The 66,697-nt window shown below is 36.0% G+C and overlaps 3 protein-coding genes and 1 pseudogene across 4 annotated transcripts; all 4 read left to right on the forward strand.

Moving 5' to 3' along the window:
• Positions 1-1,442: 1,442 nt before the first annotated feature.
• LOC143602076 (uncharacterized) lies at positions 1,443-2,315 on the forward strand. The gene is made up of 2 exons (XM_077079320.1): positions 1,443-1,839; positions 2,200-2,315. Exons 1-2 carry the CDS (start codon positions 1,443-1,445, stop codon positions 2,313-2,315), a joined length of 513 nt encoding a protein of 170 aa, XP_076935435.1.
• Positions 2,316-9,015: 6,700 nt separating this feature from the next.
• LOC143601365 (glycoprotein 3-alpha-L-fucosyltransferase A-like) lies at positions 9,016-14,022 on the forward strand. Of its 2 annotated transcripts, none has more exons than XM_077078796.1 (7): positions 9,016-9,522; positions 10,409-10,566; positions 12,123-12,376; positions 12,754-12,858; positions 13,034-13,190; positions 13,267-13,491; positions 13,566-14,022. In XM_077078796.1, exons 1-7 carry the CDS (start codon positions 9,082-9,084, stop codon positions 13,822-13,824), a joined length of 1,599 nt encoding a protein of 532 aa, XP_076934911.1. In that variant the 5' UTR covers positions 9,016-9,081; the 3' UTR covers positions 13,825-14,022. The 2 variants fall into 2 exon arrangements, with proteins under 2 accessions (XP_076934911.1, XP_076934916.1); XM_077078801.1 differs by having other exon boundaries at positions 12,123-12,364.
• Positions 14,023-26,446: 12,424 nt separating this feature from the next.
• LOC143600641 (ferredoxin--nitrite reductase, chloroplastic-like) lies at positions 26,447-28,805 on the forward strand. Its single transcript, XM_077078270.1, has 4 exons — positions 26,447-26,836; positions 27,234-27,588; positions 27,680-27,968; positions 28,060-28,805. The coding sequence occupies exons 1-4, from the start codon at positions 26,470-26,472 to the stop codon at positions 28,192-28,194; spliced, it is 1,146 nt and encodes a 381-aa protein (XP_076934385.1). The 5' UTR covers positions 26,447-26,469; the 3' UTR covers positions 28,195-28,805.
• LOC143602087 (ferredoxin--nitrite reductase, chloroplastic pseudogene) lies at positions 28,249-28,800 on the forward strand (annotated as a pseudogene).
• Positions 28,806-66,697: the final 37,892 nt, after the last annotated feature.

The raw sequence follows: 66,697 nt of genomic DNA on the forward strand, positions 1-66,697 counted from the left end.
TCCATTAAAATCACCTCCTATGCAAATCCTCTCCCCCCTAGGTATGCCCCCTACCACTGCGTCTAGGCAATCCCAAAATTCTCTATTTTCCTGATCCCCTAGGCCTACATGGGGCGCGTAGGCGGAGACTACTGCCACTACTTCCTCTCCTAGTACTAATTTCAACACCATAATCCTGTCATTATGTCTTATCACCTCCACCACACTAGTGTGTATTTCCTTAGCCACTAGAAACCCCACTCCATTCCTAGCTCCATCAGACCCCGAGTACCACAACTTATCCTTAAGCGTAGCTGACTTTTAGTATGCACGCAGGTGAGCCGATTACAGAGCTAGCTAGAAGATGACGCATGGCATGGATTGAACGGCTGACATCTGAAGAAAGAAGTAAAGATGTTTTAAATATAAAGTTTTGTGTTATGGTATCAAAGAAAAGATTTAATGTTTTGTAACAAATGATTGATGTTTTATATTCCGCGAAAAGTTTTAATAAACTCTGAATTGAAGGACTGTGTTTATGAGTAAATCCGACGCTAAAGTAGGGCTACCGGGTTCGGGGCCTTACAATGTGCATTTGCTTAAAGGATCACTTGGACTCAATCGATCGTATTCAACACGTAACCACTCTCGAAGATAAAACACCACTTGATGTTCGAGTGCACGACGAACAAGAAGGCATTTCTACAAGTAATTCCGAGGAAGAAGTCGCCGCTCAATAATTACGACGAACAAGAAGGCTTTTCTAGAAATAATATGCCACAACTTTATATTTATAAGTTTAATGTTTTGTTAGTTTGTTTTTGAAGATTTTAAAACATGTAACCTTTTTTTTTTTGAACTTCTTAAAGTAAATAAAATGAATTTTATGTTAATTGTTTTTTTTTATTTTTCATGTTATACAAATACGAATCGTAGTTTAGAATCCAAATCGCAAGCGAAAAACGAAAAAAAAAAAAATTTTTACACTGTAACCGGTTGGTTGGAACCGGTTACAGTACAGGAACCGGTTTAGGAACCGGTAAGAACCGGTTAGATAGGTTAGGGGTCCGAGGGTGGGAGAACCAGTTCGGTTTCCTAACCGGTTCGAGCTTGGAACCGGTTTAAAATGGGGTTTTGAATATAGGAACCGGTTCCGGTTCCTAGTCCCAAACCGTTTTGAACATCTCTACTTGTAAATGCTTATTTAATGTATATTTAATTTACTATTATTATTAATTATTATTATTATTATTAAACTTATACTGAGACGATCAACATTCTCAAGTGAATAAGCAAAGGCCCCATCACATATGGGCCCACAAAGTGCCAACTCAGATGTTTAACCGGACCCACCAAACTCAGCTCACATTTAAATATATCTCTCCCTCCCTTCCAAACCCTATCACTGTCTCCGTCATTCCCGATTACAAAATATCTCCCAAAACCATTCCTCCGGCTAACCAATGGAAAACTCAAAACCACCACCTCCAACTCTCTCCAAACAAAACTCCTGGTCACCGGACATCCACCGCGACATCGAGTGGCAGAAGCTTAAGCACAACCAACGTCGCCGTTACCGCCACGCCCGGAGCAAGAGCATGAGCATCGACGCTAATACTACTACTGATATTGACGTCACCGATGACGACGTCAAGGAGCTTAGAGCGTGCTTCGACCTAGGGTTCGGTTTCGATCCGTCGGTTAATTTGGATCCGAAACTCTCGCATGCTTTTCCCGCACTCGAGTTTTACGCCGCCGTCAACCGCCAGTATAATAGTAGACTCTTGTCACGATCGTCATCGTTGAGTTCGATATCGTCGTCAAGTTCGTCAAGTCAGACCTCCGTCATCATTGATCCAAGTAAATAATTATTCTCATAACAACTCAATTTTTTTTAGTGAAAATATTACAATATAGTATCAGTTAACCTGGCGACAAGCTGCGTAACCTCCTTAATCAGTCGAGTTAATGATTCAAATAATGATTCAAATCTTGATTAACTTAATTAACGCTAGCTGTTTTCATATAATTAACTTAGCTGTTATGATTCGATTTCGATTTGATGAGCAGTTTAACGGATTGAAATCTAGGTTAAATTAATTAACAGCTGTTATGATTTGATTTCATTTAATTCATTCAAATAATGAATTAATTAATTTATTAAAATCTTGGCTAAGTTAATTAATGTTGTTTTAATTTGATATGATATGATATTGTTAGGTGATGATCCGCAAAAGGTGAAAACGAGGCTGAAACAATGGGCGCAGCTGGTATCGTGTTCGGTTCTGGAAAGTTCTTCACAGTTGCTAGCGAATAACAAATCTGTTACAGAATAGAAAGACGATCGATAGAGGATTCAGGTTCAGGTACAATTTCGTCAATGTACATTTTAATAATTGGAATAAAAAGTTTCCTTTGCGAAAAGATGGAGATTCTATCAAATCTGGGAGAATATTTATTTCAAAATTTTTAATCATTGAATAATATTATTAATTTTTAAGCATCTAATTAGTTTATTCTCCTTACAAGATCTTGCCATTAAAGTGATTTAAGGAAAGGATGATAATGCTTATAATTTTAGAGAGAATATTAACTACAGTAAGGTGATGGTAATTGGTAAGTAACATGTGAGTACGTGCATGCTAACAATATATCTAGGTTGGTTATTTGTTGCACATAAAATAAATGATATGCAAATTTAATATATATATATATATTTATTTATTTTTTCTTTTTTTTTTTTTGAACATTCAATCTTTCCTCCTACTATTTACATTATACCGCCAATATTTATTTTTTCTTTGGAACGTATCTTTTTAATATTAATAAATTAATTTAAACTGTCAAAATAGGTTGAATCATCCGACATAACCAACTGGGCCGTTTTGGTTTGTCTTTTCACGGATCTATAGGTCCGGTCAAGAAAATTTTGAACATTTTGATCAAACCGAACCATGGACATCTTTATCAAAGGTTTTTTTTATTATTATTAAAAGTGATTATGTTCATAAAATCGAAATCAATTTTAAAAGTGTTCAAGATTGATTATCCAAAGGATTTATTGAATTATTCTTTTATTGATTATATAGGCTATGTATTTTAATTGATTATATAGTCTATGTATTTTAATTACATATTCCGTATTTATTAATAATTAAATTATTCAAATACCTCTTAAGATAACAATCATGACAAATAGTCTCGATGTCAAAAATATTAATTTAGTTAACCTGATCATTTATTTTGATAATTATTATACAGTTAATAATGTATGGTAATCATTTTTACAAATTTAGCTTTTTGCTAATAGTAAAAAACAACATATGTTTACATATACTGATTATTCAATAAAACTGCATATATAATAATTGCCAGTTTTTAGTTATAATAAAACCATTGTTAATTTACCGGGTCAACTGGCTTGGATTAACGGTTTAAAAATGATCGATTAATGTGACTCGTATATTTATTAATGTATAAAACATCGATCATGACTCGGATACATCTTCTAAAATCATGTAGCATGGATGCTCCAAAATAATCTGTTTTATCCAAATATATATACATGCTTGAGTTGAACTTACAAAATACATGTTTTTATCTGTAAATTATAACGTGCCGGTCCTTTTATCTATGATCAATCTGAATACTATTAAAACAAAATTTAGATCCCTAAATGGCTACGTTTTAATTTCCGTGCTCTACACACAAAGATATACTGCTCTTTGAATAAATGTTAATCTAAAAACTAAAAGGTGAACACTGAACACAGCTTTCATTTACACAAGAATTGCAAGGAGATTTCTACTTTCACGTGAAAATAGTTGCCAATATTTTGTCTTGTTTTTGTCTTAACCACTATCCAAGAAACAAGAGGGACCACTTTATTGCTTTCATTAAATAAACCCAAAACTAATTATCATTTCCTTTTTACCTTTTTGGTTGCTAAAACGTGACGGGCATTTTTTATTGTCAGTTATCTTTTTTCCATAACAAGTATCCTGAGTTGATGTTTTTAGTTATTTTCTATAAATTGAGATGTGTTTTATTATGTTCTTGAAAAGTGTATATGCATTGTTACAAATAAATTAATTTGCATTATGGTATTTTGTTTTCTAAACAAACAAGTTTCCGGTAATCGCAATTTGGAGAGATTAATACGTAAACAAAAGCGTTACATTAACCTAAATCTCGAGTTGTAAAGTATTCGGAGCTCAGCTAATATTAACTTAAAAGAACCCGAATTCAAGCTCGTTTAATAAGTAGCTTTTTATGTTCGAGCTTGACTCTTTTATTATTATTATTATTATTATTAAATTATTTTATTTATGTATAATTATAACTATTTGTATTTATAATTATTGTTATATTTTATTATATAGTTATTGTTATCATAATTTTACCTATTACTTATAGGGCAATAGAGGGCTCACACTCACTTATATCGGCTAATTTAAACAAACTATAATGAATACTCATCACCTAAACGAATGTCATAAGGATAATTTGCTAACCTCAATATAATATAGCAATCAACAGGTTATTTACGTACATAGGACACAAATGTTCACTTTGTGCTTGTGTCCCTAAATTCCTATTGCATGGATGTTAAATTTACTTGTTGAACTTTAATAGTCTTTTTTCTCACATATGTTCTCGAGCTGATGATGAAATCGATCATGATGTTCAATGGAGTGATTGTGGATGATTTTCTTAGGTTAAGGATTGTGGATGAAATCGACTAAGACAAAATCCTAAATTTTAAAATTGGGGAATGAAACAATTGACTCTTTTTTGATTTGTTTTGAATTTAGTAAAAACTCTTTATGCGTGTTATTCATAGTATGTGTTTTTTTCTCTTAGCGGTTATGTTTTTTTTAACTTGTATGTGTGTGGTGATTGATTCATTTCAATTTTCATGTTTGTATGTGTTTATTTTTAGGGTATGGTTCACAAGAGAAAGGAGTTAAGGAACACAAGGAGCACGAAGTTTAAACATATTAACCGTTACTTTTTAGGTTTAAAAGACATTTTGTTGGTCTATAATGAATTAAAAGATTTAATCATGTATATAAAATGCTAGGGATTTATAAAATGTCAAAACTCAGTTGGGTTTTCTTAATTATGCCATGAAAATTTCTCAATGCTTATGGGTTGAACTACTTGCAACATTTTTTAATAAAATGGATCATATAGTTCTATATAGCAAGAATATATTTATATTAGTAGATAACGAGTCTTAGGTAGTGTTTGTTGTGATATAACGGAGAGAGTTTTGGTGGGGCGATGAAACAAAATCAGTTATTACGTAGGGAATCTCATTCACTCTAAACATGTCGATCATATTCCTCTGTTACCCATGGTTTTTTTATTTCATTCCATTTTTTTTCTTTGTTTTTCAATTTTGCCTTCTCATCGTTTAGAGAGAGAGAGAGAGAAAGGGAGGGGGGTGAGATGAGAGGAAAGTGAGAGAGAGAGATATAAAGAGAGGAAAAGAAAAGGATAGAAAGAGGAATGGAAAGAGAGCGAGAGAGAGAGAGAGAGAGAGAGGAAAGTGCAATGAGGGGAAGATAGAGATATCGAGAGAAGGAGAGTGAGTCAGGGCATAGATAGAAAGGGGGGGGGGGATAGAAAGGGGAATAGAGAGGGCTAGAGAGAGTAAAAGGAGGAGAGAGTGAGAGAAGGACAAAGAGATAGGGCTGAGAAGGAGGGAGAGAGTATAACTAATAGAGAGATACACAAGGGGAGAGGAAGAGAGGTGGGATAGAGTTATATTGAGAGAGGGACAACGAGGCATGGTATTTTTGAGGCATGGTATTTTTGAGGCATGGTATTTTTGTTATTTATGGAACGCCGTGAAAACTAAATTAGTATCAATTTGATTTGTTAAGATGTTGATCGGGTAATATGCTATAGCAACCAAACTACGCTATCACAACCGAAAAATAAATTTGTAGGAAACTGTTACAATGATAATTATATAAAACCGTATAAAGTAATATTAATATAAAAGTTAAAGAAAAAGTAAGGAAGAAAAATCCAAAAAATGAAAGGAGAAAAAAAAAATGAAGTGAACAAATGCCGGAAAAAGAAAAACAATCATATAAAAATTTTAAAAAACAAAGGAAACAAAAACCTAAAAAATATAAAGAAAAAAAAAATAAAAAGTAAAAGTGATTACTCAATTCAAATAGTGAAAAAAGGGAGAGAGCACTGTCTTATATCGGTTTTGAATCCATGATTTGACCTCCTTTGTTGCGCATACACCATAGGAGAACAACCAACCCGTCAACCTATCAATTTGTTTAATTCTTAGATCAGGTTTTATATATAGTAAAACAAAGGAAGATGACATAGTTTTCAAAATGCATCTTTTAGTATGTATTATAATTCGTAACAAACCGGCCTCGAAAACTTATGGGCCGCTCATAAAAGTGATTACTCAATTCAGATAGCGTGTATCCTTTTGCTTGCAACCCCGCACCCCACCACACACGCACATCACGTTCTTTAGAGGTGGGAATTTACGATATGACCCAAAATATGATACAAAAACAAGTCACCAAAATAATTAGATTTTGGGTTGTCATATCTAACTCATTCAGAAAATTGTTTGTGTTTGGGTTGGCATGTTTAATTAAATGAGTTGTGTTTGTTGGTTGACATGTATAACCCATTTAATTAAACAGGTTGATTTGCCAACCTTAATCGGCAAACATATCAACTTGATAGCCCATCCAATCCATTTTTTTATAACCCAAGAACATGATTACTACACATTTGGCATATTTAAATAAAATAGGTTAATCGGGTCGTGCCTAAGCTACACGTTTATTAATGTGTGTAGGTTAGGATTGATGTTTTTGGTACGAATAGAAATATAAATCGTGTTTATGTAGAACATAAAATTATTCAACCCACCATGCAGAATTGCAGATACGATTACACTGGTAATGGGTATTATTCGATGTCTTATTATGTCACCTGGTTGCGACTTGCAACCCATTATTTGCTTTTTTAGTTTCATAAGGTTTTAGCCCAACGCATGCCTTCTGGGCTCTTGGTGATTTAGTATTTTAGTTTATTGGTATTGGGCCTTGGTATTTGATAATATCTCGTGCTTTTCTAGTTTTCTAGAGGAAGAAAAATGTCCATAATTCAAAGCTGATTAAAGTATAAATATTTTTATTCACCTTTAATTTAATGAATATTTGAAAATGAAGTGGAATGGAAGAGAACGTCGATTTGGATATGAAATGACCGTCAAACTGAAAAACTCGATTTTAATGCTTTCTCGAATCGAATCTACTGAATTAGAGTTATGAACCAACCTAACACAACTCGACCAGACCAAAACCTCTTTGGTGCAGCGTATCTAACGACTTTAGTACATTTTTCTCGCTTGTTTAAACATAAGAAATATCATTTTTTTTCTTTTAGAACGACAATTCACACACTTCAATTCAATTCCTAAATTACCCAACTTTTACAATCACAGGACTTGAACCCTCATTATTTGTAAAAACAATATCTTATCCAACGCATTGATACCGCAGGCCAAATTCCCTTTCGTACGTAAGAAACTTATGATATTTATGGTTTAAGATGAAAACCAACCATTAGATTTCACCTTATACAAGCAACCAATCATACAAACTCATCTCACTTTTACCCGATTTCACCCACAAGTACCCGATTCATAAAGGATGGCGTTTCCAAACTACACGAGTTGTTTTTCCACACAAAGCTTCAAGATTATTTGGCAGACATTCAGTTACTTTTACCCGTTTTCTTTTCCCAAATTCACTACCCGATTCATAAAGGGTGGTGTTCCCAAACTACTCGATTTACTTTCCAGAAGGTATCCCTTCGCATTTATAAAGGTTGGCATGAAGTTGAAGCTAATTCAAAACTAATTTTTCAATATAAAAGATATTACAAAAGTTAAAAGCATACAACTCTAAGAAGCTAAATTTTAAGCTTAGACTTAGTATCTAGGAAAACTGATTGTGTTGTTTAAATTTTAACTAACAATTCACCCTTGTACATAGAGGTGCACAAATCGGGTTCTTCAAATATCTGGGTTCGGGTATGAACCGGGTTCGGGTATGATCGGGTATTGGAAAATCGGGTATTGGTAATACCCGGGTCGGGTTCGGGTCCGGGTATTGTCTCTAAAAACCATACCCTATGCATCAGGTTCGGGTCGGGTATAGAATCGAGTATTCTAAAATCGGGTATTTAAATACCCTATTTTCGAGTATTGAAAAACCCTATTTTTGGGATTTGGAAAAACCCGGTTTCGGGTATTGGAAAAACCCGGTTCCGGGTATGGAACAGGTTCCGGGTTTTGGGTATTACCGGGTATAAATTGGGCCCGGTTTCAGGTACGGGTTTTGGTACTAAAATGCATACCCTATCTGTACCCTACGGGTAGGGTCGGGTACGGGTTCAGATATTAAAAACCCGGGTATAACAAAAACCGGTTCCGGGTATTTTTTTCGGGTCCGGTTCCGGGTTCGGGTTTTTTTTGCACCTCTACATGTACATGTAAGTAAAATTTAACATTAACACTAATTTTAGGATTAAATTATATTGTATGTGAGTATATTTGTAAATAGAAGTGGGGCATAACCTATAACCGTAAAAAAATAAGACTTATCTTAATATGTCAGGCGTGCAAGCCAATAAGCAAGCTTACATTAGTTTTAGCTCGGCTTATTTACAATTAAGCTAGCTCGATCTTTTAACATGTCAATTTCGATAAAGCTTCAATCCAAAACCCCATGTCAAAAAGTCATGAAAACTATAACTTCATAAACTTGACAAACCCAAATTTCAAACGCCTTAAACATAACTATAATAACTGTCAACTCTCAAATTAATGTAAATTAAAAAAACAAAAAAAAGAAAAACAATAAATAAATAAACAAAAATCCACCAAATTCTACATTGGGCTCATCTTCTAGGTCAACCAACAACTAAACTGAATGAATATTATTCTACCTGCAGGCCAAAAGCATGAGACCTAGACTACTTTGCAATCCATCATTTCTTCCCTAATACTTCACTTTAACCCTCAGATTCACTTCAATTCGAATTATGAGTTTGTTAAACCCTAACCACAGGCCATCAAGAGGCACTGCATTAGATCACCATCTACCTCCAACCACCAACGGATCAACATCATCATCTTCATCTTCATCAACCACTGCTCACAATTCGCGTAAAAAATGGTCCAGTCTGTTACCGCTATTTCTAGTACTAGTTTTCATAGCCGAGATCAGTTTCTTAGGCCGATTAGATTTGTCGAAGAATGCCGATCTACTGAATTCGTGGACTGAATCTTTCTATCAGTTTACGACGTCTTCGTTTTCGGCTTCTTCGCTTGAAATTGGAGATGAGGATCCGATTTTGGGCGTTACGGACGCCGTGGTGGATTCCGGTGGAGAGAGCTGTGAGGAGTGGCTGGAGAGAGAAGACTCTGTGGTGTATGTTAGGGATTTTAAGCAGGAGCCTGTGCTTGTTACTGGTGCTGAGCAGGTATTATTATTATTATTTGTGTTTTTAGGGTTTAAGTTTCTCATGTTAATTATTATTGATAGCTTAATTTGATCAAATGATATTTCGCACCTGTAATTTGTTCTAGTTGGAACTATACATACAGAAATTTGAAACAGTTATCCCCATAATTACAGCCTTATACAGAAAATAAGGAATAACTGTTTTATTAGACGTCTAAGCTACATGAATTTGAAACTTCTTGATTAAAAATTTGTTTACAAATTAGCGGTTTTTAAAGTTAGTTTCATATTGTTTAGTAATTTGTGTCATCATCATCGTACTCAGGAAACCTTACCAATAGCAAAGCTATGGTAGTGTCTGAGGAGGGTAAGATGTAGACGGCCTTACCTCTACCCTGTAGGAATAGAGAGGTTGCTTCTGGTGAGACCCTGGCTCAATAGTAGTTTTTCATTAAGCCTTGGACATAAGGCATATAACACTCAACCATCGGCCGATTGGTGCGTGTACCCATGTTTTTTGGCTATCAATGCCACCACATGATGCATGATTAACATTCTGTCACTTTTAACGTAATTTTCACGAAATTAGTATAATAACGTCAAAATTAGTGCAGTCTCACTTTTGCTCCCGGAGGGCCCACATGCGCACGCCACAAACAGGGCGTTGTTTAGTAATTTGTGTATTTATAGAAAATAAGGAATGCGTGATAAATTAATTTAGGTATCGATATGATCCAAAAATCTTAGTTTACGACTTTACGTAGGATAAAAGGTGTTTCTGTTTTGTTAGACATGTTAGCTATATCTGATATTGAAACTTTCTTGATTCAAAGTTTGTTTAGGAATTAGTGGTTTTTGCTTTTTAGAAGACGGTTTAAATATGTTTAGTAATTTGTTTCTTGAAGGAGTGGAGGTCGTGTGCTGTGGACTGCAAGTTCGGGTATGATAAGCAAAAGGCTGATGCTGCATTTGGATTGCCCAATGTAGCTGGTACACCTGGCATTCTTCGGTCGATGGAATCGGCTCAATATTATCCTGAGAATAATATTGCTTTCGCAAGACGGTGGGTAAGAACTATCTGAGATAACCTATTGAATAACCATATTAAAATGACATTGTGTCAACATTATAATTTCTGTATATTTCATTTTTGAATTATAATTTTTTGAGTGCTTATGAATATGTTGCTAACAGTAAACATGCGATTTTTAAAGAAAAATCCTATGGACTTTTTGCTGAATTCTGTCATAAGTCGTTCAACTTTAATTTTGCTTGATTACATGCCTTGACTTTTAAAATATAATGATAAAGTCCATGCTCTTTATTATTAATATAAAAGTGGTTTTGCGCATGATTAAGTCCCTATCCTGTACTTTTCAGAGTTTATAGTTAACGTCCTTTTTACATGATTAAGTTCCTAAACTTTTTAATCTGTGTAGTTTTTATGTATCACACCAACTCTTTTTCAATTTAATTGCATTATATGTTATTTCATATTCTCAATGTTTATGCTGGCTAACCTCTCAAAAATCAGCCAATTCAAGTTGTTCACCATTGATTTATTTAGTCAATTTGTTCGAGTTTTAACATTAGTTTTTTTATTAAAGTTAAGTTAAAAGACAGCACTGATGTTGAAGGTATTGATGTGTTTTGGTAACCATCTAATTGTCATCTACTAACAATCTTTATCAGTTGTTTGATTTTAGCTGTAAATTGCTGATGTGATGTGGAACTGCTTGGTTACATGACATGCATATACTACATATGCAAAAATGCTAATGTGAAAAGCTAAAAATTAAATTTTTTTACAACTTTGATAAGTTAATATATTTTCAAAATTTTTTTATTTAATTTTAAGGCAGAATTTGAATTTTTATACAACTTTGATAAGTTAATATATTTTCAAAAAAAATTTATTTAATTTTAAGGCAGAATTTGATCCATGTTCTTGCAAAAGTTGGAAATTGCAATGCATCTACAGCATGTTTTTGACTTCCAACTTTTGCAAAGACATGAAATTGCCACTACAAATTACTTATTAGACGCTACATCAGATGCCGCTCGGCTCGGCTCGATTTCAAATACCGAGCTGTAAAACTGAGCTCGAGCCCGACTCGAGCTAAACTCGAGCCAGCTCGTGGCTTGACAAGCTAACAAATTATTCAAACTTAAGCAAGGAAAAAAGAAGAATTAGGGTTGAAAGTTTGATAAACTATATATATTATATGAGTCTTAGCGTACGAGCCAACGAGCCGAGCCTACGAGCCAAGCCACGAGCGAGCCACGAGCCGAGCCACCCCAGGCTCGAACTCGACCCGAACAAAACTCGAGCCAGCTCGGCCCGGCTCGATTTTTGATCGAGCTTTTTTCGGGTGAGTTTTTTTCGGGTTATTTTTGAGCGAATTTCGAGTGAGCCGCGAGCTTTTTGAACACCCCTATATACAACTATACGTATACAGTAAAATGGCAAATAAGAGGTCTTGTCAGCAAACTTTGAATGATCAGCAAAAACGAACGTAGTTTCCATTTCAAGCAGTTTGCTTATAGTAAATGCGTGGGAGTAGTATGCAAAATGTTTCTTTTTGTTTTATGTGATTAATAAAATTTATCATGTTTCAGAAAAGGATACAGCATCGTTATGACAACCAGTCTCTCCTCAGATGTTCCTGTTGGTTATTTTTCATGGGCCGAGTATGATATAATGGGCCCAGTTCAGCCCAAATCTGAAAAAGCATTGGCAGCAGCATTTATTTCAAATTGTGCCGCTCGTAATTTCCGTTTACAAGCCCTTGAAGGACTTGAAAAGTCAAACATCAAAATTGACTCTTATGGTGGTTGTCACCGTAACCGTGATGGAAATGGTAAGCATTCAGGTGTGTTTCGTCTGTGTAATCAGTAATAAGAGATTTGGAGAAAAGATTTATTATTCACATCATTTAAAAAATAATATACAAGATATATATACGAAAATAATTAATATGAAATGTTTGTGTGTGTGTGCATATATATATATTTGTGTGAGAGAGAGAAATTTTAGTGTTTTTAAAGGGTAAATATGATTTTATGAAATTTAGTAGGATATTTTTTATATAAATCCTAAAAGAAAATCAGTTACATATATCACTGTTTCTTTTTTTTTTCTTTTAACTATAAAATTGGTTTTCTGTCTTCTGTTTAGTCAACTAAACTCATATTGAATTTTTGATACAAATTTTGGATAATATTTTTTTTGTTTTTCGCTTCTTGGCAGTGAACAAAGTTGATGCATTGAAGCGTTACAAATTTAGTTTGGCTTTTGAAAATTCCAATGAAGAAGACTATGTCACTGAAAAATTCTTTCAGTCTCTTGTTGCAGGTACATAGATCTCAAGGCTAAAAATACCTACCTAGCAAATTACGTTTAAAATGAATTAAAATGATGTTGGTTGCTAGTTTTGGCAATATTAGAGATTTGTAACAATTTTAGACTATAAAGTTTATTTTTTCTAATAATGCATGATAATCGATTAGAGATAAATTTTAATTTGCAGGATCTATTCCCGTTGTTGTTGGTGCTCCAAATATTCAAGATTTTGCTCCTGCACCTGGTTCTATATTACATATTAAGGAATTAAAAGATATCGAATCAGTTGCAAAAACCATGAAACATCTTGCAGATGATCCCATTGCCTACAATCAATCACTAAGGCAAGTTGTTCATTTCATCATAATACATTAAGAATTTATAGTTTTTTTTCCAAGTTATAACTTAGGTCTTTTACAGATGGAAATATGAAGGGCCCTCTGATTCTTTCAAGGCCCTTGTAGATATGGCTGCAGTTCATTCTTCTTGTCGATTATGCATTTTTCTAGCAACAAAAATCCGTGAGAAAGAAGAAAGTCCGTTATCCCTCAAACGCCCTTGCAAGTGTGAACGTGGTGCTCAAACTGTATATCACATCTATGTAAGAGAAAGAGGGAGATTCGAGATGGAGTCTGTTTTTCTAAGGTAAATTAAAAGTTCTTTTTATAAGGTACTTTAATTATAAAAAATGAGATATCTTTTTGGCCATTAATGGGCAGGTCTGGAAACTTGACCATGGAAGCTTTAGAAACTGCTGTGTTACTGAAATTCAAATCTCTAAATCACGAACCCATTTGGAGAAACGAAAGGCCCGAAAGTATAAGAGGTGACAAAAACGCCCTCAGGGTTTACAAAATATACCCGGTTGGCATGACACAAAGGCAAGCTTTATACACATTTAGTTTCAAAACTAGTACTGCGTTTACGAGCCACATAAAAAGTAACCCGTGTGCAAAATTCGAGGTTATTTTCGTGTAATCGAGTGCGACTTAATCTGTAAAAGACATTTAGCGACTTTTGAGCGTATTTTTAGTACGGATTTGATAGTGTTTTTCTGGTAGCAAATAGTATGAGGGTTGAGGGAGGATAGATGAATATGAAAATGAATATGAAACTCTTCATGTGTTTTGTTTTCTTGTCATTTTCTGCTATTTGTTATCTAAAATTGTGGTATTCGAGCTTTTAACAGATTAAAAAACCTCAAGTCCGATAACGACCGAAATCGGTTTTCTGTCGGTTAGGTCTAGAAACCGGTTAAGTATCAAGCTCGAGCCTGGCTAAGATCGAGATTGGGTCAGATTGGCCATTGATATTATCATATTATTCTGTATTGCTGAAGTCATTTATTTTTACTATTGGTGAGAATATTTTGTTAAAAGATGTTTATAAGTTTAATGAAGTGATATGAAGGTCACTTTTTAACTTCTTTTTGTAAGGAATACTTTTAAACAATTTGATGTGATTAAAATTAGTTGAAGGTAATTTAATCTCTAGTGATAATAGTTCTTAGAGCCGGGTGTAATGTTTTATTTAGTCTACCTTCTTGCTAGTCTAACTATTACTCGATAAAATTGGTGGTTAAAGAAAAAAAGAATAGTTTTTAGAGTGAGAGTTTGATTCTATTAGCCCACGTGATACGTTGCCTGATTGTAAGATGAAGCGTGGACACTTAGACCGTTCGCATCAGTTCAGAGTAATTTTCTCTACAAACAGTCTAGTCAGCGTGCCACGTCAGCTTTCTATTTATTTTTTTCACAAACACTTTTACCTACAACAATAACATATTCATTCTTCCCACAAACAACCTCATAATTTTCATATCACCAACATGGAGGACCTACAAATCACCATCCTCGATGAAGAATCTTTAAGGATGGATGGCCTCCACATCAACCTCCACAACACTTGTCTTTTTCATTCTTCTCACAAATTTCCTTCACGTAAGCTATGGATGGCCTTGATGCAGAAGGTCTTAGACATCACGACCAGGATACAGCTAGTCGACTATCATTGGTGATTAGCTTGGCCATGAGCTACTCACGAGGGTGAGTGAGGCTTAATTTGATTTTAGTTTGATTTTGATTTTGATTTTGATTTTTTTGTTGTTCAATCAAATACTTCTACCTATTTTATGTATTTATTAATATTATATTATTTAACTTAGAACCTATTATGATTTTTTTTCCAAATAACTTTTGCTAGTTAGCTTTTTCTTTTTTTTAGAACTCTGGTATAAATTTTAACGAAAACAAGGTTGTTTCAAAAAGGCTTATTTTGGTCACATAAGCAGCTTTAACACGTGCTTGGATTGACTTTCAAATGTCAAGTAATCGTTTAAACAATAACTAATATTAATAATAAAATACGTTAAAAGTTAGGAAAAAAAGCTGACCATCACTTATCATTACATGTGTTTAGTGTTAGTGTTACTGATAGTGAAACTCCTCTTGTCTACGTAAACTATACATTACATCACTTTCACTATCACTTATCATAACGCGCGGTCTTCAATGAAGGAGAGAGTGAACCTGAGGCCAAGATTTTATCTTTGGATTGCATAAATAACTTGGAAACTCCTCTTGCCTACGTAAGGTATACATGACATCACTTTCACTATCACTAATCATAACACGCGGTCTTCAATGAAGGAGATAGTGAACCTGAGGCCAAGATTTTATCTTTGGATTGCATAAATAACTTGGGAGCTCTTCTAACTTGTAAGGCCTTCGATCCCGGGTGCCCTACTTTCACACTGGTTGGATTTACTCATTCACATAATTCAGAAAATCAGAGTTAATTAAAACATTTTGTGGAAATAAAAGTCAACCATTCATACATAACATAGGTACTTGTTTAAAATAAAATAACATAAGTCTTGAACAGTAAACATAAATAGCACGTGAATCTTCTTCATGATGATGCCAGTCTTCATCTTATTGCCATGTGTCCCCATCAAGCAATTTGCCTCATCCTATTCGCCTACGTGCATACTAAAAGTCAGCTACGCTGAGTGAGTTTTAGTTAACTAACATATATTACATTCACTTACTTGCTAATACGCGTCCGAAGATACGTATTAGATGTTTAGTTGTTCATCTATCATTCATTCATACATACATACATACATTCGTTCATAATTCATACTGTCTACATACCTCGGATATTATAAGGGTCCGGCTCCCTACATACATCGGATATTGTAAGGGTCCGGCTCCCTACATACCTCGGAAATTATAAGGATCCAGCATCCTACATACCTCGAAAATTATAAGGATATGGCATCCTACGTACCTCGGTTATTATTAAGGCCCTCTAACATACCATAAAATCATACCTTCGTTACATTTCCTTGTTACTTCCTTCCATCATGACTAATATAACAAACTATGTGCATACTAGTTAATCAATCTATATCATTCACATTCATACGCAACCATATATCTAATATACACTTACCATTTAAGGTGAGTGTATTAATATAACACATCGTAGTATGTACACAGCCCCGAAAACATAACACATAGAAAGGGGGCTAGAACTCACCTGTAGTCGATTCCTTTCCGAATTAATAGTAATGTCTTTCTTCAACTGAGCCCGACTAACTGTTAATAACATATACATATTAATCCTCTATATTTATTTGTTATTTTGTTTTTCTAAAGTTAACGGGGTTAACTTTTAAGTTAACTGAACCGAACATATAACCTTCTTAAACCGATTGTATTAGTTTAATGTACTTAACCTCATTTTATAGTAAACTGACTTCATTAGTTTACATCCTTGACGATATTTGTTATATATGTGTGTGTGTATGTATTTATTATTATATTTACTTTATTATTATTAATTTACTTTCTTAGCTTTATCTTAAGTTCCGACCTTCACACTTATTATTATATTATATATTTTACAAGTTGTCCTTCGTTCGTACGTTCCTTCCAATTCCTCCATTTACAACGAGCTCTTACGTTTAAGTGGTTCTGAATGGGTCCCATAAGTCATTGGTTTGGCATAAGACGGACTACGGGTTCTAAACGCGTCGGGTCATATTTGTTTCACACTTATTATTATTATTATTATTATTATTATTATTATTATTATTATGTATTTGCCAAACACACCCTAACCCTAGCCTTTTAAAAACCGTACCCCCATACCCCCAGCCCACTCACCCACTTTCTCTTCCTTCTTTCCTTTCTTCCCTGCCGTCCCCGTCTCCCTTGTCTTCTCTGACGAACACGACGGTGAACGCGGACTGGGTGGACCAAGGGTAGCACCTAATCGATTCGCATAGGAACGGTTCGCACGAAAACGATTCTTATAAAAGAATTCGCATGAATCGGTTCGCGCGAATTGCTTGTCTTCCACGATTCGCACACCATTCCATTCGCATGAAAGAATTCGCATCTGAACAATTCGCATGACCGTGCGATTTCTTTTCCGGCAAACCATTCGCACGGCGATGCGATTTCTTTTCTGACATCCATTCGCACGGCTGTGAGCTTTCTTTATCGGCAAACCATTCGCAAAGGGGGTTTAAACGGAACTGTTCTGGTTTAATTTCGTCGCACCGGTTCAGTTGGTTTGGGATCTGGTTCTTAATGGTTCAGGTCTCGTGGGTTAACGAGCCAGCCGAAGGGTCCGGATACGAGACCCACTAAGTCCGTCGTGGTTCAGATCTGGGTTCAACTTTTCTTTGGGTTCTGTTTCAAGCTCTCCTGTTCGAGTTCCTTTAACCATGGCCCAGCAGTTTGGGGTTCGGGTCTCATTGAACCCCGTTTACACCAAGTTATTACTATTTGTATTTTGTCAAATCACATGCTATTGTTATTGTTATTTGATTCGGTTTGCTTTTAACCTTTAACTTGTTTGCTCCTTTATTATCGATTTCAAAGAAAGGAAAAATGAAATGAAAACGGATGTAATGTTTACCTTTTTGGTATGATTAATTAGATCTTGAATATTTGGATGGATAAAATTGGATTTGGAATGTTTGGTATAGAGATTTGTGTGTGCATAGGTGTGTGTGACAATGATTGGGAGATGATGATGAAATGATGAGGATAAAGATAAGGATAAGATTAGGTTTTTAGGGTTTAAATAGACAAGCCCAAAAGCTTTTAGGCCCATAATCACTCTCAAGTCCAATAACCTCTCTTAATCTTATCCATACTCTACATATTATTTAATTAGCCCAAATAACGTAACGCCACACCCGTTTAAAACGAACTTATATTATTTAATTTAAATAATATTTAAAACGAGGATGTTACATAACTTCCCATCGTTGATATCACTAACCAAAGGGCTTGTTGCTTAGTAATATCAATGCGCACGCATAAAGGTGTCATCCCCATGTGTTTTAAGGGTTCGAATCTGAAGAAACACTAGATCAAACTAGATAGTTTGATCGGGTATTTCCCCAGATGTGGGTATACTGAAGTGATGAGAACAGATCCCAACTGATGCTTACAAAACATAACACCGTTGAGTCTCGTTACGGGAAGGACAAAGTGGGGGGTCTTCTCGTAACCACCCTCTGGCGTGAGAATAAGTATCGTATTTTGATCGGAATAAAGTAAGACACCGTATGTAATTGCTTAAGGCTTGAGAGTGTGAATGAATACCTCGAAGATATGATCTTCGTATTTATAGCCGAAGGTGGAGGGAAGGTAATTGGTGGAGTTGTCACTATCAAGTTATTCCTCCTCTTCCTGAATGGACACGTGTCGGGCTTTCATTGGATTTGACGGCCTGGACCCGTTTATGGTGCGTCGTGGGATGGCCATTACGTGTCCAGGTGTCTTCTTTTCATTGGCTGATATCGATATCAGGAGGTTTTGAGGGAATCTTCTAGAAGTAGTTTGTTACAGCTGCTCTTCCATATCACGTGGGGATCATGCGTATGATGAATTCCTTGAGTTATTTGTGGATTCCTTCCGCGGATGTTAGCGTGACTGTCCGCAGGTTATGACGGAGTTCCACGAAGTGTTTTGGATTGTGGATGGCTTCACCAATCCACTTGTTCCTTGCGCGGATGTCTTTTGGCGATCCGCGGGCTGGTTGATGGACCCGTGGGTTGGTTGATGGATCCGCAGGTGACGGATGTCTTTGACGATCTGCGAGTCGGATAAGGGATCCGTGGGTAGCTTTGCTACCCTCCCTCAATAGAATCCTTGGTGGACAATAGTGTAAACGATTGGTTAGCACGCATGCCCTTACTATTAGCCTAGACTTCACAAACAAGGAGTGTTATGTTCGTGTTAGGGCATTCAATACCCATGACTTTTTCAGTGGCTAAGTGTTTTAAAAACATAGTTTGGTAGCACTCATTGATCTAGAGCTACATCATCCATCAATCCAAAGATACATTCTTCGGTCCATTACATGGGAGTTGTTGCTAAACAATTTGATCCAGAGTTTGCAGTTCTAGAAGTGTTGATTTAAGATTTTAGGGGTTACCCATTAAATTCAAATATATTTAATCTAATTAAAATTTATGTAGTTTTTATAAACTTAAATTTTCAAAATTTATCAAGGATAGGAGGAAATAGCGTATGGGTGCATAATATTTGATTTTGTACTGATTAAATCGATAACCAAATTGATGCGAAGCCATCAAAGCTAAACCGTATTACATATTCAGTTTTCAGCTCAGTTTCGAACCAAAATTGTATTGATTTTTGGTTCAAAAAATCTAAGTTTAGTTGAAATCAAATAACAAATAATGGTTATATAAGTTTTGTTGTTTAGCTCAATCTAATTACATTTTCACTTATCTAGTCTAATAAGAAACAAAGGTTATTCGTTTTTCCGCACGAAACCAAAAAGGGAACCATATTTAAATGAGGTTTGAGTTCACTTTTAAACCAATTAAATTAAATTCAATTCAGTTTTTTGGTTTCAATAAAAAAAATTGTAAATCGAATAAAACCCCGTTTAAAATAAACCAAACAAATCGAAAACCGAATCAATTAACGCTCCAGGTATAGTCATATTATTAAAGTTCATTAATATTTTAAACTATTACTTTTTACGATTTATTTCAACATAAATATTTACTTGAGGATTGTTGTGGTTGACTATATTAGAAAATTAAACCCGGTCCATTCAATGTAACCAAGGAAAGGAGCACATGGTTTTTGCTGCGGCTTGGCTTGACTAGTTGGCTTGCGTCCCACTCGTGTGGGAGGGCTAGTGGCTGGCTGCCTCTTCCGTCTTCTCTAAAGCCAGACCACACGACCTCCTCAACCGTCACCTGCCAATACCATTTATATCAAAAAGAATATCAAATAATAACAATATTTTTTATTATTAATAATATCCGTTCTCTTCTCATTTTTTAAAGCCTTGTCCTCGTATCTACCTTTTTAGTAACTGGTTGATACTTGCTTCTTACGCAATATTATAAAACATCACATATTTGCTCCAAATATTGAGAAGAATGATTATTTTAATACATAATATGTTTTACAAAATATTATCCTAATACCGCATATGCAATATTTTATTACCACTATAGTTATCAAACTTTTAAATAATATTCCATTGTGGAAATTGCGATATTTTGAAGTAAAAATATGGCACTTTTTTTAATGTTATTTATCATAAGAAGTGTTTTTATTCTTCATCTTTATGCCAAAGGGAAGAATGAATGAGCATGCCTATCAATCATTGTGCTCTTTTGCAAAAGAAATATCGAGTAACATTCAATTAGTTATACAAAAGATGCCTTCACCAAGATATTTTAAATCACAACTAACATCTAGGGTTTTTTTATTTTTTTTATTAATGCAGTATTCCAGAAATATATTAAAAAAACATGATTACAAATAATAACACACCAATAAATTACAAAATAACGCTAGAAGCAATAATTACTACATCTATCAGAAAAAAACAAGAACCTCAAATTATTTGTATACACGGTATTATATAATTGACACATCTCATCAGGTTTGATAGGAACTTTAGTTATTTTATTTCTACAATTTTTTCATGTCATCATTATAGACGGTATTATATATAATTGACACATCTCTGCAAATTTTTCAAGAAAGTCACTCTCTTCTTATTGGAAATGCACACCGCTGCATTCACTTCACGAGACATCATTGAAACTAGGTCATTTGTAACGTGTATTTCAATCAATAACTTCAATTTACATGTTTAAGAGGATGTGCTATATGACAAAACTCAAGGGCTCTAAGAGGCCACGTTGGCAGGCATTAGAGCATTCTCATCCTATCTTCTATCTTTAAATAAAAAATTATACTAAAACTCATTATATTTTCTTACTCTATTTAAATTAAATAATACTTTTTATACATTTTATCATTACCTTTTCTCTTTCCTTCACTCACAACCACTCTCAAAATATATTAAAAAATTATAAATGATGAACAGTAACTTTTCAAATATACTGAAAAATCACTATTTTTTCTAAAATATAAAAACTCTTCACTCACAACACCCTGAATCACTCCCTAAATTATAAAAACACCACTCACAAAAAATGAGGGGTTGGATGAGAACGCTCTTAGTGTCAACGCACTATTAGTTTAAAGAGCATTGCCCATCTAGCACTATTAGTTTAAAGAGCGCTTCCCTCATAAACCATGATTTCTTTATTTTTAATTATTAATTAACTAGTTTTAGAGCCCGTGTTACACATGGGATAATTCAAATTATAAAATTATAAGTAAAACAAATAATTAAATGGCGCATATGAAAAAAAAATGTATTACATCTATGCTTGTATCTATACAATGTGTACATAAATTGATTTTATTTATATCACAAAATGGTTTTTTTAAAAGAACTTAATAAAAAAATATCCGTGCAAAATCTTATCCAATAATGCTTCTTTCTATTGAAAAATTCATTCTCAGTGTCATATATGTATAATTGAAAGAATTTTGGTTATGAACCAATTTCAAAAATAAGACTTCTCATACGATAGTCGTTCTAACCACTCAGCCTAAATACAAAAGATGCGTTACCTTTATTGATATATTTATCAATTTACAACTCATCAAAAGAAAGTAGGATATTAAATAGTAACAATAGATGTTCTTCAAGAACTATGTTTTTCTGAGCTGCACCATAAAAAATTTTTTGATAAGTTTCAGAGAGTTTCTCGACATCGTCATAATAACAACATAAAAAATAACATGTTAACCCATTCAATTTTGTGAATATTTTGTTTCATTTGAGCATACTTTTGCATGACATGCTTCCCGTACAACGTTCTGATCACCATTGAAGGATAAATTAATGTTGACATCAATATTTGAAATTTGATAAAAATTAGAAGCATTGATAGGCATGAGGGTGGCATGTCGAAAATGTTCGCAATCTTTTCTTAAGTTTTAATAGTTGAGGGAAAAATAGTCATTTTGCCAAATCCCGAACCTTTTAATTATTTCAAAAAATGCCCTTAAAAATAAACTTGAAACCCGAATCATGTTTAAAATTCTAACTTTCATACTTTTAATATTTTAAAGTCAACACTTTGAACTCATAACAAATTTGACGATAAATCTATTTTGCATTATTAAACTTTTAAAAATACTCAAAATTTTCATTTTTGACCCGTAACAAAATTTGACCTAAATGTAGTTAACTTGTATCAAACAATCTATTTACCAACTTTTGACCCATAAAATAATATTTAACTTTCACAAAAAACCCAAAACAATTTTCATTTGCGGAACATGATTTTTTGTTGAGTTTTGGAATTCACCAAGTATATTGAAATATATAGTAAAATAATATGTTAATATTTATATTTATAAAAATATATAGATATTATATAAATATAGTGTAAAAGGAAAGTAAATAATTATTGATTTATTACATATATAAGGGTATATTAGTTTTGAAGGAAAAAAAAATTATGATAATTAACAAAAACATAACAAGTGTCTCAACTTATTTTATTTTATTAGAATAGGTAGATTATGTATCTCCATGTTATCTTACAAACATCTTTCACATTTCATTGCATCATAACACATCAAACTTGGTGGGAAATGTAAAAGCCCCCACTACATACCTACGTGACGTCTATACGTGGCCCCTTTACATTCAACACATCCAATAAAATATGTCCTAATCATACTTTAGCAATTCTTTTCTGCCAATTACTACTTGTGTGCCCAACTTCTGTATTAAACATATAATGCGATTAGGTTTGCATTAAGAGGCATTTGGCTAGTTTATGATCACTAAATCTGGCTAGAGGTTGAACCAGATATAAAACTAGGAAAAAAAATAAATAAGCAAACAGAATAGTGTATAGTAATAGTTTAAGTCATTCCTGATTTATACTTAATACTAGATCTTATCCCCCGTATTATAGGGGTTGTTTTATATTATTCGGTTTTAATATTTATATATGTATATTTGGATTTTAATTTTATTTATTGTAAAAAAATTAATAATTAATATACTTGAGGTTTGATGATGAAATGGTTTCACAAATAAATGATATGTTATAATCCGGTTTAAAAGCTATCTGGGTTTGGTGATACCCATTACCCGTTTATTTTCTTCATTATAAAATTATTTCTTAATTATAAATAATATCTTTTTTTAAAATAAAATAGGATTTTTTTAGTATATTCCTATTTTATATGATTTTCATATCAAATATTTGATGAGATTATTTTTTAATATAATGAGATGTTATAACCCGTTTAAAAGCTATCTGGGTTTGGTGAGACCTTTACCCGTGAATTCGGGTCAAATGCGTGAGAAGCCTTCATTTACAAATAAAGTAATCTGATATCTTGAGAGAATGGTTGTTTTACATTTTTCATTTTTTAATATTTATTTTTTGGATTTTAATTTTCTTTATTGTAAGAAAGTTAATTATATACTTTAGGTTTGATGATGAAAGGGTTTCATAAATAAATGATATGTTATAATCAATGTTGTAAAAGTCGTTAGGCGGTTCTTGTTTTACAACATTGATTATAACCCGTTTAAAAGCTATCTGGATTTGATGACCTATGACCCACTTATGTTTTTTACTATAAAATTGTTTATTAATTATAAATAATATCTTTTTCTTTTTAAATTGGATATTAAATTTAAGTATATTCCTATTTTGTAGGATTTTCATATCAAATAATTGGTAAGATTAATTTTTAATTTAATGAAATGTTATAACCCGTTTAAGAGTTATCTGATTTTGGTAAGACCCATACCCATTAATTTGGGTTAAATCAATGAGAGGCCTCTATTTAAAAATCAAGAAATCTGGTGGCTTCCATAAAAGGGGGAGCGACCACATCGCGACACGTAGGATTTTTGGGTTTTCGTTTATATATATTATATAGATATTTACAATGTTTATACATAATATATCTACAATATCTACCTATTCTAATAAAGTAAAATAACTGTGACACGTGTCAGTCTGTGGTTAAACCTCATAACTTTTTTCCATCCAAACTAATAATAATGTTATAGATCAATAATTATTCACTTTCCTTTTACACTTCATTTATATTATATCTATAATATGATTAAATTTTTCACTTTCCTTTAAACTCTATTTTATTATATATACTATACATTTTTATAAAAATAAATATTCTTATAAAATATAAATATATGCTTTAAATCTATCCATTTATTTTCAGTTAATTTACTAAACTATATATATGTTAAAATGTAATAATATATACCATTCACTTTCATATATAATAAAGTTTATCATAGTCAGTTTCTAGGTTTTTTTATCAGTGATTGTTTCAGGTTTTTTTGGAACTTAAATTTGATTGTTATTGATCAAAAGTTGGTAAATAGATTGTGTGGTACAAGTTAACTACATTTGGCTCTAAAGTTGTTACGGGTCAAAAAGGGGCAATATGAGTATTTTTAAAAGTTTGAGAGTGTAAGTATATTTATCATCAAATTTGCTCGGGTTGAAAGTTTTGACTTGAAAATGCCAAACAAATGAAAGTTAGAAGTTTAAATGTGATTTAGGTTTCAAATTTATTTTCAATGACATTTTTGGAAATAATGAATAGATTCGGGATTTGGCTAATTGACAATTTTCCCACAACTATTAAAATTTAATAAAAGACGGCAAACACTTTCGACATGCTACCTCAAGGATCTATCAATGCTTCTAACTTTTATCAAATTTGAAACGTTTTTGTCAGCATTGACTTTTCCTTTAATGGTGATTAAAATGTAGTTTGTCAAACATGTCATACATAATTATGATCAAGTGAAGCAAAACATTCACAAAATTGAACAGATTAACGTGCTATTTTTACGTGTTGTCGTTATGGCAAAGTCGAGAAGCTCCCTCAAAACTATTGTATGAAAGTCTTTTTTGAAATTGGTTCATAATCAAAATTCTTTCAATTATATATTGAGAATTAAATTTCCAATAGATGAACCGTTCTCATGTATGTTTTTGCACTTGCGTTCTTATTATTATTTTTATTAAGTTCATTTATTTTTTGAAAAAATCATTTTCTGATATAAATAAAATCAATTTATATACACATAGCATAAATATAAGCATATATGTAATCATTTTTCTGTGTACAGTTTGCTTTATTATTTGAATCATCTCGTGTATTATATGGGCTCTAAAACTAGTTGTTAATATAAACAAAAATCACATTTAACTTAAAAACTCATGAAAATCACTTTAACACACATTTTATCTATTTTTAATTTTTATTCATATCAATCTTTGTCAAAAAAAATGTAGATTACGGATATACATGGTTTTGGTAAATATTAAGGGGTGTTTGAAATTTATTGTTTTTACCTTCTTATGACTTATAAGGAAAAGCCAGAAGTCACAAGTTTGTGACTTATCAACTTTTGCTTTCACAATAAGCAATCTCAAACATTTTTTTTTAAGTTTTCTCATAAGTTATAAGGTAGTAAAACTAAAGAATTCCAAACACCTTTTAAAAATATATAAAAGGGATTAAAAAACCAAAAATAAAGTAAAATTTTTAAAAGTGGTTTTAACGAATTCTAAAGCATATCGTTTATTTAAACTTAGAGCATTCCTATCCTATCTCCCAAATTTGTATGAGGAGAATTTGTAAATTACAGGGTGAAGTTTTGAGTGGTTGTGAATTATAGGGTAGAGAGAGAAAATGTAGTAATTTTTTGTAACTTTGGAGAAAAAGTAGTGATTTTTCGTAAATTATAGGATTAAAAGAGAAAACTAAGATGGTAAAAATATAAAAAATATTAGTTAATTAAATAAAAAAGAAAAATATAATGTTTTTTAATTTAATTATAAAAACAAAGGACGAGAGATAGGTTAAGACTCTTATAAACTATATGTTATCCATTCATTATTCGAGACAGGTGTTATCTATTTAACACATATACAATTTTATATTTACTATTTAAAGCCCAACATCACTCTTCCTCATAATAATAATAACAAATAAAATTTTTTTAGGTAAGAGTTGTGATCCAAATTGTCGTTCATGTTTCTACTTCTCATGTTTAACTTAACACACGACCCGACTCTTAACAATATCCAAGAGACACCACTCACCACCTCCTCCGTCTTACAAAACCCACCCACCCTCTCTCTCCTCCACCGTCTTCTCTCAACTCTCCGGCAACATGTCATCTTTTTCCGTCAAGTTCATCACACCCACTACCAAACTCACTTCTACTACTAGGCTCTATGCCACCCCATCTCAAACCGCCGTGCCGGCAACTTCTCCGGCGGAGATCGCCGCCGACAGGCTGGAACCAAGAGTGGAAAAGAAAGGAAGGTATTATGTTTTGAAGGAGAAGTTCCGGGAGGGTATTAATCCTCATGAGAAGGTGAAGATTGTTAGTGAGCCAATGAAGCTGTTCATGGAGAATGGGATTGAAGATCTTGCTAAGATACCCTTTCAGGAGATTGATAAAGTTAAGGATACTAAAGATGATGTTGATGTTAGACTCAAGTGGCTTGGCTTGTTTCATCGGAGGAAACATCAGTGTAAGAACATGCTTTAAGTTTTAACATCTTTTCAAGATTCGTTTTTTTCTTTTTAGCATTATAAAGATCATAACTTTTGGTTCAAAAACTGATCTGAATGGTTGATTATGGTATCTTTAGATCAAATTAGAATATACCTATTAATCTTTGATTTGAAATCATTTTGTGGGATCATGAAGATCATAACTATAGATTCAAAAACTGACTTGAATGGTTGATTCTGGAATCTTTTGATTAAACTAGAAGATACCCATTAATCTTTGATTCGAGTTTTAGTATTTTTGCTGTTTTAATTCAAAAAGATCATAACTTTCTATTCGGAATCAAGAAAATGATACCTTCCGAATTTTGTAATTTTAAGTTATAATCTTTGTAATCAATGGGTTTAAATGTGTAGATGGTCGGTTTATGATGAGGTTGAAGCTTCCAAATGGTGTGACAACTAGTGCACAAACCAGATACTTAGCTAGTGTGATAAAGCAGTATGGTGATCAAGGTTGTGCTGATGTCACCACACGCCAAAACTGGCAAATTCGAGGTGTTACGCTCCTGGATGTACCTGCGATTTTAAAGGGTCTTGATGAAGTTGGGCTAACAAGTCTGCAAAGTGGTATGGACAATGTTAGGAACCCGGTTGGTAACCCGATTGCAGGAATTGATCCGTACGAGATTGTGGACACAAGGCCGTACACGAACTTGTTATCACAATTCATCACGGGGAATTCGCGAGGGAATCCCGCAGTTACCAACTTGTAAGATACTTTGATCTTGAAGTGCTATCTTAACTTTTTGGTTGTGAAAAAGATATACATTTGACCTTTTTGAACGTTTTTTTCTTTGTAGGCCAAGGAAGTGGAATGTGTGTGTGATTGGTTCACATGATCTTTATGAGCACCCTCATATCAATGATCTAGCATACATGCCGGCTACTAAGAACGGAAGGTTCGGGTTCAATTTGTTGGTAGGGGGGTTCTTTAGCCCGAAGCGGTGCGAAGAGGCTATACCTCTTGACGCGTGGGTTCCAGCCGAAGATGTGGTCCTGGCTTGTGGAGTGATTCTCGAGGCTTATCGTGATCTTGGTACACGAGGGAATAGGCAGAAGACTAGAATGATGTGGTTGATCGATGAACTCGTACGTCATTGTCTTTAATCTTTGGTTTAAATCTAGAAAATTTCATTTCTGAAGGGTCTCTCTTGCTAATTTGTGTTACTTGGGGGTGCAGGGTGTAGAAGGGTTCCGGGCGGAAGTGGTCAAGAGAATGCCCGAACAAGCATTGGATAGAGCATCCGCCGAAGACCTCGTTGACAAAAACTGGGAAAGAAGAGATTTATTTGGCGTGCACCTGCAAAAACAATAAGGTCTTAACTTTGTGGGTATTCACATTCCAGTTGGTCGTGTCCAAGCCGACGACATGGACGAACTGGCACGGTTAGCAGATGAGTATGGCTCAGGAGAGCTACGGATAACCGTTGAACAAAACATCATAATCCCAAGCGTGCCAAACTCAAAAGTTAAAGCTTTACTTGACGAGCCACTTTTAAAAGAAAAGTTTTTACCCGAGCCACCTATTTTGATGAAAGGGCTAGTAGCTTGTACGGGTAACCAGTTTTGTGGGCAGGCTATAATCGAGACAAAAGCTCGTGCAATGAAAGTTACAGAAGAAGTGCAAAGACTTGTTTCTGTAACCCGTCCAGTACGAATGCATTGGACTGGCTGCCCAAACACGTGCGGGCAAGTGCAAGTGGCGGATATAGGGTTTATGGGATGCATGACTAGGGACAAAAATGGGAAAGTCGTCGAAGGGGCGGATGTTTTCGTAGGGGGCAGAATTGGAAGTGACTCACATTTTGGGGATATTTATAAGAAGGCTGTCCCTTGTAAGGACTTGGTGCCTTTAGTAGTGGACATTTTGGTTGAGAAATTTGGTGCTGTTCCAAGGGATAGAGAAGAGGTGGAAGAATGAAAATAATATTGGCTTGGGTGTACATCTAAACAAAATTGAAGGACTAAAAATGAAAGTTGTAATATTGCCGAGAGGTACGGCAAGTTTAATGTTGTTCAAAGGTCCACACGTATATCTTTAGTTTTTTGATAATTGAATAAATGTAATAATCATAATAATATGTAAAAGTGGGGATCCCCTTGACTATGCAAGTGCCTCCCAATTTATCTCTCATTAATAAAAATAAAATTTTATGTGTAATTTTTTATTTTATTTTTTTGTAACACAAAGGGTCTATACAATTGATCCGGTTTATTAGTCTTGATTCTTGAATGTCTTCATTTGGGCCAGTCAACTATGGGCCGATCTATTGAACCAACAAGCTGGATCGGTTTTAGTCTTTTAGATTGGGTTTACAAAAACAAATAATTTCAACTTGAAGAATCTGATTTTACTATTTCAGTTATCATTTATAATTGATCACTTTTTTGTTAACATTATAAAAGATACCAGGATTGGCTCGTAGGACAACGAAAACAAGTTAGGGCTTTAGACCCACACTTAATTAAGGCCTCAAAGTCCAAGAAAACTTTATATATAGATATATTATAATGTGTAAAGTAAACTCAAAGTATTGCATTGGTGTGGTAGTAGACTTGGTTGTTACTAAAGTATAGGTTATGAGTAACTTGTAATAAATATATTTCTTTTTTTTAACAATTGTGATGAAAAGACCACAAAATCTTGTTTTGATTTAGGGCTCCACATTCATTAAGCCGGCCATAAAAATGAAAGATACCATAGACATGCAGTTGAAGATTTTGTGTTAGCAAGCAAACTCATCATATCCACTACACACCTTTAATTTGCTATATGTTTCTTAACCTACAATTATCTCAACTTAATCTTGTTTCTTAATTAAATGGGTCGTGCTTGTGTACTTTACGTTAAGCAGTTTGAGATTTTGCTTATTTAGAAGTGCTTGAAAGCCCCCAGACACTTTTTTGTGTATTTAAAATTACAAGTTTACCCTTAGGATGAAATAAATCAGCAACCCCAAATGCCCCCCAATAATAGAGTTGTATGACAAAATCACTGGTCTTGTGCCTTTCGGGTCGAGTATACGAATAACATCTATAAAACTATGTTTTTAGGTGATGGAAAGTTGTACATATGAACACTATGTGGTTGCCATTGTGGGAAAATTCGGTTTGATTTGGGATTTTCAACAAGTGAGTGCACATGAATGCTAAAAAAACTTGTTATTGCTACAGATTCATGACAAAAAATAAGCCCATCATTGAAAGCCGATTCATGTGTGACAGTACCGCTGGTGTTGCAACTCTCATGAAAGTGACATCATTGAGTTTGTATGATGATAGAGGAAAACGGCGATAAAAATATGATAAACATACCCGGTCTTGGTCCCAAGAGTCCGGTTTGACGATTTTTTAATGGTTTGGATCGTGCTGATTTTAAAAAGTTATATGTAGTTGAGCTGGAGTTTATGGATTGTTTCATAGAAGCGTATAAAATGCATATGTTGTACAATTTTCACATGTTAACCTAAAATAAGTTGGGTCATCTCAACATATTATAGTTTCCCTAGTTTGCCGTTTTAAATGTTTTGAATTGAATTTTAAAAGAGTCAAACATGCCAAGTTTTGAAGTTCTTGAGTCATACATGAAAGAAAAAGTTACAATTTAGCTTTAAAAATGGTTTTGACCGGGTTTGAAGTCGGTCAAAACTTCTTGGTAGAAATTTTTGCAATAAAGTTTCTGTAATATTATTTTCTATTCCAGATAATAGGCAAATGGCAGGAGGAGAGACCCGGCCCGACCCTACCAGATCCGTCCATTTTGACCGGTTTTATAAATTGTCTCCGTTTTACCAAAGTTATACATAAATTACTAAAATAGACGTTACTCATTGGGCTAATTTGGGGAAAAAAAATCATAAATAAATACATATGTTTTGACAAGTCAAATCAAAACAAATAAAATAATAGTATAAAACTTGTTAACTTAAAGCGCATTCAAATGAATTATCATCAACGAGGACCATTGTTTATCTCAATTATCTACTCGTTGTTGCCACCACCACTAGCACCTCCACCATCACTGCCACCACCGACCCACCATCGCCATTAATGAGGGTACCACCTCCAATGACACGCCCACTGCCTCAAAAATCGACCCGTTGCTACCAATGACACCACCGCTAGCATTGTCACCACCAGCACCACGGTTACCTTTATCTCAATCACCATCACCGCCACCTCAACTTCTGGCACTGCCACCACCAACACCATTGCGTCCATTTCAATCTAACTCTTTTATTATTAAACAACCAATTTCAATTTGAATCCATTTTGCCCCAAATTCATACCTTTATAAAACGACTCGTTTTGATTTGACCTCATTGTACTCAAAACACGTATTGGCGCGGACCCATTCTAAAATGTCACCTGGCCCAGCCACCCTACTCGCCGTCATTTGCCGATCCTAACTTTAATATTGGAAGTATTCAAATCATTTTCATTTGTAATACGGTTTATTTTATTTTGTTTCAAATAAGACGTGGTGTCGTGGTGGCGTCTAGAAACATATGACACCATTGGAGGATGCATTAGTGTAGTGTTCGCTTTGTGGCCTTCTGGAAATCCAAACGAATAGCGGGTGGAGTCCCTCTCTCACATTACAATTTGTTCAATTAATGAAAAATGTCCAAAATGAAATATCGAAAAAATTATCCGAAGTATCTGAATATCCGAAATATCCGAAATTTCCAAAAATTATTCGAGATTTATAAATAATTATTATTTAATAATTAAAAAAATATTTCGGATAGGTTGGATATCCGAACTATCTGAAAATTTTCAAAATCACTATCAAAATCCAAAATTTCGGATAATTCGGACTCGGATATTCGAATATTTCGGATATGAATTCGGATTCGGATTTTTTGTCACCCCTGACAAAGACCCCTAGTTTAACCATTGTCAACACAAGAAAATATATTTTTTCACAAAACTCAATATATGTAGTTGTCAAATCGTGAACAAGCAAAATTGTTGCGTAAACTTTATATGAACGAATTGAGGGGACCGATGGTTGCCCATACGGCCTTAGGCCCTTAACCCCGTACCCGACATCATTTTCATGGATAGGTGGCCTACTAACGTCCTTACGAGTAAAAAACTATGATCATTTTAACGAGATCATAGTACTAGTTCATGATTATTTATTTAAATGATTTTATGTACGACGTTTAGATCCCGGAACATATTTTCCCCACTAAATTGCCGAAAACTCATTGCCATTTGAACATGGGTTGCATATGCTTGGGTGTAGAAAAAAGGTACTCTCGACAAATACATGAAGAGGAACATGCAATGCACCATACTTATCAAATTAATATCTATTATCCTTTTCTTTTTATATACTAAAAGGTTATGCTATCTTGTATACCAAGTATTAGTAAAAACATATAATAATGTTCAATAATACAGGATTCCAAGAGAAACCAAAGGTTATGCTACTACCTTGTATCATGTGTTAGTGCAGTGTGTGTTATGAGTGTGTGTACTAGTGTTATAAGTGTGTGTGTATTAGTATAAAAGTGTATGCGTGTGTGTGTATGTGATATGTGTATGCATATGTGACACTAGCATATATAACAACTTTATAAATCAAAATACATTGCATTTCAAAATACTAAATATAAATTATCTTACATTTGTAGCTAGATATTGAGAACTATATCTATTCATTTCTAATGCTCATAGTAGACAAACGATATTACTTCACACTATTTCATTATTAGTTATAGATAAATTATATTGCATTTTAAGATTTTACACATTAGGATGAAAAATAAGTAATATAACACAGAAACGTGTGCGCTTACGAGTGCTAATGCCTAGGCGATGGCGTCCTACCAATGCTTTCTCTTCATCCATATTTTTTGTGCCCATGAACTCCAATGGCTCGAAATGACATATATATATGGTCTGGCTTCACATTTCGAAGCTATCAATTTCAATCCAAATTACTGACATCCCATTGTGATAAGATACACAAATGACAGAGCATTTAAATCCCGAGATGCCTAATTTCAATTGACTCGCCAACAATGACTTTCAACATTAGCTCGCTTACGTGCTCTCAATAAATTACGTACATTCCACGCCCAAGCGACGATCTCCCTTAATTTGAAATATCGAGTGCTTTGTATTTATAGGTTTTAGAGTTATGACGGGTTTCATTCGCAGGTTCTTAAAACAAAGTGAGATAGTTAATTACAGATAAATTTATAGATGGATTTTCTTATGGACATTTTATCGACACAAATTGGGAATCTTCTCTGATAGTCTTTAGAAGTTTATTGTTTATGGGAACATGTGTCGTTTTCAAACTGTACGGTTTCCTTTCCGAGGGATTTTTAGTCGCAAACCAGATAAATGTCGTCGCAAACCATTACCGGACCGTTGATCGGGGATCATACCTTGAAAAGCTTGACGAATGCAGATCGATGTTCCACTATTATCACCGAGGGATAACCAACAGGCTATAGAATTGTCGTTCCTTAACCGACAGATCACCAACGACTGCATTAAAATAAATATTTAAAAAAAACTTTTAAAAGGGATTTTGACGGTATCGGTTGCTGATCCGTTGGTATGTTGATCACCGATAAGTTATTGCCGTCGGTGATACCCCAATTTTCTTGTATAGTGATAGTTTTGTTGTGATTTTGAATAACATTGCGTTTCTAAACTAAAATTGTTTAAACTTGTGAATGTTTGATTAAATTTATAATCGTTTTTGTTAACCTGTAGGATTTAACTAACTAGTTTATTCACGACACATATTTTGAAATCAAGCACAACTTACGCACCAATACAAACTCTCTTTGACTCTTCTAGCTAGGTTAGCTGCCACTCCGGGTTTGTCCGGGTGGTAAGAGGAGTTAATTACTTTTTTGGAGAGAAACTCAAGTTCGATCCTGGCTTAGCGTGTATATTTGATGTGGTGTAGTAGGTTAGGAGACGTAAGATTTAGCAAGCCATTAAAAAAGTTAAGTTAGCTCATGGTTATTATCTATTTTCATTTACAGGAAAATTAGATATACTTAATAATCAAAATTATCGACGAATTTACAAACCATATTGACCAAAGTAGCTTTTGGTAATCATTTGGTGTTCAAGCCCTGTAAATAATATTTGGCTGTTCAAAAAAAGAAAATTGTAAATCATCATTAAACAACCGTCATTGGTAAATGGTCGTTTGAAATTTATCAGAATCTACCAAAGATACCTAGCATTGCTGATCCCCCAGTAAACACTTGGTAAATTCATTACGCACACCATGTTTTTCGATAGAGTATCACCAACGATTACCTACATACAGGACCCACTTTCCCAACGAATACACCCAAAGATGAAAGCCCTCTGCTTTTGTAGTATGTAATAGTGTTTGAAGTCGTTTAAACTGGAAACCATTTATGTTATCGGCTTGATTACCAACCAACAGATTAAACACAAACAAAATGACTGATCTTAAGCAAATCCATTATAATAACCAGAGCGAAAATGATTGAAACTATAAATAATAATTATTATTCCCTTTCTTTATCGGTGGTTTTTGAGATCCAATTGGCATGATTACGGGTAAGATGTGACATTCGTCAATTTTTTTATTCGTATTCGTTATAAACCCGATCCGTTGAGTCATTTCGATGTATTATTGATCATTTAATAAGTATTCCGACATTTATGTTTAAACGTCGTTCATTTATTATTACGTTCCATTGCTCGAGGCTTATCGATAACCCGCTTAAACGCGTAAATAATCCAAAACCGAAAACTATAAAATCTAATTATAAAGTTAAGGGTTGAAAGTGTAAACCTAAAAACTTAAAAAGAAATATAAATTACATTTAATATGTTACGAAACTTGAGGGACTAGAAGTGAAAATTATTTAAATTATAATATATTATAGAGAAAATTACTGTTTGAGTCCCTGTGGTTTTAAGGCGAATGCACAATGAGTCCCCCAAAATTTTTTTAAACTAGTTGAGTCCCGTGGTTTCAGAAACGAACCATTTGAGTCCCTGCCATTACTTAACTTTTAGGGTAAAACTTTCATTTTACTGAAACCACAGGGACTCAAATTGTCTGTTTCTGAAACCCCAGGGACTCAAATTATTCGTTTCTGAAACCACGGGGACTCAACCAGTTCAAAAATTTTTTCGGGGACTCATTGTGTCTCCGCCCTAAGACCACAGGGACGCAAACAGTAATTTTCTCTATATTATATATATATATATATATACACCCAGCCTACCCCCGTCTTCTCCCTTCGATTTTCCGGCGAGAGCTCCGGCCGACGACGTGGAATTCCGACGACCTTAAAAACACACCAAAACGCCAAATTAACGGCCAATAAAGGTTCCAACGTTCATCTCCACTAACGGTTAACCATAAAAACCTTTAAAACGAATGATAACGTTGTATAACGGCTATATTAAACCACCAACGGTCGGATTTTTATTGAAAACCCATTAACGGCATTAATCGCCCAACGGTCTGATTAAGACTATAAATACACTCCTAATCCTTAACCAAACTCGCTCATACAAATCATATTAGCTAAAACACTCTCTAAATCCTTCAATTCCTCCGGCCAAGAAACTTTTCCGGCGAGCATCCGTTCAACCTCAACCAACTTCGTTTCCGGGTAATTGTTATATGTTTTTGCATTGTTTCTTCTAGCTAATCAAAACCCCCAACATAATCTGATCAAACATGGAATGAAAGTGTGAAATTAGATTTCTAGGGTTATTAGTGTAGAAGATGAACTTGATAGTTTATATAAATTGCAGTCGGTTAAGTGATGTGTATATGAGAATGAGGACCCGGGTTTGAAACCCAGGGTCTGCATGTTTTTTTTGAGAACTCTTCTTTTTCAACATTTAATACATACATATATATATATATATATAAATCAATTAAAAATCATAATAAGTTAAATAAAATCATTTTAAATTAAATAAAACTTTTTATAAAATAAGTTAAATAAAAACTCACCATTTCCCATATAAAAGCCATTTTCTAAACTAGTTAACCGTTACTAAAAATTCGTTTCGTTAATATTAATCCGTTAATGATAACTATTAAAATTCATTAGATATCGTTAGAAAAATCATAAAGATTGGTAACCTTTAAATCCGAGACTTATAATTTATCATAATTTCTCGTAGTTACGTTAAAACATTAAAACAATATTAGAAAGGTTATTAAAACATAAAATATTATTAAAGTAATCAAAGACTTTAAAAATAGTAAAAAATTATAATAAAAAAATAATTAATTCCCAATAAATTTATACAATAATCAATTTTATTAATCCCATTAAATCGTCGTTAAACACTCGTTCTATCAAGAGGTTCCACCGATTCAATTCATTTGACGCTTTTCGGCTTTTTGCTTACTTTTCACTTATATCTAAGGTGAGTTTTCATAACCCTCTTTTTTTACTTTTACACGTTTTGGGGTGTAGCACGTCCAAACTTGGTTTTCTTGTGTCAAATTAAAATTCACACGCGTGTCTTGTATGTATTTGTTTTGTATCATATTGTTTGTGAACTATGTGATTATGTGCTAGTTGTTTACTGTTTTTGTTGGTGGATATTCATACTCATACTCATAGCGGGAGGGTCCGACGGGACGTACCTGCGCCGTCCATTTTTTAATGGCTGTATCATTATTCTATACTCCAAGTCGGCGAACGGGGGTTCCTTAGTAGATTTGACTTATGACAAGCGAACAGGAATATCATGTTTTTACTTTTCTTTTGCTATATGATTGAGACTATACATCTTGACTTGTGAATTTTATACTTTTCGTATTATATATATGCAAAACTTTATGAATTCTCACCAACGTTATTGTTGACAAAATATATTATTTTCAACGTGCTGCAGGTTGAAGTCTAAGGATTGAAGATTAGATTAGTCAACGACCATTAGGGTATTAGAAATACAACATAATGAAATTTAATGCTTATCTTATTGTTCTTGATTGTGTATTTGTGATGTATTGAAATGAAATAAATATAATTATTGTCGCTTTAATATCATTACGAGCTTATGAGTTGTAAGGCCCCGAACCCGGTGACCCTACTTTAGCGTCGGATTTACTCATAAACACAGTTCTTCAAATCAGAGTTTATTAAAACTTTTCGCGGAATATAAAACATCAATCATTTGTTACAAAACATTAAATCTTTTCTTTGATACCATAACACAAAACTTTATATTTAAAACATCTTTACTTTTTTCTTCAGATGCCAGCCGTTCAATCCATGTCGTGTGTCATCCTCATGCTAACTCTGAAATCAGCTCACCTGCGTGCATACTAAAAGTCAGCTACGCTGAGTGAGTTCTAGTTAATCGAACGCCATACAATACATACATATACATACATATCTGTAGATACATATCCATACTTCACTAGTTACCCTTCTGTTCTACATACATACTTGCTACCATACATACATACATATCTACAATCACTAACCTCAGTCTACCGAGAGTACGTTCATAGTTCACCGTCTATACCTGTACTCAAGGTCGTGAACACGTACAAGGTTCGCAGTCCTTACCTATGTTCACCATTTATGGTACGTACAAGGATCGCGGTCCTTCCCTATACCATAGTACATCCACAACACGTACAAGGTTCACAGTCCTTCCCTATGTTGCAACCTAATTCATAGCACGTACGAGGTTCGCAGTCCTCCCCTATGCTACAAAATCAGCACGTATAAGGTTCACAGTCCTTTCCTATGCTGAAATACATCCACAACACGTACAAGGTTCGCAGTCCTTCCCTATGTTGCAACCTAATTCATAGCACGTACGAGGTTCGCAGTCCTCCCCTATGCTACAAAATCAGCACGTATAAGGTTCACAGTCCTTTCCTATGCTGAAATACATCCACAACACGTACAAGGTTCGCAGTCCTTCCCTATGTTGCAACCTAATTCATAGCACGTACGAGGTTCGCAGTCCTCCCCTATGCTACAAATACAGCACGTATAAGGTTCACAGTCCTTTCCTATGCTGACGCCTATCTACATTACGTATAAGGTTCGCAGTCCTTATCTACGTTTACATATATCATCTACTTCACGTATAAGGCTCGCAGTCCTTAACTACGCCATCACCAGCCGAGTCTATGTCCGACAGAAGCTAGAGGGATTTGCCATCCTAACTTACTATGTCGAACGTAGAACTCACATGCCATTCGTGTACCTATATACACATACTTACATTATAACATAAGAACACTCTAGGCATTCCTTACCTCATTCATTTAACAACCATACCCCTTGTCGTTACGTGCAATATCCGAAGATCGTTCACGCCCCGACAAGTATTCATTTGAAATATTCATACATCTTCGATATATAATATTCGTACCTTTATTTTTAACCTGACAGTACGCGCAATATCCGAAGATCGTTCGCGTACCGACAAACAATCATTTATATCTATCACACATATCACATATGACATACACTTATCACTTAGGATAAATGTATTAACAACACATCGAGTATGCACACAGCCCCGAAAACATAACAAGGAATGGGGCTAGAAACTCACCTGAACACGGTTACGTTCACCGTTAATCGTAATCCCTTTCTTCAGCTGTGCATGGCTGACTGTATAACAAGTACACGTATCAAACAACTATCATTACTCATATCATCTTTCCAGTCTTAACTACTACCCACAACGAACGGGGGTCCGGGGGCAGCGCCCCTGGCAGCGGGGTCTAGGGGCGGCAGCCCCTAGCAGGGTCCAAGGGGCAGAGCCCCTGGCTGGGGTCGAGCTGCCAGGTCAGCTTGGAAAAATTTTATTTACATTAACTGTCTTAACACATTTTCCATTAGGTTTTTAATTTATTTTCTAAGCGAACTTAACTTTAGGCGAAGTTAAACCTTAAGCGAACTTAGCTTTAGGCGAAGTTAAACCTTAGGCGAACTTAGCTTTAGGCGAAGTTAAACCTTAGGCGAACTTAGCTTTAGGCGAAGTTAAACCATAGGCGAACTTAGCTGTAGGCGAAGTTAAACCTTAGGCGAACTTAGCTTTAGGCGAAGTTCATCATGCGAACTTAGCTTGCAGGCGAAGTTCATCAGGCGAACTTAGCTTGCAGGCGAAGTTGTCGTCTGCAGGTTCTGTTCGCTCTTAAATCATTCGTTCCTTAACCAAATAACTCGATTTAGGTACCCATGGAATCGTCTGACCAGCGCCTACAAACCCCAACTATCAAATCGACCTAACATCGATGTTTAGAGGGTGCGATTTAGGCATATAGGTTATGGGTCCTTTTTATCAATCACCCATCAAATCATAACCATTTTCAGTAAGTTTAGCTTTGTTGGATTCGTTTTTACCATACAAACTCAGATCTACCATTTCTCAAATCAAACCGAACCTATACGAACGATTTCTAACCATAAACGTACCTTGAACGAGTCGAACTTACGAACACGAGCTGGTCTTGTTGCTTTGGTTCGTCACGACGATCTAGCACCAACTAACGTTTACTCTCTCTCGGATCCTGCTCGTTTATGGTGTGTGTGTTTTGAATGTGTAGAGATTAGAATGGAAAGAGATGAGGTTTAGGGTTTTATGGTGGTTTAGGGGATATTTATATCCCTTAAAGCCCATGGACCTAAGGCCCATTCTCATTTAACCCATCTCAATTAATCTAACACTAGCCCGACTCATACCAACTCCTACTCTATTATTTATTTCCCGAACCCGAGTCAACTTTCCCTCTATTATTAAGTAATATAATTAATATCATTTTGGAAATTTCGGGATGTTACATGAGTGATCTATACGTCACACCCGGGCGTATTCCACTTTAGCCGGGGTGTTACATTAAAGAAGGGGAGGTCCGTTTCCAAGAATCAGCCATCTGTCAACATTTAATTCGAATAGTTTCAATCCAAAAAGTCCATATTTAACCAAACCATGTGAGCATCAATACCTGGATTTCCTATTTTTTTTCAAAATTTATTTTCACGTGCATTTATGCTTGTAGCCATTTAATATTTGCAAAAGAAAAAAATGTTTCATTTTCATGATGCAATAAAACATAATGATTTGATTGTACTCGAGTCAAACATATATGTTTGAATGAGATGTGTTGATTAACATCATTATGAGAACATGTGATTGATGCTATATATTCATACATATAAATATACGTGTATATATAGATCTATAAATCAAGACAAAATCAATATTCAATTGGTAACAAGTAAAAACCAAATAAACGAAACTTTGCTTCAATTCGGCATTAGCAGTACAATCTGAAATGCTCAAAGTTGCTACAATTTAGAAATTGTTAAATTAGTTGCTCTTTCAGTCAAGAAATGTATAATGTTTATTTTCCATTCGTGTTTTTCTTTTTGGGACTAATGTTATGGTGTAATGGATACAAAGATGACAAACTTTGCCTTCACCATGAAATCGAGTTGGATTAAGAGATGATGGGTTCAAGAAATGGGTTGGATTCGTCTAATTTATCTAAAAATATGTATTTGCTTTTGGTATCAATATGGCTGGTCTAGTGGTCTTCAGTTTGAGTGGACTATTTCATAAGCTTGATTTATTATGTGATAAGAACGATTAGGTTGCAAGATCCGACTTTCTAAAAGGATGGCGAAGTTTTGCATAGAAGTATATATAGGTATCTAACATTCAGAATAAAGATAAGAAAAACTTAAAAAAATAAAATAAAACAGTAAACTATCTAAACAGCCCTAGAAATGTGATATACGTTCACATAGTACAAGTTTTATGAACTCGACTAGGTTTGGACAATTGTTACAAATATATATGATTTGCTTTAAACTTATTTTAAGCACATAAGAAATAAACATTTAAAAATGAAGTAAAAATTAACAAATTCTCAAGTCTTAAAATAAACAACACAACACTATGTACAATAGGAAATGCATGCCTACTTGTCCCACTTAGGTGTTCACGGTTTTTAGGTCAAACCATAAACCAAACCAGTAACGGTTTTTGATTTTCGTAAGCCAAAACCGAACCGTTTAACTCTTAAACCGAACCGACCCGAACCATTAATAACGGTTTGGTTTCGCGGTTTGGTCCTGTTCGGTCTTTATACAATATGTCCAAAATAATTCATGATATGCAAACATTGTAAAACTCACAATAATTTATATAATTTAACAAACAACTTATTTTTACCTTTTTTAGGATCTCATTTAAGAAAATAAAAAGCCAATTAAAGTTTCTTACATTTTTTATTTGGGCTTAACCCACTTCTTTTTTTTGTTTATTATAAATATTTGTCAATATTTTGTAGTGATATGTACATATAATACAAAATACTATATATGTCTAGTTATAAATTTATATACACATATATTATGAAATATTTAAAAAATACATATAAATAAATCATACGGTCCGGTTTTATGCGTTTGGTTTTCGGTTCAAACCGTAAAGCAAACCATTCACTACGGTTTGAAAATTTTCAAACCAACCGACCGAAAGTAAAGAAAAGAAAACCAACCACGAAACCAAACCGATGGCCAGTTTGGACGGTTTTATGGTTTTGAACTGAACCATGAACACCCCTAGCCCCACTAAAACCCATAACCACCATTAATTTTAGTGTATCTATTGTATTGTCAATTATGCAATAAGATATTCCCATTATACAAATGTTTGAACCGATAGGCCTAGCAGCCATAAAATAGATAAGGCAAGAATCAATGGTTTCCATTGGTTCGTCTTGTTCCTCCAAAGCCATATAAATTAATTATGTTTGGTTCACGATATTGCAATAGTAAGTGAACTAATGTGGTTGAGATGAGACACACAAACACATCAATTTAAAAGATGGAAGGTCTTGGATTTAACTCTCACATGTGACAAAAAATAAGGGGCTTCAAGTTGAACCATGAAGTTTTTTCACATATCAGTTTTCTTCTAAGGGTAGAATGAAGATGATCGAATGAGTTAGTGTCAAAATGACCGTTTAAAAAAAACACTATTCCAATTTCCTAACAACAATCCACTATATAATATGTAACCGGTCTGAATAAATTTTGAAATCATGACTTCAAAATAACTTTAAACTTCTATCATGCATCACGGCATCACGCTGAAATTTTGAATTAGTATACTTATGTCACTATATTAACTTATATATTAATCAAATTATTATCATCAGGGGGGAAACTTAGTTAGGGCCCAGGCACCTGTCTTAACGCAAGGGTGTAAATTTACCTGTTTTCGTCAGAAAATTTTTATACGTAGTGTAAATTTACCCATTTTCGACTTAAAATTTGAGGCCAGCCCCCCAAGTTTATGAATTTTTTAATACATTTTGAGTCCGGCCCCCTCGACTAACTCGTCCAAACTTCGCCACTGATTATCATCCAATAAGTATCAATGTCACTAAATTAAGGATCTAGTGGTCGGAGAAGTAGAAGTATAAGTATAATGAGTTAATGGAAGAAGTTGAGATGAATTATTGATCAGAAATAACAATAAGGTAGTGATATGGCTAGGTTTGACCATTGACCCACTAATTACTATCACTTTAGTATCATCACTAGTTTATTTTCACTCTTGAGCCTTGTATTTTTCTACTTAATAATACTAAAAGCTTTTATAATAAAATATATGGTAAAGCTTAGTGATATAATCATATAATAAATTTGGTTGTATTTAACGGATATGTACTTAAAATGATTTCATAGATTTAGATCACCATTAATTATAAGATTAAAATTTTGATTTTTAAAACTTTTCTACTAAACTAATTTTTATAATTTATATATTATGTATTGTCACTATTTTGTTTAATCTATTTTATTACTTTTATGACATTAATGTTCTTAAACAAACTTTTATGTAAGAAATGTCTTTAGGCTGAGGGGTGCGGAGCGCTAGTCAGGGCGCGAGAGGACGTTCGCTCGCGCCCCGGGGCGCGAGAGCCACACCACCGGGGCGCGAGAGGGGCGCGAGAGCGGAAAACGAGGCAGGCGCAAGGGAGGTAGCGCTCGTGAGCGGCCTTGGGAAGGGTAAATAGAGCCGTTGGGTTATGAATATAATTAAGATGTATATATAATAATAATGGTGGGTCTGATTTTGGGTGGCAGGGTTATAATTTTGACTGTGATTTGGTAATAAAGTATGAAGAAGAAGAAGAAGAAGAAGTACAGGGGAAGGTGACCTGGTGGCTCAATGCTATCTGTTTACACGCCTTGTCGTTTAATATTTGATATATTATTATTGACAGGAATAGTAATTAATTATTAGTTTATTACCAAGTAGTAATTAGTAATTAATCCGGAAGAGGTTGATCGAAGAAGACGAAGCCGAAGAATAAGAATAATGTTTTTCTTTAGTACTTTAATTTTTTTTTATATATTAATGTGTTTTTTTAATTAATGTGTGTTTTTTTTTAAATAATTTCTTGTTTTTTTAATAATACGTTTTTTTAATACATTTATAAAAAAATAAAAAAATAAACCGCTCGCGCCCCCTCTCGCGCCCCTCCACACCATGCCCCGGGGCGCTATCACCACTACCAACACCCATCTTATCAAGTTTCTCTCTCTGCCACACGTCACAATATTATTGGATGGCGCCCCCACTCGCGCCCCCTCTCGCGCCCCCCACACCCCTCAGCCTTATCTTACATAAAGACAAAGAAAATAAAAAATTTGATTTTTAAAACTTTTCTACTAAACTAATTTTTATAATTTATATATTATGTATTGTCACTATTTTGTTTAATCTATTTTATTACTTTTATGACATTAATGTTCTTAAACAAACTTTTATGTAACAAACTTTTATGACATTATTATTGTTGTCTTTATCAACAACAATAATAGGAGTAATTAATTTTATATAATGTACTTAAATATATTAGCTTTTAACGTATGATTTTCTAAAATGCCTATTATATATATAAAAGTAAAAAATCTTAAAGCTATACATAAACTAATAATTTGCTTCGGAAAATCATCAAGTTTAAAAGAAAATAAATAATCATTAAATGTTAATTCATTTATGAATAGCCATTTTTTGATGTTTTAATTTAGTAGGCTAACACCAATATTAGCATGTTGCGATACTGGGACAGGTAAAGTTTGATACTTAGGAATGACTAACTGTGAGACCTTCTGGGTTTGAGGTCTTACAGTGAAAGGGTTCTTTACATAGGTATGAATTAATAATTAATCTATCACCTTTGGTATTATTGAAAATCAAATACGGAATCTGGAAACAAATTAAACTCAGTATTATGGCAAATTAAGAATACCAAGTACACACACACACATATTCCATAAATGAAATTTGGTATTAAATGCAGTATTAGCAGCCATTTGGTAGTAACGGCACGTGTATGATTAATCGTACACTTTTGGGGTCTTGCTATGTGTTAGTGGTTAGTTAAGGTTACACAAAGCCGAATTATTTTATAGCAAGTAATTTTGGTGTTAAAAAACATGCATCTTGCATATACATTGTCAAATGTAAGTGGGTTAGTTTAAGTTACACAAAATCACATTGTTTATTTGCAATTCATTTTGGTGTCAAATACATATGTATAATTAATTGTACACTCATTGGCATTAACGCGCCTTGCTATTGTAGGGGGCTAGTAAACAATTTACACAAAACTATATTATGACATGAAAATTCATTTTGGAGTCAAGGCAACTAATAAAAAATTGGCCGCACCTTTAATTTTACAAAAAAAGTTGTATTTGGTAAATTTGCATTAGACCTAGTGCAACTTTTTTGTTAGATAACGTAACTGTTTTTCCAAATGCAACTTTTTTAAAACGTTGCATTATCTAACAAAAAGGTTGCATTAGGTTTAATGCAACTTTCAACCCTTGTACCTTCATTCACAAATGCTATATCAGGGAAACCTTTGAGAATAAGATCATTCACAGGAGTCCTTCTTCTTAATTTCTGCAGGTTCATAAACAAAATAAATATCATTCTTATTGAAAGTTTATGTTGTTATAAATACTAAATCAATTGGCAACTGACTTGCTATGAGTATTGAAAAGAAAAAACATACGTGAGTTGCTTCGGAAAACGCAAGGCCAAAGATTATAAGTTCATCAATTTTCCAGGATGAAAATGCAACCTGATGCAACTTAAATTTTAAACCAACCCTCTTAATATAATAGCAAAACCCAAACATCAATGCTACAAGTTTCTCTTATAAAACAAAAATTAAGGGGGGGGGGAGGATTTAAATAAAAAAGACGTAATAACCAATAACGCACCTCGGCTTGTTCAATAGGATTCCAGCAGATAACATTCTTACCCTGATGATCAACTAAATAACCATGCCATGCCGGTTCTTTCTCATCTTCCTCTTGATCTATAACCAAAATAGAACAAAACAGAAACATAAAAAACCAAACTGACAAACAATGTCAGGTTTATATAAGTTAAAACTTAACTTTTGACAGTCGAGCACATGCAAATTAAAATGACTTTCACAAAAGTTCTAGCATTATACAAGAAGGAAGATAAGCTTACTCTGATTGTATAGAGATTCATAGTTATGCATGCTTAAGCACCCGGATCTTGTAACGGATGCCAAGTAAGTCCCCTGCATGTTAATAATAGATAATTAATAATTAATGTGCGCGCCATAACGAATCCTAGAATTTTTTTTGAAAGGGGGGCCAAGTTACAATAGCTAATCACTTGGGGAGCTGGAAATTTTATTTTTTCAATATGGGGGTTACCTCCCTTTGTAATGACGAGAAGTTTTGAAAATATAGGGGTGTCAAGTAGTGTACTAGTGTTCAGATATTGCAATAACTTTAGGATACGAGATATCACCCCTCCATTTGTAATGGTGTGGAGTCTAAATGTTGTTAAATTTCATCAAGTAAATTCTAATTATTATTTCAATAATAGTTTTTTTTAAAACCACACTCTAGTTTCTATGAAATTATACTCACCGAGAAGGCCGGTTGTAGACATAGCCAAAGTATGTTTATGGTTAATGGCGGTTGGGATATCATAATAATACATTTTTGTTTTGTTTTGTTTGAATTTGCAAATGGTTATGAGATAAAAAGGAAATAATACATGTGATTTTATAATGCGTGTTAAGTATATTGTATGGAAACCAAAATTAAATGTTTTTTGAGAAAATAAATAAAGAAGACACTGGTTTTGCACATGGGGAGTTCAAAAACACCATTTTCCAATGTATGCAAAGTCTCCTTCATCTTTTTCAAATCCCCACCATTACAAATGGAGAGGAGATAACTTTTTCATACTCCCCGCCATTACAAATGGTGAGGAGTTACTTTTTGAAGTCCCCGCTGTTACAAATGAAGGAGAGATACCTCGTACCTACAAACGTGCTTACAATCTCTGAAAACTGCCTAACATCCCTATATTTTCTAAACTCCTTGCCATTACAAAGGGAGGTAACCCCCTTTTAAAAAAAATAAAATTTCCAGCCCCCCAGGTGATTAACTATTTTAAGTTGCCCCCCCTTTCAAAAAAAATTCCGAATCCTAAATATGGAAAATAAATTTGCCGAAATGAGACCCAAATCAACAAAGAAAAACTAAACCTTTGTGTTAAATTCCATCGCAGCGACACCCAGACCGGAAAACGCACGTTGCATGATGGGGAAAAGATCTCTATGTCTGATATTAAACCAAAAGAAAAGATCGAATCAAAGCAATATAATAAGTTTGTTTACAATGCAACTTGATATGAAAATAGAGCAGTAACTAGCTAACAATAACATAAACACTTACAGTAAGACTTCGGAAATGTCTGGTTCATCATAAATTATACGCACCTGCGAAACATCGTTACATTATATGAGCAATTCAAAATTACTAAACAATGAATTAGCTAGGCAGCAAAGGATGCAAACCGTGGGGAAGGTTCTGGAATGTCTGGTATGTGTGGGACAAGGGGTCGCTATGACATGATAATCGTGAGGAACTGCTCCGATCTATCAAAGAACACAGATCGATCGATCTAGGGTTAGTAAATTTCAAATATATACGTACCAACAATTCATATATACCTCGGTGTAGGACTGCATTAGCAACTGAGAAGCCTCGTGAATGTAACTCCTTCCAGATCTGCCGCTGAGTTCCCGATTACAGCGCGACCTTCAGTTGGATCGGATGATAATTAATAGAACAACAATAATTAGCAAATGATGAAAACTATCAAAACAGCCGGAATTAATTAAGAGAGTCGGCGTACCATGCAACAGGCTTAGTGTTTGCACCGATCGGAGCTGCGGGGATTGCATTGTTTTCCGTAGGATTATGTGATCGATGTGAAATAATCAACTGAGGTTTTGGGGTGGCGATGGGCGATGGTGAGTAGTAGCAGCGGCCGTACAAACTATAAAGTTCCTTAATTACCCTTTTATAGTGTTTTTATTTTCAGGTGGTGCCGTGTAACACTAACCTAGTATTTAGGGTTAAGCACGAAGATTTAGGGTCCCCGCCTATTGAAAGTTTATATATTAAATTCATTTCAAATTTAAATCAACGTATAAAGAGTAATATATGAAATTTACCTGTTTTTACTGAATTTTAAAAAAAGTGTAAGATACCTCAAGTTCCAAAAAATAATAGGATAACTTCATGAGATCTTTTGATCGCGAATTCCTTGTTTAAACGATCAAAAAACAACGGATACAAGCTAGGCTCATGGCTTCCGGTAATTATGATATCGACATTGACGAGCAAGTACAAAAGACAAGAGCCTCTACGAAAAATGAACAAAGATGCATCAACTTGACTGCAAGTGAAACCTTGTTGTCAAAGAAAGGTGTTTAGATGATGAAACCAAGCTCAAGGGCTTGTTTGAGGCGTATAAAGCTTTGTTGAGTCGACAGACATAGTCTAGATGATATGAGTCAACGAACCCTAGTGATTGTTCGATGAAAACTGTTTCAGGATAAATTCTTTTCAAAAGAATGATTTAACATCAAATTGATGAAGAGACCAACGGTTGGTGTAAATAATAAAGAGCACGGAATTGAATGTGCGAGAAATCAAAAATAGGAATTTTTGTAAAACCTTGAGCTATGGGGCGAGCATTATAGCGATCCAGTTAGTGGCGAAGGATAGCGAGAGGCCAGAGTGTCCCCCCACCCCCCACCCCCAATTTTCTATGCAGCAGCATAAATTTACATGTTTTTGGTCTGATTTTTTTTATATATAGTGTAAATTTATCCATTTTTGACCAAAACTTGAGCCCCCCTTGCTTTTATGACTTTTTAAATACATTTTGAGTCTGACACCCCCCCTCACGTCCCCAATGGATCCAGTGAGCAATCAGAGCGATATATTGTACGAAACATCAACTTGGAGTCGACGACGTGGCGACGTTTGATTAGACTACACAATTAAAAAGTGTCCATGTTTGGTTTTGATGAAGCGCCAAGATTTCATCATTCATTGAATCACGCCAATGTTGATATGTTGTGGTTGTTTAGAAATCTTTGAGACCATCCGCTTCAAATGAAACATAGTGATACGGAGGCTGCTTCATAGAAAGTAAATCAGAATATGTCTCAGTTTAGTAATTACGTTAAACCCCAATTCAACATCATACCAAATTTTCAAATCATATCGTTTCCCATGCGTGCAAGACTTGCAAATACTACTTAAACGTGTGCAACTGCACCACACACATTTCATGTGCAGTTGACCTTTGGTCTTGATTGTAGCGGTTTGTAGAGATTTTCATACTTAAGGCTTGTATATAGTCCTCGAAAGGTAAGCTCGCATATCCACTAAGCCTAGAAAAGGCAATAGGTAAGGCATATTCCGTATTTTGTGTTTGTGCATTCTCTTTTGTCTTTGTGCACCATAGTTTGTCTTTCTTGTTTTCTGGGTTCGGGGCCATGACTTGCGTTGAATTATTCTTAAGGTAAGTTCTTGCATGTATTAATGTACATCTTTAGTGCAATCGCAACCTACACATGTGCAACTAAGACTTGCAACTATTACTTGCACGCGTGCAACTAAACCCTGCGCATTTCATGTGAAACTACCTTTGGTCTTGGTTGTAGCGATTTTCAAACTCAAGGCTTGTATTTAGTCCTTGAAATGTGAGCTCGTGTATCCATTAAGTTCAGGAAAGGCAATAGGTAAGTCGTATTCGGTATTTTGTGCTTGTGCGTTCTCTTTTGTCTTTGTGCACCATAGTTTGCCGCTCTTGTTTTTTGGGTTCGGTGCCATGGCTCGCGTTGCTTTCTTATTGATGTAGGTTCTTGCATGTATTGATGCACATCTTCTAACTTTATGACTACTAGGCACCTTATCATTGAGCAATGAACCAGCCTTTACAGCGCTAACCCATAATGGTATCACTTTGGTCTTGGTTGTAGCGATTTTTGGACTCAAGGCTTGTATTTTGTCCTATAAAAATGAGCTCGTATATCCACAAAGCCCAAAAAGGCAATAGTTTAGGCGTGTTTGGTAGTTTGTATTTGTGCACCATAATTTGTCGCTCTTCTTTTTTGGGTTCGGCGCCATGACTCTCGTTGCTTTCTTCTTGAGGTAGGTTCTTGCATGTATTAATGTACATCTTACTTTCTTGCAATAACTACTGCGCGTTTTGTGTCGGAACATCAAGGATGGAGGTTGAGCTCGAAACATCTTTGTCCGAGTCAAATCAACTTTATGCACATCAACTTGAAGTCCTAGGTAACTTCATAATGAAATCTATAGTTATTATATCCCGTTTCCAGATGGGTATTTCTGGTTGCTGTAATTAATCAGCAGGTTTCTAATGTTCTGATTTAACTTTTGAGCAAGTTAAACACTTGGAAACATAGGTGGCAATATCTTTCTTTATACCAATCCACCCATAGTTATTTCTAAGATTCGGATACACCTTGTCGCTTCTAGGATGCATCATGTACTTAGATCTGTGAGCTTTATCAAGAATCTTTTCTCGCAAGTTAATAATAATCGGTACCCAGATTCTACTCCCCATTCAGAGAATTTCATCACTGTCTTTGACCAGTTGATCAATGGTACCATTCATTTTCTCTTCGGCTATATTACTTTCCTTTATTGCTTGCTCCTTCGCATTTTTCATTTGATCAATTAAATCAATTTGAAGTTCTAACCTTAGAGCTCATACTCTTTTAGGTTTCTCATGCTCTTTTTTGCTTAAAGCATCAGCTACGACGTTTGTCTTACCTTCATGATAAATGATTTCACAATCGTAATCACTTAAGACTTTCATCCAATTTCTTTGTCTCATGTTTAGTTCCTTTTGACTAAAGATGTGTTTCAAACTCTTATGGTCAGTATAAACTATAAACTATAAATCTGACTCCATAGAGATAGTGTCTTCATAACTTTAAGGTAAAGATAATTGAGCATAACTCTAGATCGTAAGTCGTATAATTCTTTTCATGAGTCTTTAACTATTGAGACGCATATGCTATGACTTTAGTTTCTTGCATTAGCACACATCCATTCCGTTATGTGAGGCATCACAATAGACTACAAAGTCATTTGTACCTTCTGGCAAAGCCAATATAGGTGCATGCGTTAATTCTGCTTCAAAGTCTCGAATGCCTCATTCTGCTTTATCCTCCATTTGTATAGCTGCTGTAACACCCGGCTAAAAATTAGTCTAATCCTGTGACTAATGTAACCGTGCTTATGTAAATAAAATAATATAATAAATTAAGTGAAATTATTTTAGTCCAAAAACTCCAAATATGTGTGATATATTTATTTACATTCGAAAACGTTAAATTGCCAATTTTGTGAAAATAATAAATGTTGGTGCATAATGTCAGTAGTTCATAGTCTAGTGTCTGTAATCGAGTCTGTAATGTTTAATTATGTTTTGTATGTTTAAGCGAAGTTACTGACAAGTTCGCTTAACAGGCGAACTTGTTAGTCAAGCGAAGTTATGGACAACTTCGCCTGAACATGCCAGGCGAAGTTGTCGTGTATTTATATACCTAGCTTACGGCTTGGTTAGGTAAATCGTGAAGTTGTTTGTTTCAGTAGTTCGAGTTCATTTGTAACGTGAGGACGAGAGTCTGTAACAGTGATATTACATCACGTGTTTGAGTTATAATATATAACGTGTGTTCGTTTCGTGTGTTCGTGTGATTCGTGTTCTATACTCGTAACGATCTACGCAGGGATTCCGCACCTGAGTTGATCGAGATATCTCGTGCGATCCGTTCAGGGAACCTACAATTGGTATCAGAGCATTTGCTCGATTGTGTGGTTCGGGATATTCACGCAGGTGTAGAAATCGTCCCGTTTCGACTATTCGCGGGACGTGTTTTCTGTGTTTTTGAGTCAATCTTACCTCCTACCATTGTAATCAAGCCTTTGCACCGTCAAAAACCTCGTAAAATCCAGATTTCAGATCTGCAAAAACGTCCGTGTTCATCAGGCGAAGTCGCCGTCAGGATAAGTAGGGTTTCGGCGAAGATATAAGGTTAAGCGAAGTTATCCACAACTTCGCCTACCTTCTCAAGTTCGCCTAACTCAGCGAAGTTCTCTACAACTCCGCCTACCTCCTAAGTTCGCTTACCTTAAGCGAAGTTAATCATCTGCGAAGTTCTTCAGCAAAGTTAATCAGCGGCGAAGTTAAGGATTAAGCGAAGTTATCCGTAACTTCGCCTACAGTACTTTTCAGAAAATTTTTTGATTTTTTCCGGGTTTCTTACTTTTCGGGAAAGATGTCGTCGATTAACATCTCTGAGTTAGTGAAGATGGAAGTTGAAGCAGGGTCAGCTACTAAGGCCCCAAAATTGATGAAGGGAACCGATTTCGTTGCATGGAAGGATCGGTTCATACAATATGTCAAGTACCAGGATGCGAAGATGTGGGTATGCATCCAGGATGGTTATATTCCACCAGTTATGGAGTATGAAGGTCGTGATCAAATCAAAAAGTATAGCAAAATGGAAGAAGAAGAGAAAAAGATGTATGAGGCCGAGAGCAAGGCTCATGCTGCTATTACTATGGCTCTTCCACAAGAGATCCTTCATACGTTTAGAAAGTATACGTCAGCAAGAGAGCTTTGGGAAGCTCTTGAGAACAGATTTGAAGGGAATGTAGGAATCCGTGCTTCAAAGATAAAATTGCTCAAAACCCAGTTCTCAGTCTTCAAGTATTTGAAGAATGAATCTTTAGATGATATTATCACTCGATATTACCATCTGATGACTGAATTGAGCAACTATTCAATTTCCTACCGAGAAGAATAAATAGTTGAGAAGCTTCTAGATGCTCTCCCACCAAAATGGGAGATGTATACTGTGCTGATGAGGGAAGACAAAGACTTTCCCACATATGATCTAGAAACGGCAGTCAACAAGCTCAGAACCTTTGAGCTTAACATGGTCAGAAAAGAGACACCTATGGATCAGGTTCAAGATCCAGGTATGTATGGAGCTAAAGTCAACACTAGCTCAGGATCGAAGACTGAATCTGCCGCCTACTACTCGAAGGGAGAGTCGGGCGCAAACTCATCACATGAGGGTCATGTGTCAGTCAACACAAATGGTGATGTTTGCTATGTAGCAGGTGGATCGAGTGGTTCTCAACCCCAGGTAAGCAAGAGTAGTTGCTCTCCAACTATTCCCAGCAACAACTACTCCAAGATGCCTATGAGTGTCAAGTCTGCTGAAGAGCAGTTTGGTCTCTATGCTTCTTTTATTGCTTCCTATGAGAACTACATTCAAGGGAAGGTTGTTGATCCAGCTATGTTGGATGAAGACTATGACCAGATTGATGCTGATGATCTGGAGGAAATGGATCTGCAATGGCAGATGGCTATGATCGTAAGAAGAGTGAAGCGGTTTATGAGAAAGACCGGGAGAAAGTTTGTCGGTGGAAAGCCAGGGTTTGACAAGACGAAGGTGAGATGCTACAATTGTCAGCAAAACGGTCACTTTGCAAAGGAATGCAGGAATGAGCGTGTGGAACGAAGTCAGGGCAGGTCTCCACAGCAAAGTGGGGGTTCTAAAGATTATAGTGCAATGATGTCCAGAGAAGATGGTGAATACAACTGGAACCTGCATTCTAAAGAAACTTTTGAGCAGGCAAATTTGGCGAAGGTTGAAACTGAAGAAAATGAGAAGGTTACCGGAGAAGAAAAAGCTCTTATGGCAGATGTTAATGACCAGCTCTCCGAGGTATGTTCTAAACCTACATGTTCTAAATGTGAAAACTTGTCTGAGCAATTAGCAACTATAACCGATCAGTATGTTAGGTTGGATGCTGAATTTAAAACCCTAAAAGAAGATCATCATTTTACAAAAGCAAGAGAAAATAGCTATAAAGTCAAAATAAAAGCTTGTTAAAAAGATGTCCCGGTTACATGTGAAATCCCACCTCAGTATTCTCAAGACACATCTCACATGAGGTTTGATTTCGATGCAACCCTCTCAGACTCGGAGAGAATAGCTGCACTTGAGCGGGTCGTGGCAGAACAGTTGTGACATCTGCCCCGATCCGACCCGACCCAGGTACCCGTTTCTCTTACCCGAACTCTTTCTTTTATGATTTAATATTTATTTATACTTATATTTTACTTTTAATAATAATAATATACTTTTCCTTCCCGCCTCTTTCTCTCTCTTTCTTTCCGCCGTCCCGTCCCTCTTCCTTCTCTCTTTCCGCCTTCTTATCCCTCTTGTCGCCGTCCCGCCCTTACGCCTTGTTTCCCTCTTTTTCTTCTAACTCTTTGCTTATCCTTTGGTTCTTCCCGCCTAAGGATGTCTGCAGCTCCACGCGCCAGACTCCTTTCATGGAAGCCTGCGTGGAGACATCCTGTTCCTGCGATGCGTGAAGAGAACTCTTCTCGCAGCGCGCTAAGAATGCATGTTCTTCCCGCAATGCGCTAAGAATGCATGTTCTTCCCGCAATGCGCTAAGAATGTTTGTTCTTCCCGCGATGCGCTTAGAATTCTAGTTCTTCACGCAGCACGCTAAGGATTTGTGATTCTTCCCGCAGTGCGCTAAGGATTGTTGTGCCAGCCTTCGCGCTCGCGCACTCAGCCTTCTCGCGCTTGACCCTTTAGTCTAGTCTTCTGTTTATTCTAGCCGTTTGCTTTTGTGTTGCCTTTTCTTCTGAGCTGTTGACCTAACCTATCTAATGTCTGAATAGTTACTTTCGGCGCAGCATGCGCACCAACCCCATTGGTTAACAGATAAAGTGACTGACATAATCTTTTGAGATCTGCTTTTGCCATGCTTGACCAGTACCTTTATCTGATCCGCCCATGCTTTTTACTGTTCCCTGTCAGCTTTATCTTGCCCCCTGCAGCTGCCATATCTTTTGATATCTTTTGTTATCTTTTGTTTTGTCTTGTTCTGTTTGTCTTGGAATCTTTTCCTTTTTTTTCTGGATTTATGTCTCCTAGGGTTTCTCTATAAATAATAGTATTATTTTTCATAACACTACACACACAAAACACTTACACTCTCCTGTTCTCTCTTGCTCCTTGCCGTTGTTTTTCCTCTGCCGCCTCCTCTCTTGCCTCCGTTTTCTCCTCTCCTCTGCCCTGTTTTCCGGTAATATATATAATAACTTATTAATTATGCTAACTTGTAATCAAGACTTAAAACCGATCGTTAAAACAATAATCTTATTTATAGGTTAACTTGTGCTTGTTTAAAGTTGGTTCTTGCTTTATCTTACACCGCATCGTTTATCAAGTGAGTAATCTCGTATCTAATCCCTTTTTGCTTTTAATGTTTTGGGATGTTCATGTGTTCATACAAACTTAGAGTCTTAAACTGTTTATGAACTTTAGTCGCGCAGTATCCCATGTGTTGAGGACGTAAACTTGGCTGTTTATTTGTATGTGTGGATCATTAACCGTCTTGTCGGTCTATTCCGCAGTTTTCATGGTACCATTAGATGAACACGGGAGAACATTCGTTTATGATTTTCTCTTTTGTATACACATGCACAGTTAGTCTTGTTTGTGAGCTCAATTGTGAGCACTGGCAGTCTTGTCTCTTAGAGTTGGTCCCGATCAGATTACACCCTTGTTGAAAACCAGACATACACATGTTGCGCGCAGATTTATTGTTATCTATGTATTGTATTAAACTTGATTTCTCACCAACACGCAAGTGTTTGACGTTTATTTTAACACATGATCAGGTTTGCAGTAGCTGTTTTGGAGCTTGTGGACACGTAGGACGTTTTCACTTTTGGACCTAGAATTAAAATGTATCAAGACAAGTTAATGTTGTTTGAATGTTATAATTTATAATATATTGATTTATGTTTGATTTATGTTCTTTATTTTCCCCGCTGCGCGTGCGCGATAAAATGTGTATTAATAAATATTGACACCAATAGTGTCGCGAGTAATGAAGCAATATGTGGCGCCCAGATGTATAATCCGCCTTTGGTCGGGGTGTTACAGATTGGTATCAGAGCTCGTTGACTTTAGGATAGGTGGTTAGACGTAACGGCCTAGAATACCTAAGAGTCCCTTCTCGCGCATGAGAGAAATCTCATGTTTGCGCGCTTATTGTTAATTACTCGTTATTTATGAATATGCTCGCACTTGCGCAGTATATGATTTTATGTTCTATTTCGCGATATTTCGATTTTGGTTGAATTTCGATTTTTATTGATTTTACTTACATATTCGTTTGTGGGATTTGAAAATCCGAAAAGTCATGGTGATACATGAATAGTTGATTTTCAATTTCCATTTACGATTATGTTCTGAGGTTGGAGACTTGAAAAGTCATGGTGATACATGAATTGTCAACCTCCAATACTCATTTTCTTGTATATTTTATATTGAAGATTGGAAAGTCATGGTGATACATGAATCGTCAATCTCCAATACTCGTTTACTCGTATATTTTAAATTGGGAATTCGGAAAGTCATGGTGATGCATGAATTGTCGATTTCTGATTCGAATTTGTTACCTTTATTAAGTCTGCATATTGGGTCATTTATTTTACTTTAACTTTTGATGGCATCTAACTCCGTGAAACCAAGCTTTATAAAGTTATACTTTGCGATAAAACCAAGATATTAACTAAAATTAAAACTTTTATAGAATGCCTCCGCTATCTCGCCGATTTCAGAGAAGAGAAGCCTCGCGCATGCGTAGACAGCAACGTTCCCAGGGAATGGCCGCCGCAATAGCCCAAGCTTTGAGCCAAAACAATACCAACACCTCGAGTTATAACATTAAGACATTTAATGCGGGTAACCCTCCAAAGTTCACAGGTCTCGAAGGAGCCACCGTGATGCTCCAGTGGCTCGAGAAGATAGAAAACACTTTCCTCCATACCCAATGCCCCTCAGACAGACGAACCCTGTATGCTTCCAGTGTCCTGGAATCTAGAGCGCTTACATGGTGGAATGGAGTAGCTCATGCGCGTGGCGCAGAGGCTGCTTCTAGCATGACATGGGAGGAATTCAAGGAAATTCTTACGCGAGAATTCTGCCCTCCCAACGAAGTTAAGCGCCTGGAGGAAGAATTTTGGAACTTGAAGCAGTACAGCGGTGAAGCGCGCGAGTACGCGACGCGCTTCCACGAGCTAAGCTTACTGGTCCCTCACCTTGTTACCCCTTCACGCCGAGCAATCGAGAAATTCCTTGGGGGTCTCCCCATGGAAATTCAAGATTCTGTATGGGCCAGAAACCCAGTTACCCTCTCTGACGCCATCGAGTTGGCCGCTGTGCTTAGCGACAACCATGTCAGAGCAGGAACCCTGTTCCTGCGGGGAACTGAGAAGACCAAAACCACCAAAACTGTCCCTGAACCCGCAGAAACCAAACCAGAACCCTCAAACCGTAACAACCTCAAGCGCAGGCGCAAGGCCTATGCGCTTACCAACCCGCCCATTGTCCAGCAACCCGTTTACCAACCCCCAGTTTACGCGCCTAACCCACTGTCAACCTACCCAGCACCTCCTGCAGTCCATAACTATGCCTTAACCAATCCAGCACTCCCTGCCCCGCCAACTAAGAAACCTTACACAGGAAACCATCCCTTTTGCCCAACCTGTAGATTTCACCACCCAACCCAAACCCCGTGTCGACTTTGTAACCGATGTGGCCGTACTGGTCACACTGCTGAAAACTGTAGAGTCCTTCCCGCAAATCCAATTGCGCCAACACCACCAGTCTACCCGCAGAACCCACAATCAATCTACCAAAACCCACGACCCAGATCGTGCTTTAACTGCGGTGATCCCAGTCATTTCCGGAACGCGTGCCCGAGACTACAAGTTCAGATTACGCAAGCGAATCCGGTGAACCAGATTTCGAACCAAGTAACGCGTGGACGAGCTTTTAACATAACCGCGCACCAAGCGCAAGCGAATAATGACGTAGTTAATGGTACATTTTTACTTAACGGATTTTATGCTTCTGTACTTTTTGATACTGGCGCCGATCGAAGTTTTATCTCTCGCGCCTTCGAGCAGAAGCTTGCGCGACCGCGCAACAATTTAAAAGAAGATTTTTCAGTTGAATTGGCTAACGGTGAAACTGTTTTAATAAACTCAGTGATTAAAGATTGTACGCTTAACCTTAACGAAAACGATTTTCTAATCGACCTCATCCCCATGCCTCTTGGAAGCTTTGATGTTATCATTGGTATGGACTGGCTCTCGAAGAATCGCGCCGAAGTTATTTGCGCCAAGAAATTGATTCGCATACCTCGAGAAAATGGTGATCTTCATATTTACGGTGAAAAACCCTCCAGTGGTCTTAAGCTTATGTCTTGCGCCGAAGCCCGTAGGCTCATGCGGAAAAGGTGTGTTGCATTTCTAGCCCATGTGGTTAAACCTGCTGAAGAGAAGAAGTTTCGCGATATCCCTGTTGTGCGTGATTTCCCTGAAGTTTTTCCTGATGATCTTCCTGGTATCCCTCCCGCTCGTGAAGTCGAGTTCCGTATTGATCTTGTCCCTGGTGCTTCCCCCGTAGCTAAATCTCCTTATCGTCTTGCGCCCGCTGAGATGCAAGAATTGGCCAGCCAACTTCAAGAGTTGACTGCTAAAGGATTCATCCGCCCTAGCTCTTCGCCCTGGGGTGCTCCGGTGTTGTTCGTTAAAAAGAAAGATGGATCGTTTCGCATGTGTATTGATTACCGCGAGTTGAACAAACTCACCATTAAAAACCGGTATCCCTTACCGCGTATTAACGACCTCTTTGATCAACTCCAAGGTGCCTCTTGTTTCTCGAAGATTGACCTCCGCTCTGGCTATCACCAGTTGCGCATCCACGATGAAGATGTTCCGAAAACTGCTTTTCGAACTCGTTATGGCCATTTTGAATTCTTGGTCATGTCCTTCGGTCTAACCAACGCACCCGCCGTTTTCATGGATCTTATGAATCGGGTGTGTAGGCCTTTCTTGGATAAATTCGTGATCGTGTTTATCGATGATGTTCTGGTGTATTCTAAGACCAAGGCCGAGCACGAGCAACATCTTCGGTTAGTGTTGCAGAAGCTTCGAACCGAGCAGCTCTATGCTAAGCTTTCCAAGTGTGAATTCTGGTCTGATGAAGTACAGTTTCTTGGTCATGTTGTAAACAAGATGGGTATTCATGTCGACCCATCCAAGATTGAAGCAATCAAGAACTGGATTACGCCATCCTCTCCTTCTGAGATCCGTTCCTTTCTAGGCTTAGCTGGTTATTACCGGCGCTTTATTTCGAACTTTTCAAAGATCGCTTTGCCTTTAACAGCTCTTACGCACAAAGGTAAACCATATATTTGGGGCTCGAAGCAAGAAGAAGCCTTTCTGACGCTCAAGCGTTTGTTGTGTGAAGCTCCTGTTCTTGCGCTACCTGAGGGTAATGATGATTTTGTCGTGTATTGCGATGCATCCAACCAAGGTCTCGGTTGTGTTCTTATGCAACGAGGCAAGGTTATCGCTTACGCATCAAGGCAACTCAAGGTTCATGAAAAGAATTATACAACTCACGACCTCGAGCTTGGTGCAGTTGTTTTTGCCTTGAAGATCTGGAGACACTACCTTTATGGTACTAAGTGTATCCTTTACACTGACCATAAAAGCCTTCAGCATATCTTTGATCAAAAGGAACTTAACATGAGGCAACGCCGATGGAACGAACTCATCAGCGATTACGATTGTGAGATCCGGTATCATCCTGGTAAGGCTAATGTGGTAGCCGATGCGCTCAGCCGAAAACCCTGCCAACTTAACTGTATCTTGCCGCGCACCCAGCTTCACTTCGCGCCGATTCAAAGCAACCTTGAATCGCGTATTCGTGACGCGCAGCGCGCATCCATCAGTAATGGTAACCTTCGCGCCGAGTTAGCGTGTGGCGCGGAAGCACTCTTTGTCCCTAATCTGAGTGGAATTCTCTGCTATCTCAGTCGCATCTGGATCCCTTGTGATGAGAATCTTCGCGCTGATATCCTGAGTGAAGCGCACAAATCTCGGTATTCTATTCATCCTGGCGCTGATAAGATGTACAAGGATTTGCGCATAACTTATTGGTGGCCCGGTATGAAAAAGGATATTGCTGTGTTCGTAGCTAAATGCTTGACTTGTTCTAAAGTGAAAGCTGAACACCAACGCCCATCTGGTTTGCTCGAACAACCAGAAATTCCTACGTGGAAATGGGAATGTGTAGCAATGGACTTTATTACCAAGTTACCTTTGACAGCAAGCAAGCATGATAGCATTTGGGTAATAGTGGATCGATTGACTAAGTCTGCTCACTTCCTGCCCATTCGTGAAAACTACCGTGTTGAGCAACTCGCGCAGCTTTATGTCAAGGAAATTGTCTGCCGCCATGGTACTCCTTTGAGCATCATATCTGATCGCGATGGCCGTTTTATATCCCGCTTTTGGAAATCTCTCCAATCTGCGCTAGGAACTCGCTTGGACATGAGTACGGCATATCATCCTCAGACTGACGGTCAGTCTGAGCGAACTATTCAAACTCTTGAGGATATGCTCCGATCTTGTGTTCTTGATTTTGGAGGTAATTGGGATTCGCACCTGCCTTTGATCGAGTTCTCTTATAATAACAGCTATCATTCCAGTATTGGTATGGCCCCATTTGAAGCACTTTACGGTCGTAAGTGCCTCTCCCCGATTTGTTGGAGCGAAGTGGGTGAAACTCAAATCACAGGACCCGAACTTGTTCAAGAGACAACCGATAAAATCGCCAAGATCCGTGATCATCTGCTGACTGCCAGAAGCCGACAGAAGAGTTACGCAGATCGTAGACGGAAGCCTCTCGAATTTCAAGTTGGTGATCTTGTTCTCCTCAAAGTGTCGCCCTGGAAGGGTGTTGTCCGCTTTGGGAAGAAAGGTAAGCTTGCTTCTCGTTATGTTGGTCCATTTAAGATTCTCGCGCGTGTGGGAAAAGTTGCCTACAGACTTGACCTGCCGCCCGCGCTCAGTAATGTGCATCCGACGTTCCATGTATCCAATCTCAAGAAGTGTTTAGCTGACGAGAACCTTCACATTCCACTTGATGAAGTCCAAGTTGATGAAACTATGCATTTCATTGAGAAGCCTGTTGAGATTATGGATCGCGAGGTTAAGCAAACCAAGCGCAGTCGTATCCCTATCGTGAAAGTTCGTTGGGAGTCCAAGCGCGGAGCCGAGTTTACATGGGAAAGGGAAGATCAAATGAAGATCAAGTACCCGCACCTGTTCTCTGCGCAACCTACTTCGAGATAAATTTCGGGACGAAATTTCTTAAAGTAGGGGAGACTGTGACATCTGCCCCGATCCGACCCGACCCAGGTACCCGTTTCTCTTACCCGAACTCTTTCTTTTATGATTTAATATTTATTTATACTTATATTTTACTTTTAATAATAATAATATACTTTTCCTTCCCGCCTCTTTCTCTCTCTTTCTTTCCGCCGTCCCGTCCCTCTTCCTTCTCTCTTTCCGCCTTCTTATCCCTCTTGTCGCCGTCCCGCCCTTACGCCTTGTTTCCCTCTTTTTCTAACTCTTTGCTTATCCTTTGGTTCTTCCCGCCTAAGGATGTCTGCAGCTCCACGCGCCAGACTCCTTTCATGGAAGCCTGCGTGGAGACATCCTGTTCCTGCGATGCGTGAAGAGAACTCTTCTCGCAGCGCGCTAAGAATGCATGTTCTTCCCGCAATGCGCTAAGAATGCATGTTCTTCCCGCAATGCGCTAAGAATGTTTGTTCTTCCCGCGATGCGCTTAGAATTCTAGTTCTTCACGCAGCACGCTAAGGATTTGTGATTCTTCCCGCAGTGCGCTAAGGATTGTTGTGCCAGCCTTCGCGCTCGCGCACTCAGCCTTCTCGCGCTTGACCCTTTAGTCTAGTCTTCTGTTTATTCTAGCCGTTTGCTTTTGTGTTGCCTTTTCTTCTGAGCTGTTGACCTAACCTATCTAATGTCTGAATAGTTACTTTCGGCGCAGCATGCGCACCAACCCCATTGGTTGACAGATAAAGTGACTGACATAATCTTTTGAGATCTGCTTTTGCCATGCTTGACCAGTACCTTTATCTGATCCGCCCATGCTTTTTACTGTTCCCTGTCAGCTTTATCTTGCCCCCTGCAGCTGCCATATCTTTTGATATCTTTTGTTATCTTTTGTTTTGTCTTGTTCTGTTTGTCTTGGAATCTTTTCCTTTTTTTTCTGGATTTATGTCTCCTAGGGTTTCTCTATAAATAATAGTATTATTTTTCATAACACTACACACACAAAACACTTACACTCTCCTGTTCTCTCTTGCTCCTTGCCGTTGTTTTTCCTCTGCCGCCTCCTCTCTTGCCTCCGTTTTCTCCTCTCCTCTGCCCTGTTTTCCGGTAATATATATAATAACTTATTAATTATGCTAACTTGTAATCAAGACTTAAAACCGATCGTTAAAACAATAATCTTATTTATAGGTTAACTTGTGCTTGTTTAAAGTTGGTTCTTGCTTTATCTTACACCGCATCGTTTATCAAGTGAGTAATCTCGTATCTAATCCCTTTTTGCTTTTAATGTTTTGGGATGTTCATGTGTTCATACAAACTTAGAGTCTTAAACTGTTTATGAACTTTAGTCGCGCAGTATCCCATGTGTTGAGGACGTAAACTTGGCTGTTTATTTGTATGTGTGGATCATTAACCGTCTTGTCGGTCTATTCCGCAGTTTTCATGGTACCATTAGATGAACACGGGAGAACATTCGTTTATGATTTTCTCTTTTGTATACACATGCACAGTTAGTCTTGTTTGTGAGCTCAATTGTGAGCACTGGCAGTCTTGTCTCTTAGAGTTGGTCCCGATCAGATTACACCCTTGTTGAAAACCAGACATACACATGTTGCGCGCAGATTTATTGTTATCTATGTATTGTATTAAACTTGATTTCTCACCAACACGCAAGTGTTTGACGTTTATTTTAACACATGATCAGGTTTGCAGTAGCTGTTTTGGAGCTTGTGGACACGTAGGACGTTTTCACTTTTGGACCTAGAATTAAAATGTATCAAGACAAGTTAATGTTGTTTGAATGTTATAATTTATAATATATTGATTTATGTTTGATTTATGTTCTTTATTTTCCCCGCTGCGCGTGCGCGATAAAATGTGTATTAATAAATATTGACACCAATAGTGTCGCGAGTAATGAAGCAATATGTGGCGCCCCGATGTATAATCCGCCTTTGGTCGGGGTGTTACAACAGTCAAGGGTGAATCTAGTCCAGACCCAGGCTATTCAACGCCTTGTAGCAGAAAATCAACTACAGTCGTCCCTCCTGGTTGAACATGGGAGAATTATAGATGCTATGAAGGAGTTCTTGGCATCTCAGGGGGAGACAAGCTGTAAAGGCGACGAGTTAAGGACAAAGAAGAGGAATGACAGAGACGATGATCCCAATGCATCGAAAGGTGCAGGTGGTGAGTTGCCAAGAACTACTCAAGCTCTTGGGACTTCCACAGCTCAGGGGGAGTCTGCAGGTGCGGCTGGCAGTTCTGGTGGTGATGAGGTGGTGATGGTTGATGATGAAGGAATGGGAGATGATGTGATTGATGCTTTGAAAGAATTAGATGATGATATGTTTAGTGATGATGTGTTGTTTGATGATGATGTGCTGCCAATTGAGGAGATTGAGAAGATTGGAGCTCAGATTGTGATTGAAGAAGATGTTGAAGAAGGTGAAATAGTTGAAGAGAATGTGGAGCATGACATTCCAGGTGTGGAGAAAGCAGATATGGGTAATGAGACAGTAATCGATGAGACTGAATGGGAAGAGCAGCCTAGGTGGAAGGAAGGCTATGCTCAGTGGTTCGTCAAAACGAAGAAACCAGCGGACCCTACAATGTTTAAGAAGAGTTACAATATTAAAGGCTATGCTGAAGCGAAGAAAGGGATTATTTGCTGGATCTATGATGAGCAGTTGAAGCTCTTTGTGATTAAACGGTATGACGGCGTTCAGTATTTTAAAAGAATGTTAAGGTCGTTGAATACACTGCCGGAATGTGAAGTGAAAGACTTAGCCAGATTGGGGTTAATCAATCGAAATGACGATAATATGGCTAGAGTCATTGAGAAAATTGTATGGAGAGAGAGTATAAAAGAGAAGAAGTTTGAGCTGTTGAAACCGCAGAAGGGAAAACTTGTTGAAGACAAGGATAGAGGTTTGAGAGCTGACGGAAAACCTTGGATGGTCATGAAGTACAAACCGATCCGGTGTTTGAAAGAAGTACCGATGAAGCTTATGCCCAAGGATGTGCTTAAAGACCTAAAGTGGTGGTATGTGGATTGTGAGACAGCAGAGGCAGTGATGGAAGACGAGGATGAACAAGAGCTCCTAAGAGTTTACGATCCGATGCATTTGGTAAACTTATCGCAAGCTGATCTGCAGGTGCTCAATGAGAAGAAAATCTTTTATATTCCTGCTTGGAAGGACGAAGCGAGGAAGTATCAAAGAGTTGTGTCAGTTTGTGTTAGAGAAGGAGTGCATGCGTGAAGATACAAGATTGAAGATTACAAGACAAGTGCTTAAAGATCAAGATATGAAGCTACTGCCAAGGGGGAGTCTGTTGGTGCATAATGTCAGTAGTTCATAGTCTAGTGTCTGTAATCGAGTCTGTAATGTTTAATTATGTTTTGTATGTTTAAGCGAAGTTACTGACAAGTTCGCTTAACAGGCGAACTTGTTAGTCAAGCGAAGTTATGGACAACTTCGCCTGAACATGCCAGGCGAAGTTGTCGTGTATTTATATACCTAGCTTACGGCTTGGTTAGGTAAATCGTGAAGTTGTTTGTTTCAGTAGTTCGAGTTCATTTGTAACGTGAGGACGAGAGTCTGTAACAGTGATATTACATCACGTGTTTGAGTTATAATATATAACGTGTGTTCGTTTCGTGTGTTCGTGTGATTCGTGTTCTATACTCGTAACGATCTACGCAGGGATTCAGCACCTGAGTTGATCGAGATATCTCGTGCGATCCGTTCAGGGAACCTACAATAAAGTATTTTTATAAAAGAACTTATAAAACTTATGCATTTCATACAAAAAGTGTTCTCAAAAATTTAAAACATAAAGTTTCACATAAAAAAAAGTTAACCGGTTCGCCGTTAATCGCAAAACCGACAAAACCGGTGAAAACAACTTTAAAATTTATTTATTTATTTACTTTACAAAGCTATACACTAATAAATATTCCAACAACTAATTAATAAATTTATAAAAATTTATAAATTTTAATAATAATAATTTATTGTTATAATAATAGCATTGTGTTAGTTGTTACTTTATTATCTGTATGCATGTATATAAATATTGATACTAGTTATTATTTAAGATAAGTATACATACATAAATATATATAAGTTAGGATCTTGCGTGCTTGTGTGAAAACGTAACTTGGACTTAAACAAACTAAAAAACGCCAACGGGTCGATCGAACTTGAACTAATAAAAAGATAAAAAGAAACGTTTTAGAAAACTAAAACGTTTGTGTGAAATATTTTAAGTTGAATGAAAAACTTAAAATGCATAGATTATTAAAAGCATGTACTATGTTAATAGGACACGAGGTGTTTGGACATACCTGACATTGTACCTACCGAAGGTGAGTTTCTCACAAATCCCCTTGTTTTAATAATTTAATGTTTTATAAATGATTTTGGGGGAAAGACACATTTCGTACGCATTTTATTTTACAATTGTATTAAATGTAATGGGTTCACTCTGACTGGCGTGAAATACTTAGGTAAGGAAACAACTGCCTAAATATAGTATGAACGTGAAGGTAAGGAAACAATTGCCCAGTTGTTATAACCGTTAACCTTGTATTGGGACGTAGAAATATTGATAGATCTATCAGAGTGACGCCCTGCCTGCCGACCAGTCGCTCTGGTTAAATGTTGGGGGCAAATATTTTGAGTTTGGTATGTGTCGGGTTATAGGATTAAATTCCTTGCATGTATCATATTTCTTGCAAACTTATGACTAATACATTTGTTATAATAATAAAATGTTGGAGAAAGATTGAATTATGGATTACCTTCGTAAGCATTCGAAGAGGATTATATATATATTGATACGACTGTAAGTCGTTAACGCAATTTTCGCTATTTCAACGAAAGTTGACTTCGGGCCGTAGGGACGAAGTGGTATTTATGGAAATAATTAAACAAAGAAAAGCTTTGTTCTGAACATGGTTTTAAAATTGAGAACTCACCAACCTTACGTTGACAAAATATTTTAAATGTGTCTTTCAGGTAAATGAAAACATGGAAGCTTCGTGGAGGGCGCGGAAAAAGATGACGTGTGTGTTTGAATGGAAAGTGTTGACTTTTCAAACTTTGGACTTGTATTTGAATAAAATCGTGTATTATGACACGTGTAAAAATCCTGATGGTTGAATAAAGTCCAACTTATATATTATATGTAAATTTGATTGTGATTGGCTGAAATAGCATCTGTCATCACCCGAAACGACTTAGTCAAAATCTTTCGCTGTTTAATTAAGATTTTCGGGGTGTGACAGCTGCCTCTGTGTAACATTCGTTAATTTTAAAACCCAAAAACCAGACCCATTTTAAAATTTCAACACCTTTTGGATCGTCATTTATTAATAAAATGGTGAATTGTTTTTGTATTTATGTTCATAATATTTTTATGTATATAATGTTGTTTTATTATTTATAATGATCCTCAGTATTATTTCATCTATTTTATCAATCGAGTCAAAAACATTTAAATGATCAAAATAATTTATTAGTTAATCAAAATCCATGATTTCTAGCTTTATGACTAGCCATCAAATTAACTCACTTTGACCTTGTTATTAACGATATTGAGACTATATAAAGCTCAATCTTTTTCTACAATTTTTTTGCACAACCAATTTACACTCAAAATTATCTAAGCTTGTCAATTTCTCTTAAGTCTCAAGTTTTACTTTCAAAAGTCAACTGCTCAAGAATTATTATTTTCTTTTTCTTTTGTGATTCAGTCCCCGGGTAATGTTTATTTCTTGTCGTTACGCATAATGATTGTTTCCATGATGACATCACATACTACATTCATGGTGGCGTATCATTCTTCGTAATCTGCTCGCTTATACTTGGTTTATGAATTTTATATTTAAAAGCCAACTTTTATTTTTACAAACTAATAATCAAGAACAAACATTTTTTTATCATACTACTTCATATGTTTCAAATAATATTAGGCACAAACCCAACTCAAAAACCGGGTTCGTGTATGACCAATCACTCATTAAACTAATTTTCTTAATTAATTGTTTGGTTGGAACAAGCTGGGCTCACCTAAATTAACTAATAATTATTATAACTCTTTTTT

The sequence above is a fragment of the Bidens hawaiensis genome, unplaced genomic scaffold (assembly GCF_021521415.1).
Source record: "Bidens hawaiensis isolate Kalapana, Puna unplaced genomic scaffold, B.hawaiensis_p1.1 tig00001960_1, whole genome shotgun sequence".
In the NCBI taxonomy this organism is placed as follows: Eukaryota; Viridiplantae; Streptophyta; class Magnoliopsida; order Asterales; family Asteraceae; genus Bidens; species Bidens hawaiensis.

What these genes read in the sequence shown, in the direction of transcription:
- LOC143600641 (XM_077078270.1), top strand. Translation starts at nt 26,470, where the DNA reads ATGTCATCTTTTTCCGTCAAGTTCATCACACCCACTACCAAACTCACT. An exon ending in TCATCGGAGGAAACATCAGT is followed by an intron (nt 26,837 to 27,233) that starts GTAAGAACATGC and finishes TTAAATGTGTAG; the next exon opens with ATGGTCGGTTTATGATGAGG. An exon ending in AATCCCGCAGTTACCAACTT is followed by an intron (nt 27,589 to 27,679) that starts GTAAGATACTTT and finishes TTTTCTTTGTAG; the next exon opens with GCCAAGGAAGTGGAATGTGT.
- LOC143601365 (XM_077078796.1), top strand. Translation starts at nt 9,082, where the DNA reads ATGAGTTTGTTAAACCCTAACCACAGGCCATCAAGAGGCACTGCATTA. An exon ending in AATATTGCTTTCGCAAGACG is followed by an intron (nt 10,567 to 12,122) that starts GTGGGTAAGAAC and finishes ATCATGTTTCAG; the next exon opens with AAAAGGATACAGCATCGTTA. An exon ending in ATGGAGTCTGTTTTTCTAAG is followed by an intron (nt 13,492 to 13,565) that starts GTAAATTAAAAG and finishes ATTAATGGGCAG; the next exon opens with GTCTGGAAACTTGACCATGG.
- LOC143602076 (XM_077079320.1), top strand. Translation starts at nt 1,443, where the DNA reads ATGGAAAACTCAAAACCACCACCTCCAACTCTCTCCAAACAAAACTCC. An exon ending in CTCCGTCATCATTGATCCAA is followed by an intron (nt 1,840 to 2,199) that starts GTAAATAATTAT and finishes TGATATTGTTAG; the next exon opens with GTGATGATCCGCAAAAGGTG.